We start from the raw sequence: 72089 nt of genomic DNA on the forward strand, positions 1-72089 counted from the left end.
GTTCGCACGCTGACACTTGTTAATGGCCCAGCATTGAAATATGCAGCAATTAGCGGAAGGGTTGCACTTCTGTCGTTGGTCCCGTTCTTGCACGATCTTTTTCCGCCCGCAGCGATGTCGGAGATCTGATGTTTTATCGGATTCCTGATATTCAGGTACACTCGTGAAATGGTCATATGGGAAAATCCCCACTTCATCGCTACCTCGGAGATGCTGTGTCCCATCGCTCATGCGCCGACTATAACACCAAGGTCATACTCACTTAAATCTTGATAACCAGCCATTGTAGCAACAGTAGCCGATCTAAGAAGTGCTGCAGACACTCGTTGTCTTACATAGGCGTTGCCGACCGCAGCGCCGTATTCTGCCTGTTTACAGATCTGTGTATTTGAATACGCATGCCTATACCAGTTTCTTTGGCGCTTCATTGTATATAGATATATAATAAATAAAGGAGGAACACCATTAGAAAAAAGGTAGAAAGGAACTTGAACAATTTACTTCAAATTTTTACATGATTCTCTAGTAAATATTTAGACAGATATAGGCCGTATATTTCATTAAACAACAATGTGTGCTGTGAAAATGTGTGGTTTCATTTTGTTCCTTGAATCAGTCTTCACTATGTTAGCAGGGCATTTGAAATACCAGCGACTTCTTTCTACCAATTGCAGGGTGATTCATCCGCTGTAGTTTTCGAATATTCAAGAATAACATACAAAAGCTACGAGTGAAATGGTAATTAAATGGACACCCTAGCTGCAAACAGGCGTTTATGTACTACATTGGGGACATGTTGAATATGTGTGCCCCGACCGAGACTCGAACCCGGGATCTCCTGCTTACATGGCAGATGCTCTATCCATCCATGCGCCTACAGGGACTTATACCTTGCACGCTCCCCATGAGACCCACATTCCCAACATGTCCACATACGCTATGCCCGAACTCATACGGGACTTGGTAAATTAATCTGCCACGATTAATGAGTAAATGCGTTCGCACACGCTATGCCCGAACTCGTACAGGACTTGGTAGATTAATCTGCCACGAGTAATGAGTATGATGGGCAAACATCTATTAGGCACACGCTATGCCCGAACTCGTACGGGACTTGGTAGATTAATCTGCCATGATTAATGAGTAAATGCATTCGCACACGCTATGCCTGAACTCGTACGGGACTTGGTAGATTAATCTGCCACGAGTAATGAGTATGATAGGCAAACATCTATTAGGCACACGCTATGCCCGAACTCGTACAGGACTTGGTAGATTAATCTGCTACAATTAATGAGTAAATGCGTTCCCACACGCTACGCCCGAACTCGTACGGGACTTGGTAGATTAATCTGCCACGAGTAATGAGTAAATGCGTTCGCACACGCTATGCCCGAACTCGTATGGGACTTGGTAGATTAATCTGCCAAGAGTAATGAGTATGATGGGCAAACATCTATTAGGCACACGCTATGCCTGAACTCGTACGGAACTAGGTAGATTAATCTGCCGCAATTAATGAGTAAATGCGTTCGCACACGCTATGCCCGAACTCGTACGGGACTTGGTAGATTAATCTGCCACGAGTAATGAGTAAATGCGTTCGCACACGCTATGCCCGAACTCGTATGGGACTTGGTAGATTAATCTGCCACGAGTAATGAGTATGATGGGCAAACATCTATTAGGCACACGCTATGCCCGAACTCGTACGGGACTTGGTAGCTTAATCTGCCACGATTAATGAGTAAATGCGTTCTCACACTCTATGCTCGAACTCGTACGGGACTTCGTAGATTAATCTGCCATGAGTAATGAGTAAATGCGTTCGCACATGCTATGCCCGAACTCGTACGGGACTTGGTAGTTTAATCTGCCACGAGTAATGAGTAAATGCGTTCGCACACGCTATGCCCGAACTCGAACGGGACTTGGTAGATTAATCTGCCACGAGTATGATGGGCAAACCTCTATTAGGCAAATGCTATGCCCGAACTCGTACGGGACTTGGTAGATTAATCTGCCACGATTAATGAGTAAATGCGTTCGCACACGCTATGCCCGAACTCGTACGGGACTTGGTAGATTAATCTGCCACGAGTAATGAGTGAATGTGTTCGCACACGCTATGCCCGAACTCGTACAGGACTTGGTAGATTAATCTGCCAGGATTAATGAGTAAATGCGTTCGCACACGCTATGCCCGAACTCGTACGGGACTTGGTAGATTAATCTGCCACGAGTAATGAGTAAATGCGTTCACACACGGTATGCCCGAACTCGTGCAGGACTACGTAGAATAATCTGCAACGAGTAATGAGTATGATGGGCAAACATCTATTAGGCACACTACGAATATAATGGTGTCGACATGTTGATAATGTGGGTCTCACGGGGAGCGTGCAAGGGATAAGTCCCTGTAGGCGCACTGTCCTTAGTGCCGTCGGTGGCTCAGATGGATATGCAATAGCTTTGGAACCCTGTCTATATGGTCTCCGAAGACGGTTGGAGGGAGTGCCGTTGCCACAACTGACCTTTCATTGCCGCGCTTATGCTGACGATGTGATGCTGGTGGCACGGACAGGCGAAGAAGTACGTACGGCGTTGGCATGGATACAGCGATACGGGATGGCGGCAGGAAGCGTGCTTAATCTACAAAAATCACGCTGCATGAATGTCGATCGAGGATTTCAACCGGGGGAGGAAGGCCCGCTCATCTTAGTTAAGACCATAAAATGCCTAGGTATTACGTTCCACCCGGATGTGCAGCGGACAGCAGCGGATAACTACCGACGCATATTGAAGCTGATGCGGACAATGGTGCTGTTACAGAAATTAAGAGCGTTGGATATGATTCAGAGGGTGACCTATGTTAACGTATACCTAGCACCGAGACTCACTCACGTAGCGCATGTCCTGCCTTTAACGCGCACAATGGCATCGCGGATACAAGCAACTTTCGGAACCTACGTGAGTGTGGGACACCTGTTTAAGATGCGATACACAACGCTTACGCTACCACCTGGAGAGGGTGGACTTGGTCTAGTGAACGTATATGAAAAGGCGCGGGCGTTATTCGTTAGTACGATTTTCCGACAGTGGCGCGGTCAATTTCGCAATATCTCGGGTGCGTTGGCCGATGTACTAGCGCCCACTTCAATGCTGCCCCCAGTCAATGTGGGCCATATTTCACCGAAGCTGTCACATTTCAAGTCTTTTTTTTTTTGGAGCTTAGCTATGTCAGAGATTCCTTCCCAACAACACGACTACCGACGACGCGAGACATATACCAACTCTTACTGCGCCGGTGCCCCAGGAATACCCTGGAAAAGAAGTACCCAGACAAGAACTGGCTACAGATATGGCGCGTTATACGGAACGTTTACCTCCCAACGTCGGTACGCTCAACATGGTATGTGGTGATAAATAGGAAGTTCGCAACGAATCAACGGCGGCACGCGATTCATTTGGCAGACACTCCACTATGTTTAGGCTGCGCAACAGTGGACACTGATGAACATCGTTTAGCATGTAGTGGGACGGCTCCAGTGTGGCACTTGGCACAACAGATATTGGCGTTCCTGTTACGCTCCGCCCCTCACACAATTTCATCAGACACACTTTTTTTCCCCCAAGAATCTTATTTCCCGGTCCAAAAAACCAATGCAGTGACATGGGTGCGGGGAATGGTGGTAAGCTACGTGTATAACGAATCGGAAAAGGACAAAATTGATTTTTGGCATTTTCTCCTGGATGGACACACGAAGTTGCAACAGCATAAGAAATATAGGCAAGACTTCGCTAATTACTTGCGACTTACATTTACCGACCCGCCGGCCAGATGGCGTGTGACGGGTGAGAGATGATATAGACGAAGAAGCCGAGATAGACATCGATCACACTTACGGACCCTTAGTTAATTTCGAGAAGACGACCCAGTCTTACACCAACGTCTGGAGAACGAGTCGATAGATGGCTCTCTTGCTCTATCGAACGTCGGGTCGTGAGCAGGTGTCGCCCCCGACACGAATTTCATTTCATTGCTACAGGAGCATGTTTCTTTTGTATTTGTACTATCCGCAATGTCTTCATGTCTTTCATTTGGGCATTTTCAGTTTTATTCATTTCCTTAATTAATTAATTTTATAATTAGCCACTATTTGTCAACATATGGACTTTGTAGACACTATTTATGCGATAGTACAACATAATGTATGTCAGCAAAGGTGGTAAACCTGACATTGGATTTTTTTAAAAAAAAAAAAAAAGATAAAAAAATAAGAAAAAAATGGATAGAGCGGCTGCCATGCAAGCAGGAGATCCCGGGTTCGAGTCCCGGTCGGAGCACACATTTTCAGCATGTCCCCAATGTAGTACATCAACGCCTGTTTGCAGCTAGGGTGTGCATTTAATTATCATAGCATTTCTAGCAAAGCTGCATGGTCATCAACGGTAACTGTTCTTTCGGAACAGGAACTACCGTCATATATACAAAAGCTATGTTCACAGCGTTTTTCTGTAGGATTAACAGTTTGCATAAAGCGAGCGAGGGAAATTGAAGGTGTTGCATATTCTTCCTCCTTATGTATAATTTTTTAAGAAAGCAGTATACACAACAGTGTGTTGTTTTTCTTCCTTGTAGTTGATTTTAACAGAAAACAGGAAAGCTGTATTTATGGCTTATCAGCATATGATTAGAATGCTACTACGAAACTTCATTCGTCCAAAACTTATCTTACCCATTCGCAGATAAAACTGCAAAATTGCAGCTAGTATCCAGCAGCTGAGAGGTTTCTCTGATACGCCATATACCAATGATCGCAACCGATTTACCCATTCATTTTAAGCGACTTTAGTTCCCAATCACGGTTTCGTTTGCAATAACAATAGACAAGGGTCTAGGTCATAAAGAGGGGGTGAGAGGAGACAGACAGAGTGGGGGTGGAAATGGACAGAGAGGGTGGGAAATGGAGATGGAGAGAGAGGGGGGGAGAGTTTATGGACGTAGAGAGGGGGGAGGAGGAGGAGATGGACAAAGAGAGGGGAAGGAGATCATAGAGATTAGGACATACACTCTATTCTCATAAATACACTGTCGAGTCACATCAGTATGTCCACTTGTCAAAAGCGTGAATAACCACATTTCACAGAGTGTACTACTGCAAGACGCACAGGAAGAGTCTATGAAGTTATGGAAGCTAACGACAAAGATGCGAAACCGTGAACTGCAGTGTCGTGTCCAGCTGTAATAGGTTTGTCGGTTGAGGAGCCATGGCAGGAACAGTCCGATCGATGTTGTCCCACAGATTCCGGACTGAGTTTCAGTCTGGGGAGTCTGGTGGCGAGCGGAGTATGGCTAACTTATCCAGGTGCTCTTCGCACGACGCACATGCACTACAAGCTGTGTGACGCATTGTGTTGTCCTGTTGGTAGATGCCATCGTGCCAAGGGTGCATGCTTTTGATGATCCACCGTGCCTTCTAGAAAGTACCAGTAAAACATTCCCCAGACTATAACACTCCCTCCTTCGGCCTGGAGCCTTCCGACAACTGTTGCAGGAAGTTTATTTTAAAAAGTTACACGTCGTACACATTAGCCATCTGTCCGATGGAGCATAAAACTTGATTCATCTGAAAAGTCTACCTGTCGACGCTCAGTGGAAGTCCAGTTGCGGTACTGGCATGAAAATTCCTGCCTCCGTCGCCAATGTACCGCAGTCAGCATGGGTGAATGAACCAGGCATCTGCTGCAAAGGCCCGTACATGGCAACATACGCTAAGTGGTCGTTGAGGGAAACTGTTGTTAGCCACCTGATTCAGCTGGGCGGTCAGATGCTCAACAGTTACACCTCTCTTAGCCTGTACACATATCTGTAGCTGATGTTCATTCCTGTCATCTGTGGCCCGTGGTGCATTACAATTGTCTCAGTACCAGTTTGGATAGTGTTATTTTGTCATACACGGAGTACTTTAATCACTGTAGCACGCGAACAATTTACAAACTTAGCCTTTCCAGAAATGCTTCCACCCTGTTCCCGAAAGCCAAAGATCATGCCCTTTTGGACGTCAGATAAAAAGCTCCACTTTTACATTAGGACAACGACTGTACTGTTTTCCGTGTCCTCCAGCACGTTTTGTATACCCTGCACTGCAAGTGCTACCGCCTACCGTCTGTGAGTAGTTACTGCACGTAGACGTCGAACATAGGGGGTTGAGCCGTGGTAAAAATTGCTGTTTTGAAGAGCGCGCCGCAGCGCGTAGTGTGAAGCAGTCGCCCTCCGTTTCTGGCGGTGGTGCCGCTGTGGCAATCGCAGCTTTGGTGTCTCCCTCTAGTGGGAAATGGGAAAGGTTGCCTGTTCACGTGCATTTAAGGGCCGCTATGAGCTCTCCAGCTGGTCGGTTGGTCATCGGAGTGATTCTGGGTCAGTCTCGCGTCACCAGTTGCTGGTCTATCTCTCGTTCGCCTTTGTGCGATAGTTAGTGTCTGTCTGTCGTCGGAGTGCTAGAATGTCTGTCTTAGGATCAAACTTTAAAGCCGGCAAATGAGAGTCTTGCCATTCCGACAGTAACAGAACTCAGGTAGTGGTCGCCCGGTCGAGGCTGAGTTCCTGCATCTGAGTCTGCGCGTTAGGCCGCCAGTCTGCTCGAGTTGCTTGGGCAACTGTCATTGGCGGTTGGATCGATCGGTTGGTCGGTCGCGCACTGAGCCACAAGATGACTTGTCCGCCTTGAGCGTCGGCGCATGTGAGGTCGCTACGTGAGTCCAGCGGGCCGCGCCGTATAGCGAGGGGTCGACACGAGAGCAAGAGGAGTCAACCCACGACATCGGTCTGGTGCGAGCTGCGACGCCGTGAGACGGGAGATCAGCGCGCCTTACTGCGTCCGTTGAAGCGGCTGGCGGCGGGCGGTTCGGGAGAGCGCTGGGGGTGCTGCGCCAGGTCTTCGCCAGAAATAGCGGTTTATTAGAAGTTAAGTGATTGGAGATATGTTGTTTCATTTACTTGTTAAATGCTACTTGTTTTCTTGGCGAGGTCACCAGCCGCTTTGTTTGGAGGTCGTCCCACCATTCTTCTCCGTTTGCCCACCAGCGGGAAGATGAATTGGATGGTCTGTTGTGGAGTAGGGGTGGGTTAGAGCAAACTGCGGTTCGGGTTGTTCAGTAATCTCCCTGTTGGTTTGCTGTACGTTAATAGCTGCCTCTGTCATGTTTGTCGGATTCGGTGTTAACGAATTTATTGCTTGAAGTGTTATGGCCGAATTCCTGAAATATGTTTTGATCTTGCCTATCAACTTGAGAGGCGGTATATGTGCAATGTAGAGCATGTTTGTATATTTTATGTAAGACTGCATTTCACGGGTTTTTATTTAAATGGTCATTTTAGTCTATAAGGTTGCCACCCTTCCACCGTAAGAGTTTTTTTTTTTTAATCAAATTGCACTTTCGGTGGCAAGTTAATTTTTCTATCCATTGTACCATTTCCCATTTTGTACCATTTCCATCCCTCCTACGGGGTGCATAGTTCATGTGCTTGTGTGAGTTGTTAAAATTTTAAGTAATCTGGTGTGTTGCAGATTTGCACCAGTGTAGTCTTTCAGAGGTTGTTGTGAGCGGTCGTGACTACGGCCGTGTCAAAAGGGAGCGGCAAGGTTCCCAGCCCGAAAGCTGATACTGTCAAAAATTGTTCTTTCTGCCTCTGAATAAATTGTAACTTGATATTTAGAGGATGCTTTCTGATTACAATTTTTAATCTGTTTCCAAAAAAAAGGGGCTTTTAGGAATAAAATTTCCATTTGTTGAAAGAAATTTAATCTGTTCTCATCAGTTACCCACTGGCAACTACTTCCACGCTCACATAGTGTGATTAAACGTGTTAAAGCTCTTGATGAATCGCTGTTAAATAATGTAAGTTTTTAAGAAAAGGTTTTGAAAGTAAATTCACAGATCAGGGGTGATCACATTATTCTGCATGAACCGTGTGTTAGACAACTGCAGGTTCACTCGTGTGGTTATAACTCCAAATTAAACATTAATCTACTATCCTCTCGTAATTTATATTCTTTAACATCCTTCGGTTGATGAGCAAAATAGGGCTGCTGCCAGGTCGTCCTCTTCATTTGGGACGAGTCAGATGGTCAGTAAAGAAAAAAGAAACCTCTAGCACGAAAAAAACGCGTGTGATATCTGGAGAAAGTGTTCCAGCACATGTGTGCGGCGTACGAGGTGACCGCAGCGACTAGATCACGGGCAGTTTATAGGGACACGGGACACGGGACATGGGGCGCCGCGCGACGCTCTGCGGCAGACCGGCCCTTGCGGTTTGTGGACGCCTGAGCTGACGCCCACAGCGCTACACGACCGCAACCGCCGCCTCCGCTTCACGCACTCTCTCATCTCGAGCACAGTACTCGGGCTCGGAGGGAAATCTCTGCAGCAGCGGTCAAATATGCAGGCCAGTGCGGTTTCTATCCGTACGGGAGGGCAAACATTTCAACGCTAGTATTTCATCGAAAGGTGTTAACCGACGAGGCGTAGTTAGGAAAATTCTATCAAACGCAGATGGAAGTGCAGACAGGCTGCAAGGGTATTTCGAAGACTCATACTATGGAAAGGAGCGCTAGCAAAATGTGGTATCATGGAAGGTTCGACAAATAATACACTCATGTAGTCAGAAACGGACGGAGCACTGAATGGACTGTCCCAAACAAGTCAGCAAGAACCGATGATAAACATTCGGATTTGTTGAAATACGTAGGAAGTGCCGGAACTAGAAGGTTATTTTATATTGTACGGCAAATCTATTAAACCAGGACGTGCTGAAAAGTAATGCTTCCGAATTTGTCCTCTGTTCACAATATCGGTTGAGGTATTACATGTCATGCATGTCACTCGATCGACTTTCCCGCTTCTCCGACGCAAGTTGTAAACCTCTGCCGCCAGAGGACACCAAATTGTAGTCCGTAACATGGCAGTGTTTAGCATAACTTTTTGTATATCGGTGCTTGAGAAACAGCGTGATATAATAGAGTTTCTAAACGCAGAAAACAGGAGTCTAATTGAAATCCATGGAAGAATAAAAGCTGTGAATGCTGATGATTCTATTGACAACAGTAATGTGCGTGTTGAGTTGTTCGTGTTCGTAATGAAGGAAACGTTGGTGCTAATATCAACGTGTGTGACAGAGCTCGGTGTGGACACAGCTCTCAGGTAAGTGTAACATGTCTCGAGAGCTTCCACATGCCATCACTGCAGAACTGCAGTACGGGAAACAGCGCACGCAAGGCGCCTCGAATGCCCACTCCTTACATGAAACGAAGGAGTCTGTACATCTGTCAACAATTTCTTTTGCGTTTTGAGTGTGAGGTTGATGGATTCCTTAACAACCTTACACCATTGGATCTCTGCTAGATACCGTGAGTCCATAAGAAAACTGAAAGCGCGAATTATATGCGTTCGTCCACACATAGAGCACCCTCTCCTTCAACATGCGAATGCCTGACCACACACGAGGCGTTTCAGTCTGGAACCGCGCGACCGCTACGGTCGCGGGTTCGAATCCTGCCTCGGGCATGGATGTGTGTGATGTCCTTAGGTTAGTTAGGTTTAAGTAGTTCTAAGTTCTAGGGGACTGATGACCTCAGATGTTAAGTCCCATAGTGCTCAGAGCCATCTGCACCATTTTTGAACCAATCTGTGGGACATGTTGGAACAGCGGGTAAAACTCTGACACCGTCGTCCCCGAAATTTGGTGGAACTGCACGATAAAATCCTCAGCGATTGGTGAGACGTGGGACACACGCTCAAGGATACTTCAACTCAATAAAGACAAGGTAATAATTACCAATCAAACACAAACTCTGGCTTGTAATTTCCAACAGATTTTATTTAACAGTTGCATGACAACAGCAAACTGCTTTTACCTCAGAATAATTTACGTAACTGCCCTAGAATTTGAAACATCACTTAACAGACAAAATGTCTAAGGGTGTCAGAGCCCACCCGAAACAATCAATAATTTTAAAACCCTCTTTACATAAATCTTAATAACCACAAAAACAATAATTTGTTTTCTGAGAAAAACACCCACAGAAGCAGAACACCTTTTAAGATATAATAGCAGAAACAACTCACAATTTCTCATTCTGAATAAGACATTAAAAATCCAGTACAATGAAATGCATATTTCAGGTATTACAAAATTTCAGTGACAAGTAATGGCACATCAGAGGCGAGCGGAAACTACAACTCAGATCGAGCCTGAATAAAAGCTAAAAGGAACGGTGAAGGCCGCGCGGGATTATCCGAGCGGTCTTGGGCGCTGCAGTCATGGACTGTGCGGCTGATCCCGGCGGAGGTTCGAGTCCTCCCTCGGGAATGGGTGTGTGTGTTTGCCCTTAGGATAATTTAGGTTAAGTAGTGTGTAAGCTTAGGGACTGATGACCTTAGCAGTTAAGTCCCATTAGATTTCACACACATTTGAACTTTTTTTTTTTGGACGGTGAAGAAGGAAAGACGGACGCCTCGGCCTCACCAGGAACAAGTAATAAAATTCTCGACTTAAATTCACAGAAGAACTGGACTCCACTGATAAACAAAGCGACCGAGCTATGGGTTACAATACAAACTGGCCGCCGCCAAGGCGTCGTACGCCAGTTGAACGACCAGCTACAACGGACGACGGGCACTGCTGATTACACCACTGAAACAACAACATAAAACCACACAGCAACTGGGCAGTATCCAGAGTAACACAATCCTCAAAACATTAGGAAAATTTCAAAACAGGAATACGGCCACAAGGGACTCACAAGAATTAACTAGTTTAAATATCTTCACTACTTTGCCATTAATAATATGTACAGACAGGCTTATTACTGCCAGAGCACTAAGTTGTAACATATTCAAATATATAAAAAGCTGGTCATAGTGCTAAATCACCCACTCGTAACCTAACTCATAACGTAACTCCAGAGCCGATTATATACCGGGTGATCAAAAAGTCAGTATAAATTTGAAAACTTAATAAACCACGGAATAATGTAGATAGAGAGGTCAAAATTGACACACATGCTTGGAATGACATGGGGTTTTATTTGAACCTAAATGCAGGATGGCGCTCCATCCCATATTGCTAGACGCGTGAAACATCTCTTGCGCGCGTCGTTTGGTGATGATCGTGTGCTCAGCCGCCACTTTCGTCATGCTTGGCCTCCCAGGTCCCCAGACCTTAGTCCGTGCAATTGTTGGCTTTGGGGTTACCTGAAGTCGCAAGTGTATCGTGATCGACCGACATCTCTAGGGATGTTGAAAGACAACATCCGACGCCAATGCCTCACCATAACTCCGGATATGCTTTACAGTGCTGTTCCCAACATTATTCCTCGACTACAGTTATTGATGAGGAATGATGGTGGACATATTGAGCATTTCCTGTAAAGAACATCATATTTGCTTTGTCTTACTTTGTTATGCTAATTATTGCTATTCTGATCAGATGAAGCAACATCCGTCGGACATTTTTTGAACTTTTGTATTTTTTTGGTTCTAATAAAACCCCATGTCATTCCAAGCATGTGTGTCAATTTGTACCTCTCTATCTACATTATTACGTGATTTATTCAGTTTTCAAATTTATACTGACTTTTTGATAACCCGGTATGTTCAATAAACACTCAATAATTACAATACGACAGGATTCTAGCACACAATAAAGTTTTCATCATTAAGCCCCTGCTTGATTACCTCTGAACACATTAGCAAAATACCAGCAGACATCCAGAAAAATCGAACCTGTGGTTATTTCGGAGTTCGCAGACACCCACTTAGATATACACTCCTTGCCCGTATCTCAACTGCGTCCAAAACAGGCAAACCTCATTCACACAGGTAACCACTGTCCGCCCCCCCCCCCCACCCCCAAAGCTGAGTGGTCATCGCGACAAAATGTCAATCCTAAGGGCCCGGCTTCGATTCTCGGCTGGGTCGGAGATTTTCTCAGCTCATGGACTGGGTGTTGTCTTGTCCTAATCATAATCATTTCATCCGCATCGACACGCAAGTCGCCGAAGTGGCGTCAAACCGAAAGACTTGCACCTGGCCAAACGGTCTACCCGACAGGAGACCCTAGTCACACGACATTTACATTAACCACTGTTCAATAAGTTGTGCACCTGTGGTCAATACGAAACAGATAACATGGACATCCAAACACTGGGAGAGCCGTTAACTGCAAACAGCACGAAAGTCAACATACATGCATTATATGATCAAAAGTATCCGGACACCACCAAAATCATACGTTTTCTCAAATTAGGTGCATTTTGCTGCCATCTACTGCCAGGTACTCCATATCAGCGACCTCAGTAGTCATTACACACCGTGAGAGAGCAGAACGGGGCGTTCCGCGGATCTCACGGACTTCGAACGTGGGCAGGAGACTGGTTGTCACTTGTGTCACACGTCTGTACGCGTTATTTCCACACACCTAAAATCCCTAGGTCCACTATTTCCGATGTGATAGTGAAGTGGAAACGTGAAAGGACACGTACAGCACAAAAGCGTACAGGCCGACCTCGTCTGTTGACTGACAGAGACCGCCGACAGTTGAAGAGCGTCGTAATGTAAAATAGGCGGACAACTACCCAGACCATCACACACGAATTCCAAACTGCATCACGATCCACTGGAAGTACTATGACACTTAGGCGGGAGGTGGGAAAACTTGGATTACATGGTCGAGTGGCTGCTCATAAGTCACACATCACGCCGGTAACTGCCAAACGACGCCTCGCTTGGTGTAAGGTGCGTAAACATTGGACGATTGAACAGTGGAAAAACGTTGTGTGGAGTATTGAATCACGGTACACAATGTGGCGATCCGATGGCAGCGTGTGGGTAGGGCGAATGCCCGGTGAACGTCATCTGTCAGCAAGTGTAGTGCCAACAGTAAAATTCTGAGGCGGTGGTGTTATGTACTGGTCGTGTCTTTCATGGAGGGGACTTGCACGCCTTGTTGTTTTCCGTGGCACTATCACAGCACAGCCCTGCTTTGATGTTTTAAGCATCTTCTTGCATCCCACTGTTGAAGAGCAATTCGGGGATGGCGATTACATCTTTCAACACGATCGAGCACCTGTTCATAATGCACGGCCTGTGGCGGAATGGTTACACGACAATAACATCCCTGTAACGGACTGGCCTGCACGGAGTCCTGACCTGGGTTCTATAGAAGACCTTTGGTATCTTTTGGAACGCCGACTTCGTGCCAGGTCTTGCCGACAGATATCGATACGTCTCCTCGGTGCAGCACACCGTGACTAACGGGCTGCCATTCCCCAAGAAAACTTCCAGCACCTGATTGAACGTATGCCTGCGGGAGTGGAAGCTGTCATCAGGGCTAAGGGTAGGCCAACACGATATTGAATTCCAGCATTACAGATGGAGGGCGCCACGAACTTGTAAGTCCTTTTCAACCAGAGGTCCGGATACTTATGATCACATATTGTATATAGAGGAGGACTTTAAGAACCTGAATAATTCCAACCGTTTGAATCTGTAGCGTAACCGTTGCAGGCTGATACGTTCCAAAGCCACTTTCACACGTTCACATCGTTTAGTAGCACAGACGAGACCTTCGGCCTCTCACTAGACGCAGTACACTCTCGCTGGCCGCACGCACGTTTTCGTCCGCAGCTGCACTGCCCACGTGACAGAAAGAGGCAGAGCATGCGCCAAGAGCGACCGCCGAAAACCAGACTGCACACCAGAGCGCCAACCAACCGACCAAAACTAGTCCTCTCCCCACAACGTCGTCGGCTTAAATCGTCGACAAGCGACCAAAGAGGAAAACAGCTGTCACGCGATACAGAGTCAATGGCAGAGATCTTAAATGAATACAGAGAAGCAACTGGCGCCAACGGCGCCACGTATCAAATGGCTTAACCTGGATGCGACGTATCTGCATAACCTTGTGGACTCACTTCCTAATCGAATCCAGGCGACTATCAAGTCCAGCCTTGTGGACTCACTTCCTAATCGAATCCAGGCGGCTATCAAGTCCAGGGGCGGAATTACACGATATTCAAAGACGCTCATAATGATTTCTTTATGGGTGACCAATTTTTTGTCCGTCAGATAAGGTTTGTTGCTGTGAGTTATTTTGGGTAGGAGTATTACTTGACAACCGGAATAAATTAATACAGAATTTGTTTCTTTCTACTGGCACTCCCCTCACCCCCCCCCCCCCCCTCACCCCATCTCAGAGATGTGCATGTCTGGATGAACAGACGTTAGTGACAGGAGTCCAAGATTAATTCGAAATAAATTATCTGAATACGAATCTCTTGGCATTAGCTGTGCAAGGTATAGATGTACTACCTATTAATAAAACATACCACATAGTCGCTGAAGCGTTCAAGGAAAATTTGAGTCTCATTTCGAAAAGATAGACGACTCAAACAACTGTAACAGGAAATGACTTCAATTTCCTCGCTGCATGTTCGTGAAAACACATGTTTACAGTCAGTGGTAGAGGTGGAGCATCATCCGAAATTTGAGCTATGGGGGTGAAGCTGATTCCTGATAGTGGTGCCCTTGCATCAGTACCATGTTTAGAATTTCAGGTACTGGATTTAACATCAGCGTTGAATAACCAGTTCAGTAATATAATAAATGTGCATTGTACTTGTTTCTGACTGGAATAAATTAATAATTTTGAGCAATCAGTTCAGGAGCCCACAAAAAGTGTAAATGGTGGCAGTAACGTACTAGACCTCTTGGCAACAAACAGTCCTGAGTATATAGGGGTTAATCACACCAAGGTCATTGTAGCGAGAACGTAGCATCCAATCTACCAAAAACATCAAAATATCTCTATTTAAAAAATCAGTAAAAATTCGCTTGATAGCTTCCTAAGAGGCGGCCTCCATTCCTTCCAAATTAATTATGTAGCAGTGGACCACAGTTAATAATGGCAAGTCTTCCGGTCCAGACCGTATACCAATTAGGTGCCTTTCTGAGTATGTTGATGCATTTAACGATCATATACAACTGCTCAGTCGACGAAAGATCGTTAGCTAAGGACTGGAAAGGTGCAAAGGTCACGTCAACACACCAGGAAGAAAATAGAGATAGCCTACTGAATTATAGACCCAAATCACTGACATAAACATCCATTAAGATTGTAGAACAAATACGGTGTTCAAATATTATGAAATACTTCGAAGCAACCATTCACTTGACACTTAATAATCACATATTCAGGATAAATCGTTCTTGTGAAACACATTCTGGCTTTTATCCACACAGAATAATGAGTTTTACGGACAGGTGGTTTCGTTTTGTCTCCATATTTCTAGGTTTCCAGAAGGCTTTTAATACCCTTCCTCGCAGGCGGCTTCTAATCAAATCTCGTGCCACTGGATTATCGTCTCAGCTGTAAAACTGGATTCGCGTTTTCCTGCCAGAAGGACACAGTTCTTTGAGATCCTTACCAGATAGGATCGACAGAGGACATAGAAAAAATTCAAAGAAGGGAAGCTAGTTTTGTATTATCGCGAAATAGGGGAGAGAGTGTCATCGACATGATAAAGCGAGCTGGGGGTTACGCCGGTTATTAGTGTACCAGCATTTCGTATTTGCAATGGTTTATCCCACGCTTTTATTACCCTGTGATCTTGGAATGTTAATCACTTAAATGTGTTACCTGTTGTTGTTGTGGTCTTCAGTCCTGAGACTGGTTTGATGCAGCTCTCCATGCTAATCTATCCTGTGCAAGCTTCTTCATCTCCCAGTACCTACTGCAACCTACATCCTTCTGAATCTGCTTAGTGTATTCATCTCTTGGTCTACCTCTACGATTTTTACCCTCCACGCTGCCCTCCAATACGAAATTGGTGATCCCTTGATGCCTCAGGACATGTCCTACCAACCGATCCCTTCTTCTAGTCAAGTTGTGCCACAAACTTCTCTTCTCCCCAATCCTATTCAATACCTCCTCATTAGTTATGTGATCTACCCATCTAATCTTCAACATTCTTCCGTAGCACCACATTTCGAAAGCTTCTATTCTCGTCTTGTCCAAACTATTTATTGTCCATGTTTCACTTCCATACATGGCTACACTCCATACAAATACTTTCAGAAACGACTTCCTGACACTTAGATTTGTACTCGATGTTAACAAATTTCTCTTCTTCAGAAACGCTTTCCTTGCCATTGCCAGTCTACATTTTATATCATCTCTACTTCGACCATCATCAGTTATTTTACTCCCTAAATAGCAAAACTCCTTTACTACTTTAAGTGTCTCATTTCCTAATCTAATCCCCTCAGCATCACCCGATTTAATTTGACTACATTCCATTATCCTCGTTTTGCTTTTGTTGGTGTTCATCTTATATCCTCCTTTCAAGACACTGTCCATTCCGTTCAACTGCTCTTCCAAGTGCTTTGCTGTCTCTGACAGAATTACAATGTCATCGGCGAACCTCAAAGTTTTTATTTCTTCTCCCTGGATTTTAATACCTACTCCAAATTTTTCTTTTGTTTCCTTTACTGCTTGCTCAATATACAGATTGAATAACATCGGGGAGAGGCTACAACCCTGTCTTACTCCCTTCCCAATAACTGCTTCCCTTTCATGTCCCTCGACTCTTATAACTGCCATCTGGTTTCTGTACAAATTGTAAATAGCCTTTCGCTCCCTGTATTTTACCCCTGCCACCTTCAGAATTTGAAAGAGAGTATTCCAGTCAACATTGCCAAAAGCTTTCTCTAAGTCTACAAATGTTAGAAACGTAGGTTTGCCTTTCCTTAATCTTTCTTCTAAGATAAGTCGTAAGGTCAGTATTGCCTCACGTGTTCCAACATTTCTACGGAATCCAAACTGATCTTCCCAGAGGTCAGCTTCTACCAGTTTTTCCATTCGTCTGTAAAGAATTCGCGTTAGTATTTTGCAGCCGTGACTTATTAAACTGATTGTTCGGTACTAGAGAAATATATTCCGGAAGTTTCATTATTCTACATTGTTAGTGTTTTGGTGTTGTGATTTTTTTCCTTTAGCGTATTTCCGCGTTCGGGGGAGATAGTTCGTGATTGAAATTTTCTGAAAAGATCTATCTGCAACAAAAAGGGCTTTTGTTTAAATACGCCGAAAACGATGGTCTTTCCTCTCGGTAGTGACACGTAGCCGCCCGGAGCCCGATCTTCTTGAGGCCGTACGTTCCCCTGACCACCGCCATCAGCAATCAAGTTCAGTGGCTACATTCCTGCCAAGTCTCTTCGCATTATCGCAGAAGGAACATGCAGCGTGCAAACTCTGTGAGGTGATTTGTGACCTTGAAGGCAGTCTTGACTAACATCAACTCACCACGTCCAATCTCAAACGTAACTAACGCTCACGGCCGTCTGTAACACCAAAAATGCAAATACAATCCATTCTGCACAACCCAAAATTTTACGCCGTTTAATATGCGTTGGTAACTTGTACTGTATTTCTGATTCTGAAGCTGTAAGCTGTTTAACAGAAACTACACTGATGCTCATAAATTAAGGATAATTGCAGAATGTGGTGCCACACAGCGTGGCACTACACAAAACTGGCGCTAGTAGCATAGGCACATAGGGAACATACACGACACAGATCTGTAAGTCCACGGTATTGATGATAAGTTGAGAAAACCGTCCCGAAACACATGTGCTACAAAACGCCACTGTTTCCTGCGCATGTATCCCGACATCAGTATGGGATATGATCACCATGCACACGTACACAGGCCGCACAACGGGTTGGCACACTCTGGATCAGATGGTCGAGCAGCTGCTGGGGTATAGCCTCCCATTCTTGCACCAGTGCCTGTCGGAGCTCCTGAAGTGTCGTAGAGCTTTGAAGACGTGCAGCGATACGTCGACCGAGAGCGTCCCAGACGTGCTCCATGGGGTTTCGGTCTGGAGAACAGGCAGGCCACTCCATTCGCCTGATATCTTCTGTTTCAAGGCACTCCTCCACGATGGCAGCTCCGTGGAGCCGTGCGTTATCATCCATCAGGAGGAAGGTGGGACCCACTGCACCCCTGAAAAGGCGGATATACTGGTGCAAAATGACGTCCCGATACACCTGACCTGTTACAGTTCCTGTGTCAAAGACATGCAGGGATGTACGTGCACCAGTCATAATTCCATCCCACACCATCAAACCACGACCTCCATACGGGTCCCTTTCAAGGGCATTAAGGTGGTTGGTATCTGGTTCCTGGTTCACGCCAGATGTAAACCCGGCGAGAATCACTGTTCAGACTATACTTGGACTCGTCCGTGAACCTGGGACCACTGTTCCAATGACCATATACTGTGTTCTTGACACGAGGCTTTACGGGCTCTCCTGTGACCATCGGTCAGCGGAATGCACCCTGCAGGTCTCCGGGCGAATAAAGCATGTCTGTTCAGTCGTCTGTAGACTGTGTGTTCCAGTGGCTGCGGTAAGGTGCCGAGCAAGGCTAACTGCAGCACTCCGTGGCCGTCTGCGGGCACTGATGGTGAGATATCGGTCTTCTTGTGGTGTTGTACACCGTGGACGTCCCGTACTGTAGCGCCTGGACACGTTTCCTGTCTGCTGGAATCGTTGCCATAATCGTGAGATCACACTTTGTGGCACACCGAGGGATCGAACTACGACCTGCTGTGCTTGACCAGCCTCCAGTCGCCCTAGTATTCTGCCCCTCATAACGTCATCAATATGTGTTCTTTGAGCCACTTTCAACACACAGTCACCATTAGCACATCTGAGAACGTCTGCACACTTACTCGCTGCACCGTACTCTGACAGGCACCAACACACCTTTGCGTATGTGGACTACTGCCAGTGCCACCGTGCGACGACCGCAGGTCAAATGCACCGCATGGTCATAACAGAGGTGATTTAAACCCGCAAACTGCAAACCAGAACGTTGTTTCACCATGTATCAGCATTATCCTTCATTTATGAGCATGAGTGTATATTTAATAAGTAATAGATGTAATAATGTATTTATTTCGGACTGTGTATAACTGATTGTAATTATAATGAAAATATTGTAAATTGCTGGGTAATATCCAAGGGAACTTGATTTAAGTGTACCGATAGCAACGACGAAATGGCAGTAGGTGTGAAAGTGTTTGTTGGGCGCTCCCGCAGGCACGGTATGCAGCTATGTTCGCGCCAGTGTAGACGCGCCCAATTCGTTAACCCGCGAGTGTTGACAGCACGCTAGGAATGTACAGGCGGAGGGAGCTGCCTGTCCCGTAACCACCCGTGGCTCTGGAGACGACTCGGGGTTCTCAAACAGCAGCAGCAACAGCAGCGGCAGCTCAGCGTTGTCGTCGGCTACATTCTTCGTCGTCCGTACAGCTACAACATCGTAACACTGTTAACTGACAGGTATAGTACTGTAGAGGCTTTAGCCAGTTGAATTTATTTCTTAAAGTATGACTAACTTGAATAATAACTATTTAAAACTTGTAGGGCACCTGTATTGCCATTGTCCTCAGACAGACTTTCCTTTCCATGCAATCACCGAGTGTCGTAAGAATATGGAAATTGATTAACTTTACTGCAAGTTTTGTTTGTTTGCTAATGACCAGTTTTGGTCTAAATTTTCTGCCTCAGTAACTGTTCAGTTTTGTACTGCATAACAGAGGCTCAAGTAATTTGCAATTTTAAGTATTAACTTCATTCACGTAAAGTAACGTAAAATTTCACTGGCAAAACTGATAACTAAAGATACAGCACAAATTAAGAGAGCACAGTTTCATTTATTCTGTATTTAGCTTAGCGAGTGATTTCTGTTGGCTTGGTATGTATTTTATTGTTGTTATTTCAAAAGTAAAATCAATTGCTCATTTGCTGAAAGTAAATTCAGTTCAATCTTTCAATAATCAAAAGTAATTTGCTTGCCTTTTTCTAAATTTTGCATTGCGTTACACTGAGTTTAGTGAAGGATATTTTTTACATAACTAATTTTAAGTTAAACCTGTCATCCCCAGCGATTATTGCTTAGATTTCTTTTCCATTACCTTTCTCAATATTCTGGAGATTCATTGCCCTCGCGGGCTGGCGACCGTGTAATTATCCCCTTTTAGCTAATCAGAGTTTTCTTTGCAATATCAGTAATTTTTGTAGCAAAAATATTACGTGGTACGCTTTTCCATCCTGTGCTGCTCTTGATCGATTGCACTATATTCCACCCAATTCCAAATTATTATCAGTATTTAGCTTAAGTTTAGAACAGATTTTTCGCTGCAGAAGAATCTGTTGTACCCTTTCCTCCAACTAACCGGTGTTATTTTCTTTCGGTAACGATAGCCTTACTCACTGTAAAATTTCATTAGGCGTATGCGATCACGGTCATATAAGTCGCAGTGCAGTGGACCGATTAGGAAGGGGGGGGGGGGGTTCTTATTACAGCGTATTTTTAAAGCAAGACTGATTTTCATCCTCATAGTGACGCTACTAGCACCACTGTTATGCGACTAGCGCAAAATCTGATTACACGTCATCTTTCAGATGTAGAAATACGCCTGCCAACTGTCGTTTATATCGCACAACTCCTTCTTGGTGCTGCGATTTTTTCCCGTCGGTCTATCTTTTTTATGTCCATCTACATATGGAGAAATGACTGACCATCGTAATAAAGTAAGTGAAATCAGACCTCGCATGGAAAGATTTAGTTGTTCATTATGCCCATATGCTATTCCAGAATAGAATGGAAGAAAAATTGTCTGAAAGTGGTTCTGTGAACCCTCAGTCAAGCACTTGTATGTGACTCAATAGTACTGATGTAGACGTAGGGAAGTGCCAGGATGGTTCCACTATAAGGCAATCTCTGTCAAACTTGAACTGTATGTAAGTTCCTGCAAGTATGAATTATTTTTTTGTCCTAAACTGTATTACTACAACACGTCCAATATCCTTGTAAAAGAGAGCTATGGATGGATAAATCTACTACTACTGCAACCGCTACTGCTATGAAACCTCCCCCTAGAAAAATTAATGAATTACTGTGCTGATAAACGTCTTACGTTAGTTGATTTTCAAACAGCTGAGCAAAATTGAACGCACTCAGACATTTCTCTCTTTACTTATTCTGATCATCACTAAACTGACACACAATATTTTTTTTAGCGCAACGCAATCTGACTTTGAATAGTCCCTACAAAAGAATGGCCCTGACTAACAATAACCTATACCTTTCATGAATCACTTACCTAACAAAAATCTTCGTTACTCAAACTACTGCAATACAGCGTGCGCCAATACTGCCAGATTCTAACTACTGAAGGCACTAACTGCTGATAGGTATACTTAGCAAATGAAAGATTTTGATAGAGAACAAACAATGTATTTACCTTAATAGTGTTCAAAAGTCATTATATATATATATATATATATATATCAGTTCATGACATCCAGTCTTACAAATTTACTCTTTCTGATGGACACACGTCCAGATTATCCGCTCTCAAAACTCCGCCATCTCTCAAAAAAAAAAGTGTGTGAAATCTTATGGGACTTAACTGCTAAGGTCATCCGTCCCTAAGTTAACACACTACTTAACCTAAATTATCCTAAGGACAAACACACACACCCATGCCCGAGCGAGGACTCGAACCTCCGCCGGGACCAGCCGCACAGTTCATGACTGCAGCGCCTAAGACCGCTCGCCTAATCCCGCGCGGCTCCGCAATCTCTCTCCCCACATCGACCACTGCTGGCGTCTCACCTCCAACTGCACAACGCTACGAGCTGTTCACATCCAACTGCCCAACACTACAACAGCGAATATTCCAACAATGCAAAGCAGCCACATATTGCACAGAGCACAGTCAGTGATTTTCACGCAGAGTGCTACGTGGCGTTACCAACATAAAAACCTAAACAGCCTACTTACATAGAAACAGCCTACTTACACTACTACCACCACCACTACAACTGTGCTTTATCTTGCAATGAGAATTCCCATTGACTCGGTGACCGTCAGGAACAAGATTTTTATTACTTTACCTTTCGTTGCTCTCCTGAGTCCAACAACTGAAAATGTTCTGCCAGCAGGTTCACATGCATTTACTTCCTTCAGTATCGCATGGGGTTAACTAACCCTCTTTTAATCAATTGTTGGTACATTTCTCTTTTCCTGAACATGTTTACGAGTTAGTGTTAATCGATATAGTTTCGGTAAAAGATTTAAAACTTAAGTGTACGTAATTCACAGGTAATTTTAGTAGCTGAAGAAGCGATATTAGACCTGCAACTTAATGCTCTAATAAATGGTGGACGAGTCTCAACAAAGGCTCAAGGCGACTACTTGTAAATAGTATAACTTCTGCCACGTCCGCATCCATAGCTGCTTTCTTTCATTACGGAGTAACTGTTCGCAGCTACTTGTATGTCTTTACCTTATTTACTTATAATACTGGTTGCAAGAGTGTGGTGGCGAAACTCTTTCTTACCTGTAAACACACGTTCTTTAAAATTCTGCTTCACTCAAAATGTCACACGTCGTTTTGGCATTATACAAATAATTAAAATATTTAGCAGATCTATGGAGAGACTAATGGTAACATTAATAATAATAATAATAATAATAATAATAGTAGTAGTAGTAATACGAAAAATAACCACCATAACAATATCAACACTTCGTAGATCACTTCATCTGTCGTCTAGCTTAGAATATATTGGCTTGAACTTCATCCTTGACGCCAATGTCCAAAGATAGTTTAATACCATGAGATTTGTGTTCAGTCTAGCAGCTGGATAATTATTATGTTACAACGTGATTTTGCCCCTCTATATTTATGACGTTGTGTGTCAATTTCCAATTGCAATTATGGTGGTTTCTGGTGATACTTGTTGTGAAATATCTCACACTGTTCTCTGCTTTTAGCTTAGAATCATTGGAGAACCGCAGCAACAGATGATACGTCGCTGAAAAATTCGCTGTTTGATAAAAGCAAAAGTTTCAGCCTGATAATGGGCATAATGTAATGCGAAGGGTAGATGTGACCTACGTAAAACCTTATGGTGTGGTCACTGTAATAACCATCCCTCGTACCACTACCTTCAGTTTTCTACTAATGTGGCGACGAATACTGCAATGCTCTAACGACCAAATGGAATAAAAATTTTTGTATGATTTCTCAAATTATGTTTGAAAATGACATTCGTCATATACAAAATTCACAGCTTAAAACAAAAATACTTGTAAATCACTCATGAACGGTGTATTTTACCCTCGATTAACTCCTGGAAACAGTTCCGTAACCTTCGCAATGTATGAACAGTCACTCCCCGTCTAAAGCAGTCAAATGTATTAATAGTAACGACCTACCCAAGAACCACTAATTTGCATTGTGTATAATTTCTTACTAACACCTAAAAGCACATCACCTTTCAAAAGATTGCTGCTATGTCCCACAGACACAAAAAAATCAAAGAAACGCAAACACGTCAGCGAGACACGTTCAATAACTGACAAAGCGGAATGTGGTGCTTGCTAGTGCTGACAGTCAATGACAACATGTAAACAACGCACGTAATTGGCCAGCAACAACCTCTTTAATGGCGGTGCTCGCGCTCTTTTATTCCAAATTTGGAAATAATTAATGTCCATATCTGTATTACTAAATACTGCTGGAAGTTGTATAAAACGAAAAACATGGAAAAGTACATGCAATTTTGGTCACAGGCAAAGCAATAATAATAATATACTCTGCAGTTTTAAATAAATACGTAACTACTCGCTTAGAATCACTGCAGAAAGACTTTGGTTCAACAATGAGTAACGGGATATTGGTAAAAGTTTGTAAAATGTTAAGTTATTCATTACATCCACTATGACTGGGTTAGAAAATATACAAAATGCTTGGTTCTAGCTTTTCTAGGACATATCAAGTTTGTGAAGTGCAGTGCAACAAAAAAGCCAGTTTATTTAAAGCTTTCACTATTAAACGTAAGATCTGAGCCGCGCGGAGTGGCCGCGCGGTTCGAGGCGTCATGTGACGGACTGCGCGGCCCCTTCCACCGGAGGTCCGAGTCCTCCCTCGGGCATGGATGTAAGTGTTGTTCTTAGCATAAGATAGTTTAAGTAGCGTGTAAGTCTAGTGGCCGATAACCTAAGCAGTTTGGTCCCTTAGGAATTCACACACATTTGAACATTTCGTAAGAACTGAGAAAGATATGGATCTAAATGTGACAGCAATGAGTACACTATGAAATGGTTTTTAAAATGGTTAGTTATATACATTTAGTAGCTTATCGACCGCTACTTGGCTCGCGTAGACTTTATGGTATGCACTTTTTTTTCTTTAATGGAATTTTTCATGTTGTTCACAAATTGCAACACCTTCTAACCTTTTCACGCCAATTAAAAGCATAAATCATGATCTGTTCCGAATGTACTTCAGACCTTCAAGTTATTCTGATAGCTGGAATCCAAGGTTCTTGTCAATCATGCCTTTTGCTTTCTTGTGATGATATTCCCATATTTCAAATTTCCATCACCTAACACATATTTCTTTATATCTAACCGAGAAGTGAAATATACCAGTTTTCATAGATTCACCTTTACAATTTTTTAATACGACGAAATACTTTTTAAATACTTTCATCCCTATTTCACCCCCTTAGGAGCTGACTTTCTATAAACAGTAAAACACGTATTTTTTTATTTCTGACAGAGAAGACAGATATAAATTTTCATAGATTTGGCTTTGAAAATGTTTTCATGACGAAATAATTCCAAAAACCTCTCAACCCCTATTTCATCTTCTTACGGGTGGAATTTCGAAAAATCCCTTCTTAAACGACGTCTGCAATATAAGATCAACACCCTCTCCAAACTTAAAGTTACCGTTCCTAGCAGTTTCGGCGGGACAATGATGTGTCTGACAATCAGGATATTGCTTTTTATGATATAGCGATTGATAGTTGAGAGCATTTTTGACAACACTTGCGCATATGAGAGACTGAAATACGAAGCGACAAATGCAAAATCTTATACCATGATTTCGTCTTCTACTTATTCGTCTTTTTTCGTTGCTTCGACGGGATCGGCACTGTAATGTGGATTGAGGCAATGTTAGTGGTAGTTGGTGGCCTGATGTTCTTCCTGACACCAACACTCCTCTCGGGCCGGAATCTGTGTATACCATCGGTCTGCTTCTATGTTCAGTACTGCGGATGTTACGCACCAGTTGTCAAACATGTTTCGGGGGCTACATCGTTCCCTTATCAAGTGCTTAAAGGTTCTGTGTCATAAAGCACCATCAAAAGTAAAAAACCAGCATCAAATATGGTTTCTGCTTTTGACGATGCCTAACGGCGTAAAACTTTAAGCACCTGATAATGGAATAACGTAGTCCCGAAACATGTTACCGCATACTGCACGTTTGACAGCTGTGCGTAATATTCACTGCACTGAACCGCTACATCGTTGTACAATGGATCCAAAACAGGTAAACCTACGGTCAGGTGCGAGAATGTTTCCGAAATGCTTCCGTAATGTATATCAGAGACGGGACGTGGGTACCAGCCCGGTATTCATCTAGTCGGATGTGAAAGACCGCCTGAAAACACATCCAGGCTGGACAGCTCAGCAGCCCACGTCGTCAATCCGCGAGACTCGTCAGCCCACACCCCGGAAGCGGCGCTTTAGAGCGCTTGTCTGTCCGGGTTGATTTTTATAAGGTGACTATTATAGTATAAAATTAACTTTTGAAGGAAAGAATCAGGCTATACGAAATTGTTACGACGATAAAATAAGACCTTTTCAAAGCATTTGCGCAGACTGCGGAACCGTTCAAAAATAATTTACTTTCAGGATTCCGTCATATTTTATCATTCAGTAAGTAGTATGGTTATCAGTTACCTCAAGCATTAGTTGTTCTCTCTTCTGACGGCTAGCAGGAAGACTCAGACCGCACAATCCGCCGTGTGTTTAAAGGTCTCGGCTGTGATGACCTTCAGGGTGATACGCCTGTTGACATTAAAATCCCTATCTTACATTTTGGACGTGATTTATGCCGATGTAGGGCGGAACGTCCGTCTATATGAAGAGCTTATCGCTATTCACACCGCCTCGTACCAAAGTGAACAGTGAAATTACTACGCAGTGTGCCCGAAGAGGCGCCAGTGATTGTGTACCATGCTCTCCTTGTTTAGTGCCAACACGTGTGTTAAAGGTTTTAGCGCCGCTTTCCCGAAAGCCATTCTCGAAATTTATATGCCAAGCTATGCAGACATCTCACATGCTAGTCACTTACTCTGCGTTCTTCCCGAAGAGAAATACTAGAAAAATGTTTGCGTAATAGCAGCAAAGGAGTCGTAACAGCAGTTCTCAAGTGGATTGTGGTTGTAAACAGCAGTCACATCCACTGCCAGCACAAGCAGCCGTAAAGCGAGACACGCGGTTCTGCTCAGAGAGCAACAGCGATGAACAATAACTCAGACGTTCTCGCCGAGGTCTGTTTTATACTGTAGCCTCTGTCATCACAGTTAAGTACTTACTTCATTTAGCTACGTAAGTAGACGCCAAGGCCAGATAAATTTTATAAGACATTGTATTCTCTGTCTACGTATATACAGCCGAAACCATTATATAGTACTTGGCAGATGGTGTGTGAGTGTACTACCTGCCTCAGAATCCATAGCTGCCTCTCTCGAGAGCGTGCTGAGTTATCGCTAGTGATGCATGGTGAACAGGCTAAAACCTTCACTATAGATATTATATGTTTTATAACAGTGTTCAACAGCAAACGTATCTGCAAATTACACTTAAGGAAAAAAATCGCAGCACCAAAAATTAATGATTTGCAGAGTAATTAAATTTGTCTAGGTAATATATTTAACACTGCAAGATCGCAGGTTAACGTAAGCGCGAGATAAGTCATTGCAAATATGAAATGTTGGTACATTAATAAACGGTGTAACAGCCAGATTGTTAAATGAAATCATGCAAACGTGCATGCATTGTGTTGTATAGGTACCGGATGTCAGATTGTGGGATGGATTCCATGCCTGTTGCACTTGGTCAGTCGATACAGCGACGGTTAATGTTGTTTGTCGATGACGCTGGAGTTGTCATCCGATGATGTCCCATATGTGCTCGATGGGAGACAGATCTGGTGATCGACCAGGCCAAGGCAACATGTCGACACTCTGTAGAGCATGTTGGGTTACAACAGCCGTATGTGAGGGAGCATTACCCTGTTGGCAGCACAACAGGTCGAATCACCAGATTGATGTACAATCAGAGTGCGGGCGACAACCACGAGTTTTCTCCTGTTCTCATACGAAATCACACCCCATACCGTAACTCCAGGTGCAGGTCCAGTGTGTTCAGCACGCAGACACATTGGTTGCAAGCCCTCAACTAGACTCCTTCTGGCCAACACACAGCCATCACTGTTACCGAGGCAGAACCAGCTTTCATCAGTAAACACAACAGACCTCCACCCTGCCCTCCAATGACCTCTCGCTTGACACCACTGAAGTGGCAAATGGCGATGGTTTGGGGTCGGTGACATGCATTTGCAGGGCGTCTGGCTCAGAGGTGTCCTTGCAGTAACTTACTTGCAACATATTAACAGAATCTTCCGTCGGTTCTTGGTAGAACAACATTGTAATAAATGAAAAGCACCAGTTAGCTTTTGTTCTACAATATTACTTTTATTGTAAACCGGTTTTCGGCTTACAAGGCCATCTTCAGACATTTACTGAGTATTATCACCAAAGAAGTTAAATGTTAGCAGACAACATTGGAAGAGAAGTAACACATCTAGACTGATGTAGAAACATACAGTAAGTAACATCTTTGCAATGAAAAAGTACAAACTGAACTGTATATGAATAACAATGGAGTAGACAGGAAAACCTTTAGCATTAAATAGGAATAGCATGCCTACATAACAGTTTCTATTAATAAACAAAACTAATAAAATAACATAAAATTAGTACTAGACAAGACTGCATCAGGAGGTATGAAAAATGGAGAGTGATACACAACAAATTAAAAGAAGAGACAGTTATAAATGTAAATACAGAATACATAAGGAACTTAAGCAATAAGATAAACAGAAATAAATAAATGCAGGAAGATGGAGGTGTTTGAGGGAACCTACAGTCTAAGAGTGTGGTAGTACTGCATTTTGACATTAACATTGTAATCAAAGCAGTGGCTGTGTAAAAGTTTTCATTAAATAAACGAGCAAAGTAAAATATGAACAGTATTTGAGACAACTACAAGGGGTGTTAAACATGGACAGTAATACAAGTACCAGTTAAAAGAAAGCCTTAACTATTGAAACTACAGTCTATGTGGAATACAAAGACAACTTCAACAAAACAAAACAACGTAATGAATACAGGAAAATGGGAATATGTAGGAAGAGAGAGTGTGGGGAGTAATAGACAACAAAGATGGTTATATGAAGTTTAGGAGAGGGGAAGTGTTGAGTTGTGTCTGGTCATTTAGGAAGAGATCTGAACTGTGAGCAAGATGTTTGTTAATTTCCAGGGCTTCCAGCAGGTTGAGTTTATGGCCTTTGTTTGCTAAGTGAAGTACATGGGACACTGGCTGGTAGTTGTCAACCCTCACTCAGTACATGCTCAGCAAATGCAGAGTCTGAATTCTGCAACCTCCAACTGCGTTCATGTTCAGCCAGCCCAGTTGATATGTCTTTGCCTGACTGACCAATGTAAAATTTTTCACAATCAGAACAAGTGATTTTGTATACCCCACTGTTGGCTAATAATTGGATCTTGTCTTTGCTATTAAACACACTGGGCTGTCGTGTTTCTGACATAGCAGGAAACCATATACTTGCAGGATTTCAGTGCTTTGGCTACAATCTGTGATACCTGACCTAGAAATGGTAGTGTACACCATTTCTTACAGACAGTGTTCTGATTGTGACATATTGCTTAAGTTCCTTATGTATTCTGTATTTGCATTGATAACTGTCTCTTCTTTTAATTTGTTGTGTATCACTCTCCATGTTTCATACCTCCTGATGAAGCTTTGTCTAGTACTAATTTTATTTTATTAGTTTTGTTTATTAATAGAAACTGTTATGTAGGCATGCTATTCCTATTTTGTGCTTAAGGTTTTCCTGTCTACTCCATTGTTATTCATGTACAGTTCAGTTTGTACTTTTTCATTGCAAAGATGTTACTTACTGTATGTTTCTACATCAGTCTAGATGTGTTACTTCTCTTCCAATGTTGTCTGCTAACATTTAACTTCTTTGGTGATAATACTCAGTAAATGTCTGAAGATGGCCTTGTAAGCCGAAAACCGGTTTACAATAAAAGTAATATTTTAGAACAAAAGCTAACTGGTGCCTTTCATTTATTACTTGTAACAGTTCGTCGTGTCACTGTGGCGCCAACCGCTGCTCAGATTGCGGCTGCAGATGTAGTACGACGTGCCAGAGCCATATGCTGAACACTATGGTCTTCCGTTCCGGTAATGACACGTGGCTGTCCTGTGTCCGGTCTTCTTGCGAGAGTACATTGTCTTGACCACAGCTGCCAGCTCATGTACAGCAGCTACATTCCTGCCAAGTCTTTCTGCAGTATCGCAGAAGGAACACCCAGCTTCTCGTAGCCCTATTACACGACCTTGTTCAGACTCAGTGAGGAGTTGATAATGGCGTCTTTGTCGCCTCAAAGGCGTTCTTGATTAACATCAACTCACCACATCCAATTTGAAAGGTAACTAAAGTTATAGGTCATTACAGTGTGTATTTAAAGCAAACCTGATTTGTATCCTTATAGTGGCGAGAGACACCTGCAAACTGCGTGCCGTTAGAATTCGTTCGTGTATCGTGTCGCGAGATCAACAACCAGCAGAGTCGCGAAACGAAAACGTGTGCGCTCGGCACTCCTGACAGTGATTTCCAGCGTCTTTAATATGATGCGATGTTAATCACATGACTTCAAATGGTCGAGGTACTAGTAAACAAACAGGGAGACTGAACAGCACGAAAACAGTTGGTAAGGCACTGCAAGCAGATCACTTTGTCGGGAATGTTGGTTTCAGTTAGTTAATGTTGGATATTAAAATGACTGTGAATGGCGCAGTCCGTATTTATGCATACCCTGGGTGAATATTGTTGCGTCTTTACAAGATACTAGCGATCCTCTTTACGTACAGGCTCCCCCAAGCTACAGTTAATTAAACAATTACAGGACTTCATTCATACTTGGCGGATGCAGCAAGGAGAAGGAAACTCTCGGAAGGAAAACAGGTAAGTATGATCTAGGTATATGTTCGTTAAATATTACGATCCACGTGCCTGTGTGCAGTTGTGAGCGGTATCTGTGTTTTGAGGAACATAGAAATAAGAGATTTTAAGCTCCCCTGAAAACTTGCAGTGCTTTGTAGCAATATTAGTCATTACCTGTCCTATTCCCTCCCTCTATCTTCCTCTCATGATCCTCACGCGATGTAAAAGACGGTAAGCCATAATGCTCCCATAATGACCCACGAACACAGGTTCTCTACAATGCCCAACAGGATTTACGAGAACAACGCCTTCTTTCTTACAAAGAGTCCATTTAAATTTCACGAGCAATTCTGTCACTCTTTCGTTCGGACTATACTCTCCTCTTACGACCCTAGCACGCTGGTCTGGGTTCTTTAGAAGTCTTTTCATCCTGCCTACTTATAAGTTCTCCAAATGCTGGACCAACACTCTAGAATTAATCGCACCAGTATCTTCAGTGCGATTTCCATTATAGATGCACTGCAGTTTCCCAGATCTCGTCCAACAAAATTAAGTCTTCAATTCCTCTTTTTGTTGAATTGTCGAGTAGTACACACATCAAAAAACGTTTTGGGTCACCTCGGTTTCCAGAACTCCTGAAGATAGACGTTGACTGTGGATATTGTATCACAGACACAGTCCCTTTGACTGATCAGAGATGTCACTAAACCCGCCCAAAGATGTAAACAACCATGTATGAGCAGCGTCTAGCAGACGGAGGGGGTCCGACAGCCGATCAGTTCCAGTCATTCCACCAGGAAGGAGGTACACGGCTCGTGTTGTCTGTAGTTCAACCATGCCTAGACGGTCAGTGCCGCGGTTGGTCCGCATTGGTACTTTGTGCCAGGAAGGGCTCTTAACAAGGGAAGTGTGCAGGCGTCTCGGAGTGTACCGAAGCGATGTTGTTCGGACATGGAGGAGATGCTGAGAGATAGGAACTGTCGATGACATGCCTTGCTCAGGCCGCCCAAGGGCTACTACTGCGGTGGATGACCTCGCTGCCAACGGATTATGGATCGGAGGAACCCAGACAGCAAAACCACTACGTTGGCCGGCCGCGGTGGCCGAGCGGTTCTAGATGCTTCGGTCCAGAACCGAGCGACTACTACGGTCGAAGGTTCGAATCCTGCCTCGGGCATGGATGTGTGTGATGTCCTTAGGTTAGTTAGGGGACTGATGACCTCAGATGTTAAGTCCCATAGCGCTCAGAGAAGTACTTTCGTGCAGCCACAGGACGTAGTGTTACGACTCAAGCTGTGAGTAGTAGGGTGCATGACGCACAACTTCACTTCCAACGTCCTTGGTGAGGACAAATATGGATTCTTATATGGTTATATCACTTGTTATGTATGCCAGTGTTATTGTTTAATCTGCTTTCAGAAAACACTTGGTAACGGCACTTTGAAGCCGCAATCGTGATTGTGTAAGTGTAAATGTAACACTGTAAATAAACAACAGTCTAATGGCGGTACTGACTTTAAAGGAATATATTATGACTGTGGCCCCACATTATGAAAAAATTATTAAATGCCTGGGATAGATTGAAAAGAACTGTTTATGGACGACGTGACCCACCAACCACTCTGAGCGATCTACGCCGAATCGCCGTTGAGGAGTGGGACAGTCTGGACCAACAGTGCCTCGATGAACTTGTGGATAGTATGCAACGACGAATACTGGCATGCATCAATGCAGGAGGACGTGATACTGGATATTAGAGGTACCGGTGTGTTCAGCAATCTGGACCACCAACTCATATCTCGCTGTATGGTGGTACAACATGCAATGTGTGGTTTTCATGATAAATAAAAACTGCGTAAACGATGTTTATGTTCATCTCTGTTCCAATTTTCTGTACAGGTTCTGGAACTCTCGGAACCGAGGTGACGCAAAACTTTTTTTTATGTGTGTATTTCCGAAAAATTACGTACGTCCTTAGAACTACCCCAAATCCCTAAACTACGTAATAACCTTCCGACGTTCGCCTCAATTAAGCTACATTTAAACATTAACGGAGGAACCTTAGAAAATGAAAAATTATATGGCTGCTATCCTCATTAGTAAATGAGTGATGTTTCCGTCGTAATAACGCAAACCATGTTGGACACAGTGAAACATACGATACTAATTATTTATACACAATGTGATACAACATTTCGTAAATTTTCTAACATCGATTAAATGATTAATTTTTCCAGATTACGTCATTATACACGATATCAATAATAACTGAAAATCTCAATAGAGTGTATAGTCCGCAAGCCAGAGTTCGAAAACTGCACTCTAAAGAAAGTGTCCTCTTTCACGTTTTCGTTTCTCACGAATTATTTCTATAAAAAAAGATTTTTCGGAATTCCAACACTAAGGGGGTAAAAAAGGGATGAAATTTCTTTTTTAAAAAATGTCGCTATGAAGACAATTTTGTAGCCAGACCTATGAAAATTGATATTTGGTTTCTGAGTCAAAAATAAAGAAATATGTGTTTCAGCATTTTTGGAAATTTAACCCTATGGGAGTGAAATAGTAGGTGAAAGCTTTTTTTGAAAATATGTCATAATTAAAGAACTACTAAAGTATTTCTAAAGCTATATCTGTGAACACTGGTATTCGACTTCTCGGTTACAAATAAAAATACGTGTTCCAGTACTTTTGGAAACTGAACTTCTAAGGGAATGAAACAGGGGATGAGATGTTTTATGAAAATATTTTATTATGAAAGCATCTACGAAAATTTAAATTTGGATTCTCAGTTAGAAATAAAAAATACGTGTTTCGCTGTTTTTGGAAATTCAACCCATATAGAGGCGCAATGGGAGTAGTAAATTATATGGAAATGTTTCATTGTGCAAGCATTTTTGAAGCTCAAACTATAAAAAATTGTATCTGGCTTCTCTGTTAGAAATAAAACATACGCATGTCACTGTTTTTTAAATTCAACCCCTGAGGGAGTGAACCATGGGGTGAATGTTTTATGAAAATATTTCATTGCGAAAGCATTGTTTTGTCTGTAAAAACTGGAGTCTGGTTTCTCGATTAGAGATGAAATAATACGTGTTGCACTGTTTCTTTTGAAGTTCAGCCCCTAAGAGTATGAAATAGGATCAGACTGATTCACTGAATCATCAGCGCCCAGCCCAAACCCCTAACGATAGAAACTTGAAGTTTGGAGAGGGTGTGGATTTTATACTGTAGGCATCGTTTAAAAAGGGACTGTCCGAAATTCCACTCCTAAGGGGGTGAAATACAGGATGCAAGTCTTTTTGAATGTATGTCGCTAGCAACGGAACTTTGAAGTTAGAAATACGAAAACTGGTTTTGGTTTCTCAGTCAGAAAATAAAAAATACGTGTTTCAGCTTTCTAGGAAATTCAACCACTAATGGGCTAAAGTAATGGGTAAAAATGTTTATGAAAGTAAATAATTACTAAAGAACAGCTAAAGGATTTATAGGCTCCATCTGTGACAATTAGTATTTGACTTCTCGGTTACAAATAACAAAATACATGTTTCAATGTTTCTGCAAATTCAACCCCTAAGGAAGTGCGATAGGAGATGAAAATGTTTAAGAGAATATTTAATTGCATTAAAAAAGCTTTAAAGATAAATTGTGAAAACTGATATTTCACTTTGCCGATAGACATAAAGCAACATTTGTTGTGGAAATATCTCCAGGAGAACGCTAAAAGCATAACTGACAAAAACTACCAACTACCAGAATCGCTCTTTGATCGGAAGTACTTTCGGAAAAGATTATGTTTATATGGCCTTAATTAGCGTAAAGAGCTTAAAAACTGTTGAAATTTATGAACAACTTAAAAATTCGATTAAAGAAAAACAAACAAACAAAAAATCTCTGCAAGCCATACAACCTACACGAGAGAAGCAGCGAGCATTAAGCTAGTCCTTGTGTAAAGATCTTCAAGACTCCCCTCTGACAACTGGATAAGATTCATTAGTACAATAGTTAAGCTCTGCATCAGTCATTCTTGGTTCCATCCCAATACCTATTCTCGTTCTTAGAATTTTATAGCTCTGATACAAAGTGAAGCACACGTTTTGTTCTATAGATAACAGCATCTTCTCTGAACAAATTTTGTTGTAGTGGTTCCATCTGTGCAGCTGGGATCTTACTTTGTAATGTATAGCTCTTTTGCAATGAAATATCTAAGGGTTCCCTACATTGGTAGTTTTTAAGAAGTACCATATTGTACTTCACCTCGACAAAATTATTTTTCCTTTTGAAATAAGTGAGCGATTCTACTGCAATACAGCACAAAATAAAAAAAAGTAGTTTATTTGAACTACTAAACATTCATCGGGTACAGTTACGTGTTGGACACAATTAATAACAAAGAGAAGAAAATACACATGAACGGCGAGGAATGTTCTAAATGAAATGAAATGATCGTATGGCATTGATGGCCGGGAGGCCCCATGCGGGGAAGTTCGGCCGCCGTATTGCAAGTCCTTTTTAGTTGACGCCACTTCGGCGACTTGTGAGTCAGTGACGATGAAATGATGATGAACACACAACACCCAAATATTCTGGTTAGGGAAAAATTTCAACTTGTAGTCTTTACGTATATGTACTTCTACATAGCAGCCGCGTTTGTCGTCCCAGCAGTCGTCAGCCGACATTTACGTGTTCATTCATCCTTGCTATCCTGTAACGTGCAACTCTTGATGGAATCGCTGTCTTGTTTGTCACTGAGTGCCGCAAGATTCCACGGAACTGTCCGACGCGATAGTAGCCAAAATACACCTTCACACTCACGTTGCACCCAGCATTTTCCGTGTCAGATCGGTATAATTGTCCGTCTTCGTCTCGTTTAGTCATGAGACATTTCCTCAGAGTTACGACACAGTATGTGGAACCCATTGCTTACCTTGCGAACCAAGGTGAACTTCAAAATCAGATTTATCGGTGCATTTTATAAAAGATTCTACATTTTCCACGTCAGAGTAGCCAGTATCAGCCACTCACCTATCAGAAAGTATCATAGTCACACGGTCATTTCTGTTCGAAGTAGTCATAGTTCGATTTGAAAGAATAAAATCGAAAAAGGAACCTTTACTTCTCTCTAACACTGTCTTGGATCCAGAAACTATAGAGTCAAAGCAAAATGATAACTCTCTATGGAAAGAAATTGAAGATTCAGATTTTGTCAATTCACTGACAGTAAAGGTCATTCACTGCTAGGTTCATTCCGGATTCAGCCACTGCTTCGTTAATTAATCTGCGTTGTTGAAGTAACTGAAATATCGTTATTAAATCGACGTTATAGAAATGAAATATCTTTTACAAAAGTTTTGTTTCTAAAACACACTAGGGTAGTATCCAACCGGCTCCTCCCTGAAGTCGTGTGCCATATGGTAATAAGATCTAGCGACCGCACTTACTGCGTTCGGCTTCAATCAGCACCCACTCTTACGTCATATGGGATCCACCAGTAGCGATCGGATCGTGAAGAGAATCACCTAAACCAGTCTGTCCAGTACTTGTTTCACCCTCCTTATACTGCCCGACCTGCTCATAATATGTCTTCTCCATTTCATTACCAGCTCCAGACTTTCTAACGGCTGTCCTCACACTATAACTATACTACACTGAAGAGCCAAAGAAACTGGTACACCTGTCTAATATCGTATAGGGCCCCGCGAACACGCAGAACTGTCGCAACACGACGTGGAACGGACTCGAGTAATGTCTGAAGTAGTGCTGGAGGGAACTGACACCATGAATGCTGCAGAGCTGTCCATAAATCCGTAAGAATACGAGGGGATGGAAATCTCTCCTGAACAGCACGTTGGAAGGCATCCCAGATATGCTCAATAATGTTTATGTGTGGGGAGTTTGGTGGCTCTCGGAAGTACTTAAACTCAGAAGAGTGTTCCTGGAGCCACTCTGTAGCAATTCTGGACTTGTGGGATGCCGCATTGTCCTGTTGGAATTGTCCAAGACCGACGGAATGCAAAATGGACATGAATGGATGCAGATGATCAGTCAGAATGCTTACGTATGTGTCACCTGTCAGAGTCGTATCTAGACGTATCAGGGTGTCATGTCACTCCAACTGCACATACCCAACACCATTATAGGTCCTCCACCAGCTTCAACAGTCCCCTGCTGACATACAGGGTCCATGGATTCATGAGGTTGTCTCTATACCCGTACAAATCCATCCGCTCGATACAATTTGAAACGAGACTCATCCGAACAGGTGACATGTTTCCAGTCATTAATAGTCCAATGTCGCTGTTGACGGGCCTAGGAGAGGCGTAAAGATTTGTGCTGTGCAGTCATCAAGGGTACACGAGTGGGCCTTCGGCTCCGAAAGCCCTTATCGATGATGTTTTGTTGAATGGTTCGCACGCTGATATTTGCTGATGGTCCAGCATTGAAATCTGCAACAATTTGCGGAAGGGTTGCACTCCTGTCACATTTAACGATTCCCTTCAGTCATCGATGGTCCCGTTCTTATTGTTGTTGTTGTGGTCTTCAGTCCTGAGACTGGTTTGATGCAGCTCTCCATGCTACTCTATCCTGTGCAAGCCTCTTCATCTCCCAGTACCTACTGCAACCTACATCCTTGTGAATCTGCTTAGTGTATTCATCTCTTGGTCTACCTCTACGATTTTTACCCTCCACGTTCCCTCCAATACGAAATTGGTGATCCCTTGATGCCTCAGAACATGTCCTACCAACCGATCCCTTCTTCTGGTCAAGTTGTGCCACAAACTTCTCTTCTCCCCAGTCCTATTCAATACTTCCTCATTAGTTATGTGGTCTACCCATCTAATCTTCAGCATTCTTCTGTAGCGCCACATTTCGAAAGCTTCTATTCTCTTCTTGTCCAAACTATTTATCGTCCATGTTTCACTTCCATACATGGCTACTCTCCATACAAATACTTTCAGAAATGACTTCCTGACACTTAAATCTATACTCGACGTTAACAAATGTCTCTTCCTCAGAAACGCTTTCCTTGCCATTGCCAGTCTACATTTTATATCCTCTCTACTTCGACCATCATCAGTTATTTTGCTTCCCAAATAGCAAAACTCTTTTACTACTTTAAGTGCCTCATTTCCTAATCTAATTCCCTCAGGATCACCCGACTTAATTCGACTACATTCCATTATCCTCATTTTGCTTTTGTTGATGTTCATCTTATATCCTCCTTTCAAGACACTGTCCATTCCATTCAACTGCTCTTCCAAGTCCTTTGCTGTCTCTGACAGAATTACAATGTCATCGGCGAACCTCAAAGTTTTTATTTCTTCTCCATGGATTTTAATACCTACTCCGAATTTTTCTTTTGTTTCCTTTACTGCTTGCTCAATATACAGATTGAATAACATCGGGGAGAGACTACAATCCTGTCTTACTCCCTCCCCAACCACAGCTTCCCTTTCATGTCCCTCGACTCTTATAACTGCCATCTGGTTTCTGTACAAATTGTAAATAGCCTGCCGCTCCCTGTGTTTTGCCCCTGCCACCTTTAGAGTTTGAAAGAGAGTATTCCAGTCAACATTGTCAAAAGCTTTCTCTAAGTCTACAAATGCTAGAAATGTAGGTTTGCCTTTCCTTAATCTCTCTTCTACGATAAGTCGTAAGGTCAGTATTGCCTCACGTGTTCCAGTGTTTCTACGGAATCCAAACTGATCTTCCCCGAGGTCGGCTTCTACTAGTTTTTCCATTCGTCTGTAAAGAATTCGTGTTAGTATTTTGCAGCTGTGGCTTATTAAACTGATTGTTCGGTAATTTTCACATCTGTCAACACCTGCTTTCTTTGGGATTGGAATTATTATATTCTTCTTGAAGTCTGAGGGTATTTCGCCTGTTTCATACATCTTGCTCACCAGATGGTAGAGTTTTGTCAGGACTAGCTCTCCCAAGGCCGTCAGTAGTTCCAATGGAATGTTGTCTACTCCCGGGGCCTTGTTTCGACTCATGTCTTTCAGAGCTCTGTCAAACTCTTCACGCAGTATCGTATCTCCCATTTCATCTTCATCTACGTCCTGTTCCATTTCAATAATATTGTTCTCAAGTACATCGCCCTTGTATAGACCCTCTATATACTCCTTCCACCTTTATGCTTTCCCTTCTTTGCTTAGAACTGGGTTTCCATCTGAGCTCTTGATATTCATACAAGTCGTTCTCTTATCTCCAAAGGTCTCTTTAATTTTCCTGTAGGCAGTATCTATCTTACCTCTAGTGAGACAAGCCTCTACATCCTTACATTTGTCCTCTAGCCATACCTGCTTAGCCATTTTGCACTTCCTGTCGATCTCATTTTTGAGACGTTTGTATTCCTTTTTGCCTGCTTCATTTACTGCATTTTTATATTTTCTCCTTTCATCAATTAAATTCAATATTTCTTCTGTTACCCAAGGATTTCTACTAGGCCTCGTCTTTTTACCTACTTGATCCTCTGCTGCCTTCACTACTTCATCCCTCAAAGCTACCCATTCTTCTTCTACTGTATTTCTTTCCCCCATTCCTGTCAATTGTTCCCTTATGCTCTCCCTGAAACTCTGTACAACCTCTGGTTCTTTCAGTTTATCCAGGTCCCATCTCCTTAAATTCCCACCTTTTTGCCGTTTCTTCAGTTTTAATCTACAGGTCATAACCAATAGATTGTGGTCAGAGTCCACATCTGCCCCTGGAATGTCTTACAATTTAAAACCTGGTTCCTAAATCTCTGTCTTATCATTATATAATCCATCTGAAATCTGTCAGTATCTCCAGGCTTCTTCCATACATACAACCTTCTTTTACGATTCTTGAACCAAGTGTTAGCTATGATTAAGTTGTGCTCTGCGCAAAATTCTACCAGGCGGCTTCCTCTTTCATTTCTTAGCCCCAATCCATATTCACTACTATGTTTCCTTCTCTCCCTTTTCCTACTCTCGAATTTCAGTCACCCATGACTATTAAATTTTCGTCTCCCTTCACTATCTGAATAATTTCTTTGATTTCATCATACATTTCTTCAATTTCTTCGTCATCTGCAAAGCTAGTTGGCATATAAACTTGTACTACTGTAGTAGGTGTCGGCTTCGTATCTATCTTGGCCACAATAATGCGTTCACTACGCTGTTTGTAGTAGCTTACCCGCATTCCTATTTTCCTATTCATTATTAAACCTACTCCTGCATTACCCCTATTTGATTTTGTGTTTATAACCCTGTAGTCACCTGACCAGAAGTCTTGTTCCTCCTGCCACCGAACTTCACTGATTCCCACTATATCTAACTTTAACCTATCCATTTCCCTTTTTAAATTTTCTAACCTACCTGCCCGATTAAGGGATCTGACATTCCACGCTCCGATCCGTAGAACGCCAGTTTTCTTTCTCCTGATAACGACATACTCTTGAGTAGTCCCCGCCCGGAGATCCGAATGGGGGACTATTTTACCTCCGGAATATTTTACCCAAGAGGACGCTATCATCATTTAATCATACAGTAAGGCTGCATGCCCTCGGGAAAAATTACGGCTGTAGTTTCCCCTTGCTTTCCTGTTCTTATAGGATCTTTTTCCAGCCGCAGCGATGTCGGAGATTTGACGTTTCACCGGATTCCTGGTGTTCACGGTACTCTCAATGGTCATACTGGTAAGTCCCCATTTCATCGCTACCTCGGAGATGCTGTTTCCCATCGCTCGTGCGCCGACTATAACACCACGTTCAAACTCACTTAAATCTTGATAACCTGCCTTTGTAGCAGCAGTAACCGATCTAACATCTTCGCGAGACACTTGCTGTCTTATATAGGCGTTGCCGACCGCAGCGTCGTATTCTTCCTGTTCACATATCTCTGTATTTGAATACGAATGTCTAAACCAGTTTCTTTGGCGCTGCGAAAAATGATACTTACGTATTTATTGCTGATTTAGCCTGGCGCTTCAAGGGTCTTAAGGCTCTCTCCTACATCTTACCAGGAACAACACATACCAAAGATATTAAAAAGCGTTTCCAATTATTATAATAAATATGATAATAACTGACACCAACAACAATAACAATCAGTACAGGGCATTTAGGATGATATAGATTAGATTAGCACATTTGAGGTCATATTTAGTATTATCAGAGAAGCGTAAAGGACAAAGGATGAGAGAACACTGAGATAACAGTGACAGTGGCTGTTGGGAGAGAACGGAATACAAGCAAAGAATTCTGATGACAAGGGGCAGAGAAAAATTGTGGGGGAGAGGGACGGACGAGAATGAGTTGCACGGAATGTGGAATGCATGGCTACTGTAATAGGAGGTGGATCGTTAGTTGTCTTTTGAATTGTTCCAAGGTTGGGTTCCCGATACAGAAAATGATTTAGAGAACACGAATTTTGCTTTGTTGAGAGAGAGTATTTCTGCTGTGCTATTCAGATAGCGGTGTAAGAGCTGAAGGCAAGTAGGAGGGAGTGCAGTGATTGAAAAGACCGTAGAACAAACATAGAGTATGATAATCTCTATATTTATCAGCACTTAGCCATAACAGTTTCTCGTAGGGTGGGGTAATATGATCGAAAAATTGTACGTCACTAATGTGTCGTATACAATCATTCATCACAAGTTCCAGCCTGCGTAAGCTTTCGTATGAAAGTCCTTGAAGAATAGCTTCATCATAACTCAGTGTGGGGAGTATTAGTGCTTCTACGAGCTTCTTTTTCCAGCTCGAAAGGGAATACTTTTTATATTTCTGTCGTGAGTGAAGTCACCCTGACATCTGCTTACAGACGGCACTTGGCGTGTTCGGTCCAGTCTAAGTAATAGCTGAGAATTATCGCCAAGTTCTCTGCAGAAAAAGCAAAGGTTATTTCTGCGCCATTTGGGAAGAATGGTGGAAGAGATTCTCTGAGGTGAGAGTTAATTTTCTGAGAGGGACTCAGACTGCTTGTGTTTTACATGAGTTAGTTTTTAATTCTATGTTCTGCACACACTCTCACAGGGCAAGTAAGTCACCATGTACATGATGAATGGCTGTTACAGGTTTGTTGGACTTCCACCTACATATAACTGAAGGTCATCGGCGTATATGTGATATCTGCAGTGGGAGAGAATAGCTGACACATCACTGGTAAATAGTGAGAAGAGTAATGGGCCTAATACGGATCCTCCTGGGACCACTGACCGTACATCCCTCCATGGTGACCTTGTTCCGCACATTACGCACCGTTGGACCACTGTGCAACACTTGACAAAATATTTTGTCTTGTGAATTTAGCAAGTAGAATATCAAAGTCGACAGTGTCGAAAGCTTTCATGAATAGAAGTAGCACTTAATAGTCGGCTGTTGGCGGTCCATAGCTTTTTTCAGTTCGTTAGCCACTTTTAACAGCAGTTGTTGTGCTTTGATTTTGCTGGAAACCAGACTGGTATTCATCTAAAAGGTTATTTTATGTTATGTAATTGGACGTTGTTCGTGAACCACGTATTATAAAGACTTGTGGAGTGCTGATAGAGTGCAAGTGGGCCCAGAGTCTGCAGGCTGTTTGGCAGATTTCTTCCTGGGTAATGGTTGTTGTGTAACATTACGAGTCAAGATAGCTGTAACGGAACTTGAATAGCGTAAAGTTATCGTGAAAAACGCACGCCGCGCGATTTGTTACGATTTGGTCGGTCATAATAGTAGTAACATGCTTTTGAATACAATTAAAATATAACGGCGATACCTGTTTAGTGTTATTGGAAATAATATGTAGTAAATTAATGAGTAAGGTAGCCGATGCTATAAGAAGAGGTAAAATTGGGCATATTAAGGTGTTTTGCTTTATATCGACTAAGCCCATGGTACGGCGTCTTTTTTTCCGTTTACTCTTAGAAATAAACAAGTAAAGAAGTGCTAATTGTGCGTTGTGAAAAATATAGGGGCGAATTTTAAATAGCTACGGTGTATTATCAGACTAACAAACGGAAATCGCGGATAGCGAAGTGTGGTCATTAAACTGAATACACCTACAGGGCGGTCAATTCCGGGATAAGTCTATTCGCGTCTCACGAGGGACGCGGTATTGAGACCGTTTTTTTTTTTTTTTTAATTATATCGCGGAGAGCGGGCTTCAATTCATAAAAAGGAGAAAAGCTATATCATTATCATTGACTGTTGGTGTCAAGCAACCAAAACTGTTCATCAAAGGGTTTCGGTGAATGAGTGGTGAATGCGAAATGAAACTGTGAACAAAGTTACGCTAAATCAAGCAAAAGAGACAAGACAGTTTGGTTGTATCTGTTATTATTCCATAAACTGTAACATTTCTTCTAGTTGTACGAAGCCTTTATAGGCGATCGTTATAACAATTTGCTTTGAAGGGATCTCGTTACGAGTTAAGTTTTGGGGACCTGGTCAAGAGGGGATAGTTCGTAGATCCTAACTACTGCAGCTATTCTGGAATCAGGTGCTACCGTGACCGTTGTGTGTTGTCAATGGCTTAAGGTCATCATATCTCATGCTCTAAGATCGACGCGCCTTTCCTCTTGGTATAACGGTGTCTCACGGTAACAACGACAACGCCGACGGCGAAGGAAGATACGGTAGAAGTGGCGCCAAAACGTGCGGCTCGATCGAGGAGGATTGCTGCATCGAGTCGAATGTCATCCGGATTCATGAACCCTAGAGTTGGAAAATATTGTAGCAGCCAGTGAGTCTGTCCAATGAAAGAGGTATTCTTCAATAATCGCTAAAAGTGAGCGATACTACCAGGTATGATTAAAATAACTGTATAATTATAAAAAAAAAAAAGGAAGTTGAGACTTGTGATTTTGGTAGATAAATATATATAAATACATAGTGAAAATAAGTGTATGTCTTGGTAGTGAATAATCATGTCAAAACGAACGAAAAGAATACATGATAATGTGCAGTTGAGTAGAGTATTGAGTAGAGAGAGAGAGAGGAAAGTGAAGAGGATATGGATGATGCATCCTATGAGCTCAATGTGGGACAGGAGACAAGTACAGATAATAATACAGTTATTGATTTAGAGCCGGTAGGAGATTCAAATACAATGATAAGTAAGGTAAGCAGCGTGGGAGAACATAAAGATCTTGAGGTTTCGGAAGTAGATCTGCAAGTTGATCCTCAAAATGGAAATATTAATCAAAAAATGTTTGATATGCTGGTATCAATAAATACTCAAATGGGTGTAATGAATGGAAGACTTGGTTCACTAGAAAAAGATAATAAGCAATTAAAAGAGGAAAATCAAAAGTTAAATGAAAAATTTGAGGCCAAATTTGGTTCATTAGAAGTTAAAATGGATTCTTTGGAAAGCAAACTGAACACCTTTGATTATAAACTGGAAAATACTAAGAAAGAATTAAAGGCGGACTGGGAGACTCAATTAAATGCGAAATTTGGAGAACTAGATGTAGAGTTTTCTAACACCTTAGAAAGGCAATATAATAATTTAATGGGAAAACTTCATGACGTAGAAAAGAAATATGAGGTAGTTTCGAAGAGTTATGATGGCCTGTCCAATAGGATGGTTAAGTGTGAAAGCAGCTGTTTCAATGCTAGCGCACAGATAGAAGAGCTTTCGAAACAAATAATCGAGTTTGAGTCCGATGTTCGTAAGGGGATTGACAAGTATTTAGTAGATCAAACTAAAAGACTTGACGAAGATCTATCTGAATGGATAGAAATAAAAGGAAATGAAATTGTAGACAAGGTTAAGACTACTATTGGATCCCAGCCAAATGAAAATATCAATGAGCACCTAAGTAGAAATGATGAATTAATTAAGCTCTTCACTAGCGAAATTCAGAAAATAAAAGACAAAATAGTTGATGAGTTACCTAAATGGCAAAAGGAAACCAATCATATATTGGCGGAGTTAGAACGAAAGTCATCACAAAATTGGTTGACAGAGGACGAACGTTCGGAGAATAGGTCGAAAAACAACCGAACAGTTGATAATACGAAGTACAACTGTGGTGAAAATTTGCATTGGGAAGTTGATGATTCGGTTGGTAAAGATGATGATTCTTTTGGTCAGCGAGGGTATTTGTCTTCTTTAAAGGTGGAGAACAGCATTTTTAAAAGTAGACAATTCCCAACATTCTCCACTGAAAAGAACAACCTGCATCCGAAAATCTTTATCAATAATTTCAAAAGAATATTTCCACGTAGCTGGTCAGAACACGACCGACTTCAATTTATAGTATCCAAAATTACCGGAGAAGCCGCATTATGGGCCGCCGAAGTAAGTGAAAGTTGCCATACTTGCGCTGCGTTTGAACAACTTTTTTTGGTTAAATACTGGTCGTCGAGTAAACAAGAGAAATTAAGAAAAGAGTATTTTAACAGTAAAAGGAGTACTTTAAGGCAATATTTTGAAAAGTACATAAATAAGACACGTTATTGGAGTGATCCAATTTCTCACAAGGAAGTTATCAGAATTTTGAAGGGAAGGTTGCCTATAAATATACGTGAAAAGTTAATAAATGTTCCTGACCACGATGTAGAACAATTCTTGTCGGTGATTGACTCTATAGATATGACTATGGAAGGCGCAAGAGAAATGAGTAGTAATCAAATGTCGACTCACACTCATAGTAATACGAATAATTATAATAATAATAATTTAACGTATGATAATAATAATACCGAAAACCAGGTCAAACCCGCATAACAGGAGCGTGGACAATCTTCGTCCTATGGTTGCAATAAAAACAATGATTATAATAAATATAGAAGAGATACTTACTGTGCTAGAGGTAAACCTCGATATGGTGACGTGAATGTGCATAGTAGTGATATTAATCAGAGTAACAGGTACCCAAGTGATGAACCCAATTGTATTCGACCTTGGGAAGATAATTCGAAGCATAATGTTCATCGGCAGGATGGAACAAATACCTCGAGTCCTCATCCAGCACAAGGAGTTATACCAAAGGGCGAAGGAGCCTCCAGTGTGCGACGGTGTGAATACCATAACTCGGATCATACTGTACGGATTGTGGAAGTTCATGAACCCCCATCGATGACTCAACGAGATAGATTAAACTAATACTAGTCACCAAATGCCTTCCTAGGATGACTGGAAAGGAGAAGGAAGGCAGGCATCAATCTGAACTGAGAGTATTAAGGTACAATAATGATCAAGATATAAGGAATGAATTAATTGAAGAAAAACCTGAAGTTTCTAATAAATGCGGACAAATTTTACAGGCAATAATTCCAACAAGTATAAATAATGTTGATGTTGAATTATTAATTGATACTGGACTGTTTAAAACAGATAAGCCGAGGGGTAAAAATGCCCACTTTTCCTATCACAGGATGTACCGCGTCTGGCGCGTTCAGCGCAAAAATGCAAAAAGTTGTGAAACAGGTACGTGTCGACATTACAATACAGGGGGCTCAAATATAAAGTATATTCCTGGTTGTTCCTAAAATGACAGTACCATGTATCTGGGGTTTGGATTTTTTATGTGAGACCGGTGCAATCATTAATTTAGAGAAAGGTGAATGTATATTTAATTCCAATGGTAATGTATTGACAGCCACCCTGAGAAAGGGCCGAATAATTCCAAATCAATTGTGTATGAATCTAATGGTAAAATATGTCAGTATTGATGACGAAAATGTGTATGATATCTGCCTTATTGAATGTTCTGAAGAAATGATGGATAAAATGTCATTGCAGGAAAAGGTGTTAGAATCAGAATATTTATCTGTTATCCAAAGGGACGAATTGTACTACTTGTTGGAAGCATATCAGTCGATTTTTACTAAACGTCCAGGTATAATAAAATACTTTGAATACCATATAAAGACGTATGCACATAAACCCTTTTGTCGTACTTCTTATTCTATCCCATGGACAAAGAAAGAAGTAGTCAGAAAGGAAATCAATAAAATGTTAGAATGGGGTATTATTGAGCCCTCAGATTCCGAATATTGTACCCCTCTTGTGGCGGTAATTAAACCCAATGGTGACATCAGATTGGTGTTGGATGCCAAAGAGATCAATAAGGTCATTATACCTGTACAAACGCGACCGTAGAACCTAGAAGAATTAGTACAAAAGTTTTATGGTGCCCGCTTCTTAACTTCATTGGATATGCGTAGTTCATATTGGCAAACTAGAATATCGAAAGAATCTCGAAAATATACTGCATTCGTTTTTCTGGGCCGAAGTTACCAGTTTACCGTCATGCCATTTGGGTTGAAAATAAGCGGTGGTGTTTTCATATCGGCATTAGATACCGTACTGGGCAAAGACCTTTTGGATGAAGTTACCTTATATGTGGATGATTTGCTAATTGCTTCTGAAACTTGGGAGGAACATTTGGACTTATTAAGAAGAGTTTTTGCGAAATTTTTGGACTACGGAGTTACTGTAAATTTGAGCAAACCCAAGTTTGCTCATAACCAATTGAAATTTCTTGGACATATAATTACACCTGATGGGATAAAACCAAATCCTAAAAAGATGGATGCAATTAACAGATGTGCTTATCCAAAGAACAGAACGGAATTAAAGTCATTTATCGGCTTAGTTTCATTTTTTCGACGATTTTTACCCAATCAGTTAGGAAGCCAAGACTGTTTGTTACGGCTGTTAAGAAAAAATGTCATGTGGGAGTGGACTTCCGAATGCACGCAAGCTTTTGATAACATCCGCAATGCTTTGACTAATGCTCCACTGTTACATCATCCGAGACTTGATCAAGATTTTTATATTGCTGTGGATGCTTCTGAAACAGGATTGGGTGCCACTCTTTTCCAGATGGACAATCCAGAAGATATCAGTACCATCAAAATAATTGGGTTTGCCAGCAGAACACTCTCTAGCTGTGCGTATTGTACTACTGAATTGGAATTCCTGGCCGTGGTGTTGTCCCTTAGAAAGCTTCGATATTTTGTATGTGGAAAGAAGATCATTGTATTCTGCGTTCACAAAGCTTTATCTTTTATTTTAACAGGAAGAATGTTCCATTCACGTTTAACCCGGTGGGCCTTGCTACTGCAAGAATATAATATTACGCTCAAATACATCAGAGGGAAAGACAACATCATAGCCGATGCTCTTTCAAGACTACCAAAAAGAAAGAATGACGATGAGTGTGAAGAACGGACTATTGACTTTAAAGTCATGAATTTATCAAGGCAATATTGTGAGAGGCAGATTTCACAGCTATGTCGAAGTCTTCCACAACTGCAAGAAGATGATAAGTTGTGGAAAGCCATTAGACATGCTGTTGAAAGCAAAACGCTAAGTCACTCTCAAGAACAGTATCAATTAAAATCCGGAATATTGTATCGGAGGAAGGATGAAGAAGATGTTTGGAAAGTTTGTGTTCCACATAAATATTTAGAATCACTGGTATGGTACACTCACTTCAATTGGGGTCATTTTGGTACCGCTAAATGTACAGCCAAAATAGCACAATACTGCTATCATCCAAATTTGGGACGTCTAGCTACAAATATTCTTAAGAAGTGCAAAATATGTCAGAAGGCAAAACCCATAAACTATTGTCGGAAAATAGAATTACATCCGATCATCCCACAACAACCTTTAATGTTGGTATCATGTGATGTCTGTGGGCCATGTCCCATGACACGTGGACGGTTCAAATATGTTTTCGCTTTCTATGATCTCTTTTCAAAATATGTGAAATTATATCCTTTGAAAAATCTCCACGTTCGACCCATGTTACGCAAATTTATCAACAACTACACTACTGGCCATTAAAATTGCTACACCACGAAGATGACGTGCTACAGTCGCGAAATTTAACCGATAGGAGGAAGATGCTGTGATTTGCAAATGATTAGCTTTTCAGAGCATTCACACAAGGTTGGCGCCGGTGGCGACACCTACAACGTGCTGACATGACGAAAGTTTCCAACCGATTTCTCATACACAAACAGCAGTTGACCGGCGTTGCCTGCTCAAACGTTGTGATGCCTCGTGTAAGGAGGAGAAATGCGTACCATCACGTTTCCGGCTTTGAAAAGAGGTCGGATTGTAGCCTATCGCGATTTCGGTTTATCGTATCGCGACAATGATGCTCGCGTTGGTCGAGATCCAATTACTGTTAGCAGAACAAGGAATCGGTGGGTTCAGGAGGGTTATACGGAACGCCGTGCTGCATCCCAACGGCCTCGTATCACTAGCAGTCGAGATGACAGGCATTTTATCTGCATGGATGTAACGGATCGTGCAGCCACGTCTCGATCCCTGAGTCAACAAATGGGGACGTTTGCAACACAACAATCATCTGCATGAGCAGTTCGACGACGTTTGCAGCAGCATGGACTGTCAGCTCGGAGACCATGGCTGTGGTTACCCTTGACGCTGCATTACAGACAGGAGGTCCTGCGATGGTGTACTCAACGACGAACATGGGTGCACGAATGGTAAAACGTCATTTTTTCGGATGAATCCAGGTTGTGTTTACAGCATCATGATGGTCGCATCCGTGTTTGGCGACATCGCGGTGAACCCACATTGGAAGCGTGTATTCGTCATCGCCATACTGACGTAACACCCGACGTGATGCTATGGGGTGCCATTGGTTACACGTCTCGGTCACCTCTTGTTCACATTGACGGCAGTTTGAACAGTGGACGTTACATTTCAGATGTGTTACGACCCGTGGCTCTACCCTTCATTCGATCCCTGCGAAACTCTACATTTAAGTTGGATAATGCACGACCGCATGTTGCAGGTCCTGTACGGGCCTTTCTGGATACAGAAAATGTTCGACTGCTGCCCTGGCTAGCACATTCTTCCGATCTTTCACCAATTGAAAACGTCTGGTCAATGGTGGTCGAGCAGCTGGCTCGTCACAATACGCCAGTCATTACTCTTGGTGAACTGTGGTATCGTGTTGAAGCTGCATGGGTACCTGTACCTGTAAATGCCATCCAAGCTCTGTTTGACTCAATGCCCAGGCGTATAAAGGCCGTTATTACGGCCAGAGGTGGTTGTTCTGGGTACTGATTTCTCAGGATCTATGCACCCAAATTGCGTGAAAATGTAATCACATGTCAGTCCTAGTATAATATATTTGTCCAATGAATGCCCGTTTATCATCTGCATTTCTTCTTGGTGTGGCAATTTTAATGGCCAGTAGTGTATATAACTGAGCTCGGCAAACCTATAATGATCTTGACAGACAACGCTGCTTATTATACAAGCAAAGTATGGAGAGACACTATGAAAGAATAAGGAATCCAGCACATTTACATCTCAAGATTTTACCCTTGTGGAAATCCGGTTGCGAGAATCTTCCGAGAGTTGAACCGATTTTTACGGACGTACATACCCAAACAACATTATAAATGGATCGATTGGGTTTATGAATTTGAGAAAGTGTATAATGACTTACCACACTTATCGACAGGTTATTCACCTAACCAAATAGTATTTGGTGAAAGTATTGTGCCAGAATGGATGAAGAAATTACCTGCGATGGAACAAAAGATTACCAAGAAAGAAGATATGGTGAAGAAGGTCTACGAAAACCTGAAGCATCAAGCACAATTGAGAAAAACCCGTTTTGATAAAAATGTGAAGAAAGTAGTCACATATGATGTAGGGGAAGAAATTTTATTGAGAAATCACCCAAAAGCATCAACCAGGAAAAGACTGAATAATAAATGGCAATATTTATATTCAGGTCCACACAAAATAATGAAAATACCTCATGAAGGGAGCTACCTCCTGGCAGATTGTGATACTGATGTAATTAAGGGCTTGTTCCCTCACATAGACCTGAAGAAGTATTATCAATAATGAGCAAAATATAAATTCAAGAAACACTAAATGATACCAAGACTACACTCAGAGTGGACTAAATAAAAGCACCAGTGGATAAATACGTACTTATACTAACTTACAAACAAAATTAAAGAATGTACCAAAGATTTCCATGAGATACCTTCTTGGTATCAGCAACAATGACGACGCTGAAATATGATTTATCCTCTCACCGAACAGCGAGGATGGATGATTTAAAAGTGGAATTACGAGGAAAAGAAAAGGACCAAATCCTCTCTGGTTAAACAAGTGGCCTGATAAGGGTTTTGGCCTAGGATGCCAATCGTCGAACCCGGCTGTGATCCCTGCCTTGCACAGTCGGTTGAAGAACTAAGGGCTTCATCCAAGAAAAAAAATGTGGTGTGAATATGAAGTGATTAGTGCGAAGTGTTTCTAAGACAACCTATAAACAAATGTGGAATTTAGTTAAGGGCATTTTGTCTAGGCCCATTAACTCAACTTAAATATTGTAGAATGTATGTACTGACTTGTTGAGTGAATCTGAGAGTGAGTGTATTCGCCGAAACAAATACCCTCTCCTGTCACAGTACACAAAAAAAACCTGTTCTGTCTGGAATCCTCTTCAAGACATCACAGTCTGGGGGGCCGTGTAACATTACGAGTCAAGATAGCTGTAACGGAACTTGAATAGCGTAAAGTTATCGTGAAAAACGCACGCCGCGCGATTTGTTACGATTTGGTCGGTCATAATAGTAGTAACATGCTTTTGAATACAATTAAAATATAACGGCGATACCTGTTTAGTGTTATTGGAAATAATATGTAGTAAATTAATGAGTAAGGTAGCCGATGCTATAAGAAGAGGTAAAATTGGGCATATTACGGTGTTTTGCTTTATATCGACTAAGCCCATGATACGGCGTCTTTTTTTCCGTTTACTCTTAGAAATAAACAAGTAAAGAAGTGCTAATTGTGCGTTGTGAAAAATATAGGGGCGAATTTTAAATAGCTACGGTGTATTATCAGACTAACAAATGGACATTTAGTTACACGAAATCGCGGATAGCGAAGTGTGGTCATTAAATTGAATACACCTACAGGGCGGTCAATTCCGGGATAAGTCTATTCGCGTCTCACGAGGGACGCGGTATTGAGACCGTTTTTTTTTTTTTTTTAATTATATCGCGGAGAGCGGGCTTCAATTTATAAAAAGGAGAAAAGCTATATCATTATCATTGCTGTTGGTGTCAAGCAACCAAAATTGTTCATCAAAGGGTTTCGATGAATGAGTGGTGAATGCGAAATGAAACTGTGAACAAAGTTACGTTAAATCAAGCAGAAGAGACAAGACAGTTTGGTTGTATCTGTTATTATTCCATAAACTGTAACATTTCTTCTCGTTGTACGAAGCCTTTATAGACGATCGTTATGACAATTTGCTTTGAAGGGATCTCGTTACGAGTTAAGTTTTGGGGACCTGGTCAAGAGGGGATAGTTCGTAGATCCTAACTACTGCAGCTATTCTGGAATCAGGTGCTACCGTGACCGTTGTGTGTTGTCAATGGCTTAAGGTCATCATATCTCATGCTCTAAGATCGACGCGCCTTTCCTCTTGGTATAACGGTGTCTCACGGTAACAACGACAACGCCGACGGCGAAGGAAGAGACGGTAGAGTTGGTAAGATGCTGGAGGCTAGAGAATGGCTAAAAATGTCCGCTGGTTTGTGTCGTAGTGGCTCTGAGCTCTATGGGACTTAACTTCTGAGGTCATCAGTCCCTTATAACTTAGAACTATTTAAACCTAACTAACCTAAGGACATCACACACACCCATGCCCTAGGCAGGATTCGAACCTGCGACCGTAGCGGTCGCGCGGTTCAGACTGTAGCGCCTAGAACCGCTCGGACACTCAGGCCGGGGTGTCGTAGTGGATCAACGAGGAAACTGATCGTCTGGACTGTAATATTATCATGTCCTGTAGCTGCCGAACGAATTCGCACAATTGGCTTCCTCACAGTATAAAACTTTCGTTTGTACCAATCACTGACACTTTCAGCGAATCAATGCTTTGCACCGTTGTGCGCTTGTCAAGATATTAGCGTGTCGAAATACCCATTTGGATCCTCAATAGGAACTAGAGGTTACTGGGTGTTGTGTGATGTCCTTAGGTTAGTTAGGTTTGAGTAGTTCTAAGTTCTAGGGAACTGATGACCATAGACGTTTAGTCCCATAGTGCTCAGAGCCATTTGAACCATTTTTGAACTAGAGGTTCAGCTGCAGATTTGGGTTTGCCTGTTCCTACACCTCGTGGATTTTTCCACAGGACGGAGGGTCCGAGAAAGTGCTCAGTTAGCGAGAGCTCACACCTGAGCTTTGCATTACTCACAGACTGACTGACTCGGCTGCAAAATTGCTTGAAGTGAGATGATTCTCGGAAATCGGGTGCCGTTTGTATACCCTGTGTGCTGCATCTCTGACACTCATAAGGTTTTTGAGATGATCTGTAAGCCATAGTGCAGGTTTTATCATTAGTCTTACTGTTTTTAGAGAAGCATGTTCATCGTATAAATCACTGAGTCTCTCAGTGAAGCTAAGACTTCAGTATTTATGTCGAAGTTACTTCCTGCCATTGGCTACCAAGAAATATCATAGGAGTCAACTATAAGCTCAGGTATATTCATACACTTAAACTCTCTAAAGTTTGTCACTTGAGATGTGTTCTTTTGGCATTGCAAGGAGTACGGAATGAATATTACATCATGACGAGAGAAGCCAGGTGCAGAGATCTGATCAGTGCTAGTTACTGTCTTTGGAGATTTGATTATGAGTATATCGATACATGTATGAGGGTCTGTTGAATGGTGAATAGGTCCAAGGACAATTAGTGAAAGGTTTGGGCAGGAAAGAACACACGATAATTTTCGTACGGAAAAAGATTCAGGACTTGAGGCTGCTGATTTAAAGCTAGTGAGCCGCCAAGCTTTGTATATTACACAGATGAAACACTCTCTGTTGAGAGGTTTAATTTCAGTGAACACGTTTACGTGCTGTTGTCCTCGTTTTAAGACGTGAACATGAACTTGGGGAGCAAATCTGCACCACGAAGATTTGCAGAACTGGAAGGGACACTCGGCTTCAGCCATGTCCCTGGCAGGAGTATGTCATAAAAGCTGAGATCCTGAAGTATGTAGTGGAACTCAGTCAGATGGGCTGATAAGCATTGCACATTTATGTGAGTGAGCTGTAGTGTAGAGCCATTACGAGTCGAGTCCGCTATTAGGCGGCTGGTGGAAAGAACAGCTGTCCTGGAGTAATCATAGCCCAGCGTCTTGCAGAATGCGGCGGGACAGTGAAGAAGGAGGGGGGAAGCGCATGGAGCTGTAAACAGACACGTGGGAAAACGGAAGAAGAGGTCAGGAGAAGGGAGGGTTAATGGTCAGGTACGCTTTTCCAACGCTGTGCATATAGGCGGCAGTTGAGTGAGTTTTGCAAAAGTCGATTGGCGACAACGTGAGTAGTCTATGACTGAGTGAGAAAATGGCAACAAAAGATTGTACTGAGAATTATAATGTAACAGGAAACAATAAAACTGGACGAGTTTTTGTTCCCGGGATCAAAGTCAGTGTTGCGTTACGTAATTAATAATGTTGCGTTTCAGTGAATGGTATACTGTGATACATTTTTGAGTAGGTCTTTAGGAGAGGAAATTAACTAACGAATAAAAAATACGGGGTGCCATTTAAAAAAGTCATACTGCTGTTCATATCTTTGTAAAAAAAAAAAAAGCTACAACGAAGGCAATCATGCTGATTGATGTCCCCCTGATGGCTAAAGAACATTTGCTTGAAACATTTTGTAATTTGCATCTGGATAAACAGTTATTTAGGGTAGTCAAAATAAATGGGTCACCTGTACATTACAACTTGTAGAAAAAAATTTGATATTTTGCTGTAACCACATGAAACAAGACAAGGATCATTCTTCATGATGAATGGTTTTTTTTTGTATATGAAATTAAATAAAAAATAATATCGTAATTTGAGTTTAATTTGTAGTGAGTCACAACTCCATGTAATTACAGGGTGTGTGCATGAAATTACTCCTCAGTGTGAGTGGTATGCACCATGTCTATCTTCGACAATGGGCTGATAGGCCCTTAGTTGTCTATAAGACGGTGATACGATGTATCATCAACCAAGCACTGTACAGCAGCTTGTGTGGTATTTGCTTAGATGTAGGACTTTCTTCCATAGATAAGTTGTCATAATATTTTGTGACAAGTGCCACACACCTTACTGTGCGTAGTGTACTGTATTGCGAACTATGTGTCGCAGTGGAGTAGTCTTTATGCAAGATATATGATGTTGAGAGTAGAATTATTACGAGAATTACTTTAACTTTCTTCTATGGAATACCAAAAACATATATATAGACTGGTTGTCATAATATACTAATTTGATTATAAATCTCTAATCGTGATAATGTTAGCGTTATGGAATTTAAATTAGGGTTGGTTGGTTGGTGTGGGGTATATAGGGACCAAACCACAGGGTCATCAGTCGTTTTTAAATGAGGGGAAATCCCATCAAATGCGAATTAACTTTGTTTTTTCGCTGGTTGAGTTAAACCTATGTCGTAGAAAATAGTGTCTCATTGCTGAGAGTATCACAGATGATTAAGAGACTACATACGGCATTAGCACAGGCTTTCGTTATTTGTGCATGTGTGGCTCTATTGAATTCCCAAGCAATGCTTTCTGTTCACAAATCTCATATGTCCCAACATACATAGTTTATGCAAATGATATGGATAAGGCTTTTGTTCTTCCATACATGACTACTCCTGTTGAACACATCTTATCTTGCTAACACCTTGAAAACAGAAGAAGAAGAAGATGATGATGATGAATTGCGTAGGAACCAATCTCCAAAAATTAACATGGGACGTTCACTGGCTACACCTCCTGTTGTTTGATCCAAGAATAAATCTTTTGTCATAGGCACCTATGTGTCATTGTGAAAGTGCTATGATGTGTTTGCTTCACTGTGGGGATAGCTACACAAATTGAATTTCGAAAGCTATTCGTACTGATGTCTATCACGCTTAAGTGGCAAATAGTATATATATATATGTCAACTGCTGTTATTCATAGCAATAGTTTTAAGTACTGTAGTGTGCTCTAATTTAACACTACAGTATAGAAAATGTACAGTCATGCTCAAAAGTATCCGAACGACCTGAATTGCATTTCGCCTGATTCGCTTGCAACCCGCATAACGCAGCTGTCTAGCAGGTCCTCTAATCACTCCTTGGTACAGTCGTTTGACTATTGAAAATGGTTCTAACAAGTCACCACTAGAAAACACTGCTCTATATCGCAGTAACTCAAGATGCAAAGTAATACCACGATACTAGAAATATCAGGGAACCCCTTATCACAGATAACACTGTCCTTAAGGCGTGAAAGCTCACATTTATTACAATAAATGACATACCCGAAATGTTACCACTCTCCTTATTACGTCAGATAGGTAATGCACGTAGTACGTTCGTAGTATTCATGATTTCCTCTTCAAAGTAACATACCGTACTTATTATTTAACTCAAAATGACATTAAAAATTTTAAGTTATTCACGAGCAGCTAGTTGAGAATATGTATGAACTTCAAATGACACGACGAACCGTCTCGTTCTGCATATGGATTCAAACCCAGGTCATGTAGACTAAGCAAATATTTCGTGACGGACGGAAACTAACAGTCATTCCTGATTAGGCATACAGAGAGTGATATACCTCGATTTTAGACAGTATCAGTTAACAATATCAACTTTAAATTACATAACGCAAAAATTTTAACGGATACGATTTCCTACCCAGCATCTACTGTCCCTGTTAACGAACTACGAGAGGTGTTAAATATTGCTTCTTCACAAGTAACTTACTTGAAATGCTGTGAGGTAAAGCTTTGTGTTGGACAGGGATTCGAACCCAGAACCTAATCGGATTGATGGTGAAAAACTTACAATGCTGCACAACAGGTAACGCCTCTTTCCACTGCTGACAAGCAAATTTTAGGTTTCTAGAAATACATAACTTTATTTATGAAATGCCACATTTGTATACCTCTTGAGTATGACACAGCATACTAGTTAAACACAGACCCAATCAAAATCTAAGTGAGTAGTATTTTACTAATTTGTGTCGATAGAGGCACGCTTGTATACAGATACTCAGTTTTATTAAAACAGACTTTCGCCGCAAATTTATCGTGGGTAGTTTTATTTCATTTCTTATAATACAGTGCACAATTCTCGTAAGGTTTCCTTTAGTGTTGTTAAAACAACAGTAAACACGAGAGATAAATTAATCATCAACGATATATGCGAATTCTCTGATGTTATCTATAACAGTCTGACAATGCACATGCAGTTTATTTATTACATGCATGTAGAAAACTTGTTCTGAGTTAAAGCTGTCAAAAAAGGTTTGAAGAAGAATAAAATGCCACTACCACACGACAGCTAATGTAGAAAATACTTTTCTGGCGTATTCTGACACGATGCGCTCTCCCCATACACAATACAAAAGTTTCGAGATGCATCTGCTGCCCGGTTGTGTATTAAACCTGAAAAGAACACAATGTCACATAAGTTAGCCCTTTTTCCACATGCGACTATTTTGGGTTGGAAGTGAAGGGAATTATGTTCAAAGCTCCATTATATTGATAACTTCAGCAGACAGCAGAATTGCGTTTTAAAAAATGTAGCAGCGAATGTAGTCGAAATCGCGACATCTTATCTAGGGTGCACAACACTTACCATTACGCTACTAACTGACGCCGGCCGAGGTGGCCGTGCGGTTCTAGGCGCTACAGTCTGGAGCCGAGGGACAGCTACGGTCGCAGGTTAGAATCCTGCCTCGGGCATGGTTGTGTGTGATTTCCTTAGGTTAGTTAGGTTTAATTAGTTCTAAGTTCTAGGCGACTGATGACCTCAGAAGTTAAGTCGCATAGTGCTCAGAGCCATTTGAACTAACTGACACGTAGCTACAACACCTCCAGAACTCAATAACAACTCTTCCAGAACTTCTGCATTTCACATTGCTGTGAGATAATGCATATGGCCGGGTCTAGATTTCTAAGAGACAAACGGTTACAGCTTTTCTTTTGCACTGGTTTTCAACAAACAGATAGCGCAATAGAGTAGCTCAAGTGGAAAGGAACACTTCCTATTTAAATTTCTGCGTCCTACACTATTGGCAGTTCTGTGTAGGTGGCAGTTACGTGATTTTATTTCGGTGATTACAAAATAATAGTGTCGAATGTATGGACTGGGTAGCTGAGGCAGCTAGTTCATGGTGATTCGCTCAACCAAGTAAATTAATTTACTGAACATGCTGCAAATTACTACAGGGAGCCTGTGTGTCAGAATTCTCATCCAGTGTGGCGCAACAGCGTTACGATAGAAAAATGAGTCGTAGAGAAGAGGATTTGGTGGTCTGTTGGACCGATGATAGGTTCATATACCTCTGGTCTGGGTTCGATTCCAACTTCTGTCAATGATTTTAGATAGGGAGAGACAGATTCCATTCTCTTCTGGCTACACCAAGTGAAGAAGATATAGTGGCATTGTGGTCTGAAATTCACATTAAAAATGGTATTCCTTCTCTACCAAGTAGACGTTAGGTTTAGCCACAATGAAGTCTGGAGTGACGACATGTAGACACTCTGTCACCAGTACCCTTTCTTATACTCGTTATTTATTTCTAGTGACGAAACAAACCTTATGTGGGGTCACAGGACACTTATTCCATCTTTTATCTGAGTTTCTGTATGTCGATAAAATTGGTTCTGAACTGGGATTGCAACTCGATCGCCCTTAACGCGGAATTTGATCCCTTCGTGACAATACAGCTCGGCTACAATTTGTTGTCTGTTCAAAACTGCAGATTCCTCAACATCTCCACATATTGCGCGCGAATGGGTTCGAATCCTGGCCCGGCACTAAAGATTTCATTATGCATTATCAAGCTCTAGCATGAGAACACCTATCTGCTGGTGGATAATAATTTCGATTTTTAATGTATTTTCATTCGTTGTCAACACTAACGATATCTGACGTTTTTGACTCCCAGTGAGACACAGAACTATTTGCGAGATCACTGTAAGTTCAAGATGTTAGCCGAGCTGCTGCTGGAGAAAAATTCGGCAGCTGACGTCTCTTTGTGTGTAGTCAACAACGATATGTGTGGGGTTCGATTCCCAGTCAGCACTGAACTCTCCGCCATATTATTTTTAGTTCAAACATGCTCACATGTCGCTGCTGGTGCAACAGACCCATATTTAACGTTCGTTTTCTCTAGAATATAACAGCGATAGGTGCCGGGCTGGAGTCCTGGGAAGGAAAAACTTAATGTTTCGTCTCGTCATTTCAGATAGAACATCTAGCTACTGCCGAGAAAATCCGATATGTCACAGTTGATTGTGCTTCGATATCAATCCGATTAGGTTCTGGGTTCGAATCCCTGTCCAACACAAAGCTTTACCTAACAGCATTTCAAGTAAGTTACTTGTGAAGAAGCAATATTTAACATCTCTCGTAGTTCGGTAACAGGGACAGTAGATGCTGGGTAGGAAATCGCGTCCGTTAAAAATGTTTGCGTTATGTAATTTAAAGTTGATATTGCTAACTGATACTGTCTAAAATCGAGGTATATCACTCTCTGTATGCCTAATCAGGAATGACTGTTAGTTTCCGTCCGTCACGAAATATTTGCTTAGTCTACATGACCTGGGTTTGAATCCATATGCAGAACGAGACGGTTCGTCGTGTCATTTGAAGTTCATACATATTCTCAACTAGCGGCTCGTGAATAACTTAAAATTTTTAATGTCATTTTGAGTTAAATAATAAGTACGGTATGTTACTTTGAAGAGGAAATCATGAATACGACGAACGTACTACGTGCATTACCTATCTGACGTAATAAGGAGAGTGGTAACATTTCGGGTATGTCATTTATTGTAATAAATGTGAGCTTTCAAGCCTTAAGGACAGTGTTATCTGTGATAAGGGGTTCCCTGATATTTCTAGTATCGTGGTATTACTTTACAGCTTGAGTTACTGCGATACAGAGCAGTGTTTTCTAGTGGTGACTTGTTAGAACCATTTTCAATAGTCAAACGACTGTACCAAGGAGTGATTAGAGGACCTGCTAGACAGTTGCGTTATGCAGGTTGCAAGTGAATCAGGCGAAATGCAATTCAGGTCGTTCGGATACTTTTGAGCACGACTATACATACTGCAATTGGAAACCAAATAATCTTTTTTTATAATGCTGAAGATAATTGAGCCGTGGTAAACATTGCTGTTTCGAAGAGAGCGCCGCAGTGCGTAGCATGAAGCAGTCGCCCTCCGTTTCTGGCGGTGGCGACGCTGTGGCAATCGCAGCTTTGGTGTCTCCCTCTGGTGGGAAAGGGCAAAGGTTGCCTGTTCACGTGCATTTAAGGGGCGCTATGAGCTCGCCAGTCGGGATGTTTGTGCCTCAGTGTTTTTCGCCGCCCCCGCTCTCCCGCGTGTGAACGGCTTCGTGTTTTTCTTTACTGTGTCTACTGTTTTTTGTCCCCCACTATGTTCTGTATATTCTGTGCCTCCATTGTTTTTCTTTTGTAAAACCTGTGGCTGTAGAGCAGCGTATTGTGCTGCTGCCAGCCCACCTTATGTAAGGTGTTAAATAACAATAAAGGGAAAAAAAACTCGCCAGTCGGGCAGTCTGGATCAGTCTCTCGTCCCCAGCTTGCTAGTCTGTCTCTCGTCTGCATTCGTTAGGCACTTAGTGTCTGTCTGTCGTTCGGAGTGCTAGTATGTCTGTCGTTCGGAACAACCTTTAAAGCCGGCAAAATGAGAGTCTTTCCACTCCGCCAGTAAGAGACCTCAGCGAGTGGTCGCCCGGTCGGGGCTTAGATCCTGTATCTGAGTCTGTGCGTTAGGCCGCCAGTCTGCTCGAGTTTGCTCAGGCAATGGTCATTGGCGGTTGGATCGATCGGTTGGTCTGTCGCGCACTGAGACCCAAGATGACTTGTCCGTCTTGAGCGTCGGCGCATGTGAGGTCGCCACGTGAGCCCAGTGGGCCGCGGCGTATAGCGAGGGGTAGTGACCTCGCGGTCAACACGAGAGCAACAGGAGTCAACCCACGACATCAGTCTGGCCGGTGCGAGCTGCGACGCCACGAGACGGGAGATCGGCCTGCCTTCCTGCGTCCGTTGAAGCGGCTGGCAGCGGACGGTTCGGGAGAGCGATATGGCGGTGCTGCGCTAGGTCTTCTCCAGAAATCGCAGTTTATTAGAAGTTTATTAGAAGTGATTACTGATATCTTGTTTGTTTTGCTCTTGTTAAATTCTACTTGTTTTCTTGGTGAGGTCACCAGCCGTTTTGCTTTGGGGTCGTCCCACCATTCTTCTCCGTTTGCCCACCTGCGGGAATGTGGTTGTTACAAATTGGGTGGTCCATTTTTCCCTTGTGGAGTAGGGGCAGGTTAGAGCAACCTGCGGTTCGGGTTCTTCGGTAATCTCCCTATCAGTCTACCGTACGTTAGTAGCTGCCTCTGTCATGTCTGTCGGATTTGGCGTGTTAACGAATTTATTGCTTGGAGTGTAACGGCCTAGCCGGCCGGAGTGGCCGTGCGGTTCTAGGCGCTACAGTCTGGAACCGAGCGACCGCTACGTCGCAGGTTCGAATCTTGCCTCGGGCGTGGATGTGTGTGATGTCCCTAGGTTAGTTAGGTTTAATTAGTTCTAAGTTCTAGGCGACTGATGACCTCAGAAGTTAAGTCGCGTAGTGCTCAGAGCCATTTGAACCATTTTTTTTTTTTTTTTTTTTTGTAACGGCCTAATACCTGAAATATGTTTCGATCTTTGCAAACTTTGATATTATTGCCTATGATCTTGAGAGGCGGTATCTGTGTACTGTAGAGCATCTTAACTATTGTTTGGCCAATCTTGTAGAATTTTATATAAGATTGCATTTCATGGGCTTTTATTTAAATGATCATTTTAGTATATAAAATTGCCACCCTTTCACCGCAAGACTTTTCTTAGAAATTAAAATCAAGTTGCACCTTCCGTGGCAAGGTTAATATTTTAATTGTTAGTGTTCTGTACCATTACCATCTCTCCTACGGGGGGTGCGTAGTTTGTGTGCTTGTGTAAATTGTTAAAACTCTTAGTTTAAAGTTATCTGGTGTGTTGCAGATTTGCACCAGTGTAGTCTTTCAGAGGCTGTTGTAAGCGGTCGTAACTACGGCCGTGTCGAAAGGGAGCGGCAAGGTTCTCTGCCCGAAAGCTCATACAGTAAAAACTTGTTTCTTTCTGCCGCTGAATAAATTGTAATTTCGATATTTTGAGGGTGCTTTCTGATCATAATTTTAAATCTGTTTCTTTAAAAAAATGCTTTTAGGCACTATTAAAGTGAATAAAATTCCCACTTGTTAAAAGGAATTTGGTTATGATTTCATCGGTTACTCCTTGGCAACTACACTCCTGGAAATGGAAAAAAGAACACATTGACACCGGTGTGTCAGACCCACCATACTTACTCCGGACACTGCGAGAGGGCTGTACAAGCAATGATCACACGCACGGCACAGCGGACACACCAGGAACCGCGGTTTTGGCCGTCGAATGGCGCTAGCTGCGCAGCATTTGTGCACCGCCGCCGTCAGTGTCAGCCAGTTTGCCGTGGCATACGGAGCTCCATCGCAGTCTTTAACACTGGTAGCATGCCGCGACAGCGTGGACGTGAACCGTATGTGCAGTTGACGGACTTTGAGCGAGGGCGTATAGTGGGCATGCGGGAGGCCGGGTGGACGTACCGCCGAATTGCTCAACACGTGGGGCGTGAGGTCTCCACAGTACATCGATGTTGTCGCCAGTGGTCGGCGGAAGGTGCACGTGCCCGTCGACCTGGGACCGGACCGCAGCGAAGCACGGATGCACGCCAAGACCGTAGGATCCTACGCAGTGCCGTAGGGGACCGCACCGCCACTTCCCAGCAAATTAGGGACACTGTTGCTCCTGGGGTATCGGGGAGGACCATTCGCAACCGTCTCCATGAAGCTGGGCTACGGTCCCGCACACTGTTAGGCCGTCTTCCGCTCACGCCCCAACATCGTGCAGTCCGCCTCCAGTGGTGTCGCGACAGGCGTGAATGGAGGGACGAATGGAGACGTGTCGTCTTCAGCGATGAGAGTCGCTTCTGCCTTGGTGCCAATGATGGTCGTATGCGTGTTTGGCGCCGTGCAGGTGAGCGCCACAATCAGGACTGCATACGACCGAGGCACACAGGGCCAACACCCGGCATCATGGTGTGGGGAGCGATCTCCTACACTGGCCGTACACCACTGGTGATCGTCGAGGGGACACTGAATAGTGCACGGTACATCCAAAGCGTCATCGAACCCATCGTTCTACCATTCCTAGACCGGCAAGGGAACTTTCTGTTCCAACAGGACAATGCACGTCCGCATGTATCCCGTGCCACCCAACGTTCTCTAGTGCTCTAGAAGGTGTAAGTCAACTACCCTGGCCAGCAAGATCTCCGGATCTGTCCCCCATTGAGCATGTTTGGGACTGGATGAAGCGTCGTCTCACGCGGTCTGCACGTCCAGCACGAACGCTGGTCCAACTGAGGCGCCAGGTGGAAATGGCATGGCAAGCCGTTCCACAGGACTACATCCAGCATCTCTACGATCGTCTCCATGGGAGAATAGCAGCCTGCATTGCTGCGAAAGGTGGATATACACTGTACTAGTGCCGACATTGTGCATGCTCTGTTGCCTGTGTCTATGTGCCTGTGGGTCTGTCAGTGTGATCATGTGATGTATCTGACCCCAGGAATGTGTCAATAAAGTTTCCCCTTCCTGGGACAATGAATTCACGGTGTTCTTATTTCAATTTCCAGGAGTGTACTTCCATGCTTACATAGTCTGATTAAATGTGTTAATGTTCTGTATGAATCGCTAGTAAATAAAATAAATTCTTAAGAATATTCTTTGAAAATAAATCACGGTTCAATAATATTAAAAGATAAGGGTAATCGGCAAGGAGGGGGAGTCTGTGTAGAAGATGACAATTATAGCCCATTAATGTCCACTAGTAGAATTTTTCTCTATGTGTAGCATAAAATACAACAGGAACTGTATGGTGGGCTTATCTCTCCAGTGTGTGGGTTGGGTATTACACCACGCTGCTTTGTGCTCTGTCTGTGTACGCGCGCGCGCGCGCGTGTGTGTGTGTGTGTGTGTGTGTGTGTGTGTTTTGCTTAACGGAAATGCATGTATTGTGTGGTGCATCTGTAAATATAATGATCAACAATTACAACAGCGTATTATTTAAAGAAAAAAATTATGACAGTGATCAACCATATTGTTTTACTTAAACAAATAATTTGTGTACTCAGACAGTTACAACTTTTCCTTCACATTGATTTTCCGCACTGCCACTGCCAGAAGAGAGACATTATTGACACTGCACGCACACACACACACACACACACACACACACACACACACACACACACACACACTAACTGCATTTCCCTCGCAGTTATTCGTAGCAATAGTTTAAAGTACTGTAGTGTGCTTTCACTAAGTTAATGCTAGAATATACAAAGTGCACCTACTGCATTTGTTTACAAAATAACTTTTTTGTAATGCTGGAGATAACATTAAAAGATACGTATATTCAGCAAGGAAACAAATCCACACAGCACAACCATTGCATCTCTCAGAGGTTTGCTTGTCAGTGAAATGAACATACATTGCATGACACTGCAGCAAGATTGCAGTGAAATTGTAGCAATGTGGCAGCATTGTTGTATCAAGGTTGCAAGATTGTGGTGTTGCTGGAGAGCTGGTTCTTCAACTCTTTTTTGTTAAATTTTAATAGTTACTGTAATTTTATTGCATTCATCTAAAGTTCAAAGCCATGTCGCAAATTGCATGTGCTGTGTGTGTACTTATCTTCTAGCATTCAGATTTATTATTTGTATGTATGATGGTAAACACATCCTGTATTAATGTGATACAGCTATATAAAAATTGCACTGTGCCACCGCCAGAAGTTAACAATTAGCAGTCTCTGATGCCATGCATTCTCTCTAGAATTTCTTTACAAATTCAACTAGCTATTATTGCTGGCACACTTAGATTCGTACTTCTAGACACAACGAATGTTGTCAGTTGTGTGTCCTATCTGTTTGTGTCATACCTTCATTTAAGTGTTAAGATGAAACATGTACCAGATATAAAGTTAGTCCACTTTCGTGCAATAGTTTTTGCGCGATGCACGCGCAAACACAGATTTACTGTCATATTAGCCTACAATGTATGACCATCATTAAGATTTGTAATATTTTTCTTTTTAGTGCTTCCGTCGTGTACTTTACAGGATAGTAATTTGACATACTCCATTCCTGTAACTTTCCCATGTTTCAAGTTTGCCACCTCTTGCTTCACAAGTTTTAAATCCGGACTAGATCTTTCTTTTTTTTTTTTTTTTGTTTGTTGGAGAACTGATAGTAATTTTGGTGTCCAATTGAATTTTCTTCAGTACCTCAAGAAATATGTATGTATCTGGCCTGCAGGAGTAAAACTGGCTAATGTACTTGCTACAGAAATTTTCGCAAGCAGTGGTCGTTCTCTGTCTACTGCGTAGTTCTATCTACATGGTAACAAGAAAGTGTGTGTTTTCATCTTTATAAGTGTATACTAAGTAATCACAGTTTGTTTGTAGTTTTTTACACACACGCATCACTGACATTAAGTCCTCAACAAAACAGTCAACAACCACATCAGGATCTAGCGTTGGCAAACCAATATACAGGGTGTCCCATTTATCTTGACCACCCTAAAAAAACTGTTTGTCCAGATGCAAATTACAAAATCTTTCAAGCAAATGTTCTTTAGCTGTCAGGGAGACATCAATCAGCATCATTCATTGCCTTCGTTGTAGCTTTGTTTTTTACAAAGGTATGAACAGCGGCTTGACTTTTTTTATGAAACCCTGTATTTTTTATTCGGTAATTCATTTCCTCTCCTAAAGACCCATTCAAAAATGTATCACAGTGTACCATTCACTGAAATATAACGTTATTAATTACATAAGACAACACTGACGTTGACGCTCCCAGCTCTTAGTGCAGGTACTCGGGGTAATGGAACACATCCACGTGCTGACGTTGACAGAGGACAAATGTAAACATAAGTAGAATGCACACCCGTCATTCCGACAACCATCGTCAATTGAGGAGTTGTGTGAGTACAATCTACACCAACGAAGATAAGGTAGAAATGCTACTCACCTATTGGGAATGTAAGTTAACAGAACAGTAATTCCAATACTGTTTTCTTATGTACGGGTACATTTATTACAGTAGTTTAGTCCTTTTAAATACTGTTGTGTAGAGTAGGCATACAGTAAAGGCTGTCCTTCCTACAAACTGCGTCGACTTAACGTTTCCTTTATTGTTGTTGTTGAAGGTAGGCGAAATGCTACGCAGGCAGCGGAACTGTACAGAGAGCGATATCCTGACAAGAACTCACCTTCCCGGCGAGTGTTTTCTCGTCTTGTTGCGACGCTTCAGGAAAGGGAATTTTCAACTCACGACAACGCAATCGTAGCACTCGCACAGATAAAGCTGCCGAAGTTACTGTTATCGCTTCCGTTGCTATGACTCCACATGTGAGCACACGACAGCTTGAAGACGAGATTGGTATTCCGTATTCTTACACGTCACCGGTTCCATCCTTACAATGTACACCTACGTCAAGAATTGCATGGGAATGATCACCAGAATCGTGTACAGTTCTGTCAGTGGGCACAGCAGCAAATCCTCGCCAACCCGGTCTTCTTCTCCAGTGTTCTATTTACAGATGAGTGTTCCTTCTCAAACAAAGTACAGGTAAATACAAGGAACATTAATTATTGGTCCAGCGACAACCCACGATGGCTTAGACAGGTGGAACATCAGCGTCAATGGAGAGTTAATGTCTGGTGTGGGATGCTTGGTCCTACAATTCATCAATGGTAGTCTAAACGGCACAGCGTATGCCAACTTCCTCAGACGATTTCTTCCTCCTCTTCTGGATGAAGTGCCGCTAAGAACCAAAAAGCTTATGTGGTATCAACACGATGGAGGTCCAGCGCATAATGTCTTGTGTGCACGTCGTGTTCTGAACCGTAGGTATCCTGCCAGATGGATTGGTCGAGGAGGAACAGTTACTTGGCCTGGTAGGTCTCCTAATATAAATCCTCTGGACTTTTTTCTTTGGGTATGCATTAAAGACGTTGTATATCACAATATTCCAACAACTCCAGAGGACATGCAGGAACGTATCGTGCTTGCTTGTAATTCTCTTCACAGGCAACACTGGAAGCAGTAAATAATTCTTTCATTCAACGAGTCCACCAGTGTATCGGTGTCCAGGGTCAACACTCTGAGCACCTTTGAATGTTCTACTCCTGGTAAATGGTACAGGAGAGTCAAAGTCAATTTTGTGTTGTCTTTTTACATGGTTTTCATTTGTTTTCTGACAACTCCATCAAGTGGACGAGTTTGTGATCCCGGTCTCAAAGTCAATGTTGTGTTATGTAATTAATAACGTTGTGTTTCAGTGAACGGTACACTGTGATACATTTTTGAATAGGTCTTTCGGAGAGGAAATTAATTACCGAATAAAAAATACAGAGTGCCATTTAAGAAGTTATACCGCTGTTCATATCTTGGTAAAAAAAAAGTTACAACGAAGGCAATGATGCCGATTGATGTCCCCCTGACAGCTAAAAAACATTTGCTTGAAATATTTTGTAATCTGCACCTGGACAAACAGTTATTTAGGGTGGTCAAGATACATGGGACACCCTGTATAAGACAGAAACTTCCCTATTCCATTTCTCGAGCAGCACTCATGTGCAAGTGCCAACACTTGTGTCAGCCCTATGTTAGATGAAATTTACAACCTTGCTTTCTTACATCAGTCCACGCTTCACATTCAGCTTTCAAAATGTTTTTTTAAGTCTGAAAGTATTTTTTACGGAGATAATTCCACCCTAGATTCCAAGATGCTACTCCGGGCGGGTGTAGAATGAATGTGCACAACAGAAAATACTGAACGCGAAAATGAAGATTTGGCCCTGTTTGACTACGCCCTGAAGCAGATCTTAGGATTTCTTAGTGGTGATGTTATCTCCTCCTTCTCGCTCTTTAATATATAAATTACAACATAAACATAAATGAATGATTAAGGGAACTAGTAACTACCAAATGACAAATTCCGTTTCTGCTTATACATCTATTGTAAATTAAAACCCCTTTATGTATTAGAAATGTTTATATATCAATGTCCAATGGACATAAAGAGATACAAATGGATTTCCTAACAATATGATTGATCAATTGCCCCAAATCTGCCCCTTTTTATGGCTACGCAATCTAATATAAATAACGCGAAATGACTGACATCACCTACGTACCAAACACTAGAAGACACTACTTTTATAGATGATCTACAGTGGTGTGCAACCTCAGTGGAAATAAAATTTAGATGATCACAGTTGTTTAGCTTTATAGCCCTAATAAGCCGAAGTAATTAGCTATATCACCATATGTACTGCATGCGTTGGAGTGATGGTTCTCATATATGTCGGCGACGATGGAAGAACTCCAACCACAAAACAAAACTCATTCAAACTCTTGGATGGCAGAAGGCGGTGCTCTGACTAGTATGATCTAATACTGTCTTCTCCTCTCTGTGTTCTACAGACAAGAAACGCGAGTTCCCAACCACAAGGACGGAATCCAGATAACGTCTCTACGTGAGTAAAGACAGAGGCTCTCAATCACTGAACGCTGTGCCCTCAACGACGACTCCCTACCCAGAGGCGAAGTTCAGAATCGTGTAAGTTCGCAACAGTACAGTGCCTAACCGTTCTAACTATAAAATCTCCTGAGAGCAAAGACAGCAAGTCCGTCTGTAGCAACAAAGCTGATACTGAGCGACCGTCCAAGATGGGCGCTCAAAACCGAAGACCTCTTCTCTCCACCGCTGGCTTCCCAGCAAAACTCGGCTCCCCTCCCTTGTAACTGCAGAAGGCGAATCATGTTCTCGGAACCACGGAATATTCTCCCTCTCTGCAGATTCTTCCGAACGCCGACCAACCATATTTTTGTCTTTTGTTGTCCAGCGCGGAAAGTTTGCGAGGAAATACCTATACTCATACAACGGTACACTCCACAGAGTAAAAATTCTCGGAAATAACCCAGCCAGCGTGATTTCCGAGGTGACGCTTCCTCGTTCCTCTCTGCTGTGTCGGACTTTCAGAGTTTCCGAAGTATTATCCGGTTATCCTTCCGGCCCCAGTAGACACCGACCGGCCGCCGCTGTATTGTGCTTCAGCACTCAGGTGCCCCGACCATCCTCCGTCTTGTCTACTTCCTGTGTTATGCAGGACCAACACACCTGTACAAGCTTTTCCACCGAGGGTTTGAGTTACGCCTGCCATTTCATTTCCACTGGTGTTCCAACCTCTACTAGTATAGACAATCATGCATTACGCCGTTTTGCACTCCATCACCTTTCATGCAATAAGCGTTAACAATTATTTACAAGGTGTACGTGACAATGTCAGTCTTCTTTACACATTCATATATACTATGTACAACCTATCAAATGATACATAATTCCAGTTGTAAATCATGACAAAGTATGTAGATGAGTGCTTGGAAGGTGCGAAATTATAGCCACCTTAAAAGATTATCGCATTTATCAACAACTGTTGAAAAGTTATGCTTATAAGATGAAGTTTCCTTATCGTTCAACAAAGAAAAAATCATTGAAATATAATGTCCATTAGCAAGCCCAGGGATAGTAAATAGCTGACAAAAAACTATGTGCAACACTCGAAACTTCCATCAACATACAGTGTGTTACCGTTTTTGTCAGCATCATTATGTAACAACAAATCCGTTCCATCTGTGGTTTTCACACTTAAAGAGTTCAAAACAACAAGAACCTCCCGAGTACTTGTAGTTAATTTCGGTGGAATTTTTCACCTAAGTAAGTGGATTTACGAAAGATGTCAACATCTTTGATGATCTCTTCCATGTGTTCCCCCTTCAGTTGATTATACAGCATATTAGGGGTATAAGTGCAGATACTTCTATTGATGACTGAGGCCAGTGCGCTGAACAACATTTCATTAATATTTACTTCATTACCAGTCTAACAATTTGTAGCTATTACGAGTAGGACGGTTTTAGGTTGGTTAGCACGTCCAAGTACACGTATTATGAGCAAGACATTAATGTTTATTTTCCCCTGGGCAGCAGGAGATGTACTGAAGTGTGACACGTGGGCACAAAACGGCTAGTCTATAGTGACAGGTGTAATCCAGATGTCATTACAGTGATGTGTTTGCAGGAAGACTGTTAGATGCAGAGAAAAACAACTAACACACTAAAGTGAGTACATATTAAGGTACCACCGACCATAATACCTGTGTCTATATCCCTAGCACCCTGTGTATACGTTTTGACGGTCTTTTCACATACGTATTCTGTAGCTTTTCGCCTCGATCACAAACTATTTTAGGCCCCTGAATTTTATCACGAGCTATTTCTGTGTAGTTGTGGTCGCCTTGAATCTCGAGCACATGAGTTTCTTCAATGGAGACGTTTTAATACACGTTTTACAGTTCTTAATGTTACCCATCCATTGCACTACACCACTCTTTAACAATTTTTAGAATGCGCAAGCGTAACCTTTCTGAAGTAGCATTGTCTTTCCCATTCTAGTCAAAGTAACTGCGTCAGCATGGGAAGACATGTTCACTAAGTAGCAATCTGCCATCGACTGAAACGCGAGCCCACAAATATTTGCTCCCAGGAGGCACGGAGAACTCGGGGCTACTACCTGCCGTCACTTCTTCGGGAGACGTGGATGCTGCTATCTTTTAAGCCAACCTTCTTAAGGGAGGCTTGGGTCCTGTGCTCGCTAGATGTGGCTGTTTCCCAAATCTGACTAGGTGAATACTGGGCTGATATCCAAGTTCCGTGTCAATTATACGATTCGAAAACATTTAGAAAATGTTCGCATTCCTTCACATGAAACACTACGTGGAATCACTTGTAGCACACAGTTCCATCTGAGGGTGGGGGAATGGGGTAGCGACAGGAAGGTCATCCGGCCACATCTTAACCTTTTCAGAGCCTCTGGCTACAATTGTGTACCTTAACTTTTACCGCGTTTTAGCTCCAACAGAAGTATTTTTCCCAATGGAAACCTGAGGTACGCAGCCTTTTCATGATGCGCAAGTGCTGCCAACTAGTGGGCACACTACGAGAATATCAGCACGTCAGTGTAGCAGTGCGCAGCAGCTTGTGACCATGGATTTGGTTGGTTCCCTATATTCCGCTGGGTAACTGAATATAGTCATTGCTATTTTTCATGGTAATTATTCAGTGATCATTGTAGAATTTATTACACTAGAGAATATCTCGTAATTAGTTATTTTAGTCCATACAGTGAAGCCAAATGTACAAGATTGTTTTTAAATGGTTTCATATTTTTGTATAGATCCTGCATCTGACATCGTTAAAAAATGACTAAGAACTTTACCACATCAAGAAAAATTTTTCGTCCTCCAGAAAAAATTCAGGTCTGAAAGGGTAAGCAACCATGCCATATCCAATAGCAACCAAGCTGACTCTGTGTAGATGTGTGACAAAGGCACAAAACAAGAAGAGGTGTGAGAGATTGTTGTTACTATAGTTCTTAAATCATCTGCATGGTACATGGATTTCTCAAATTTTCACACGGCAGTTTCTCATAAATTATGCTAAAGTGATGTACCAAGCACTGATATAAAAAAATATTATTTTAATTATTACACTAAAACATTTTATACAGCTTATTATTATTATTATTATTATTACTATTATTATTATTATTATTATTATTATTATTACAACCTGTTACCCACAACTGCAGTAGCATACCAGTACTTCTGCAACGATGAATGATGGTGAACAGGTAACTTAATGTACGCGCAATAACATCAGCTGCCCTCACATGTCTGCCTCTTTGTGTAAGAATAGCTCGTGATGTGCTCCGCGCTCTGCCCCTTCCGAGGGTGTCCCAACACACGATACGTCGGCGAGCACAGCGCCCCTGACGAGCAGTGCGTACATATGGCAAGGCCAAGAGGGCACATCTACGAGTATACATTATATGAAGTGTCAATTACGCAACAAACAGTGTGGAAGTAAGGACTAGACTCAATGAAGATTGTATAAGCATTGTATTCATTACTTTGAATCGTATCGTATGGGACACATAGGCCAATAAAAGCGTTTTCGCAAATATGACAAATTTCAAAAGTCAATGAGTATAAATAGTTCTGAAAGAGTAAATATTTTTCCATAATTCGTCCAATATTTTTCAGATCTTGTACCACACACTTTCTAGAGTACTATGAGGTCTTGCAGTGAAAGCATTGCACAGTACAAATTAGCAGGCAAAACGATTTCACCATCTTCTTCGGAAAATGTGGCCTCGCCAATTTCTAACTTCACGCATCTCAGTGTCTGTAATGTCAAAATATAATTTTCCAGGTACATTCATTGGAATACGTGGACACTGTCTGCAAAATGTGTCGCGAATAAAGTTAGTAGTGAAGAAGTAATAAATTAAAGCGGCATGCCTGATTGGTCAGTTTTACTGTATGGACACCGAAAATGAAGTAAGCAATAAACCTTTTTTTTTTCATTTGATCATTTTGAGGAGGTTATAAGCGAGAAAAAAAATTGCGTGAAGGTTTGAAATTATGTGTAAAGTTTGTTGTAAATCACTATGTGCTCTCATTCTGAAATACAGAACAAATAACGGATGGATATTCACTCGTCGTGATCTGTACTTCTTTCTCACTCCCGCCCTCTCCCCATTGATAGGCAGGTTGTTCATACCCCCAATGTGATTCTTTTCAGACGGTGAGTGAT

This window comes from Schistocerca piceifrons, chromosome 2, assembly GCF_021461385.2.
Source record: "Schistocerca piceifrons isolate TAMUIC-IGC-003096 chromosome 2, iqSchPice1.1, whole genome shotgun sequence".
NCBI classification, from domain to species: domain Eukaryota; kingdom Metazoa; phylum Arthropoda; class Insecta; order Orthoptera; family Acrididae; genus Schistocerca; species Schistocerca piceifrons.